Source organism: Mytilus galloprovincialis, chromosome 5 (genome assembly GCF_965363235.1).
Source record: "Mytilus galloprovincialis chromosome 5, xbMytGall1.hap1.1, whole genome shotgun sequence".
Lineage (NCBI taxonomy): Eukaryota > Metazoa > Mollusca > Bivalvia > Mytilida > Mytilidae > Mytilus > Mytilus galloprovincialis.
In genome coordinates this window covers 16,099,273-16,170,862 of record NC_134842.1, presented here as the reverse complement: position 1 = coordinate 16,170,862, position 71,590 = coordinate 16,099,273, and the positions used below count along the sequence as shown (strand labels likewise).

General features: G+C 32.2%; 2 protein-coding genes across 2 annotated transcripts; one reads left to right on the top strand and one right to left on the bottom strand.

The window, feature by feature from the left end:
- Window positions 1–28,903: 28,903 nt before the first annotated feature.
- On the top strand, window positions 28,904–48,008 carry LOC143077010 (endoplasmic reticulum chaperone BiP-like). The gene is made up of 7 exons (XM_076252900.1): window positions 28,904–28,938; window positions 36,138–36,250; window positions 37,298–37,777; window positions 39,404–39,791; window positions 40,706–40,852; window positions 42,869–43,229; window positions 47,965–48,008. The coding sequence occupies exons 2-7, from the start codon at window positions 36,138–36,140 to the stop codon at window positions 48,006–48,008; spliced, it is 1,533 nt and encodes a 510-aa protein (XP_076109015.1). The 5' UTR covers window positions 28,904–28,938.
- Window positions 48,009–50,252: 2,244 nt separating this feature from the next.
- LOC143075259 (carbonic anhydrase-like) lies at window positions 50,253–60,599 on the bottom strand. The gene is made up of 8 exons (XM_076250622.1): window positions 60,473–60,599; window positions 58,108–58,137; window positions 57,622–57,792; window positions 56,442–56,590; window positions 55,488–55,580; window positions 53,009–53,072; window positions 51,152–51,309; window positions 50,253–50,873 (listed from the first exon to the last, which is right to left on the bottom strand). The coding sequence occupies exons 1-8, from the start codon at window positions 60,528–60,530 to the stop codon at window positions 50,592–50,594; spliced, it is 1,005 nt and encodes a 334-aa protein (XP_076106737.1). The 5' UTR covers window positions 60,531–60,599; the 3' UTR covers window positions 50,253–50,591.
- Window positions 60,600–71,590: the final 10,991 nt, after the last annotated feature.

Sequence of the window (71,590 nt, the reverse complement as noted above, 5' to 3'; positions counted from 1 at the left end):
AGGGGCAGGGGGGGGGGTGCAATTAATAGTTCCTCGCAGCAAAACGAAATGAACTATAATCGGTAACGGACATTTTGCACAGCTTAACATGTTTTTACAATAAGGAACAAACGTGTACGCTTTATTTTACTTTTTGAAATGAGAGATATTTTCTCTTCAATTGCAAATGCAAGCAACCGATATTCCTTTTTTTAAGTTTACACAAAACTTTTCTTCAAATTACAGTCAATGTCATTGGCCTTTTCTTTACACCGAGAACCGGTCGACATCATACGCCTTTGTCGACAAACATAGCATAGCACTTGTTTGTTTACATTATCCGATGGTTTTACAGAGAATCTCTTATTTTTCTAATTTGTTTTTTAGATGACGCTTTTGTCTTTTTTTCTAATTGTAATCGTACATGTAAGTCTAAGTGTAATTTTAGGTAACATACACATTAGTTTTCGTAAATGTCTATTATTCTTACATTTTTTGCATATCTATAATTACTTGAATGTATTGGCCCGTTTGGTATAACTCTGTATTTTACGCTTTGGTAGACCATATTGCCGAAACCAATTCCGTAACGCGAAGGTTTACAAGGATTTTTCGAGAAGTACCAATCTGCTTTAACACCCTCATAGCTATTGAAAGATCGGAGCAAGACTTGATGGTTCAGATAGTAATTTAATAATGGCTGACAAATATACAATTGGTATCGCTGTAGCGACGTTAAGTAACAAGTAATTGTCCCGAAGGTTTGTGCGTGACGTTCCCGGAATAATCGCAGATATTACATTCCTCCTTAACTTTGAATTAGAAAATGACTTTATAAATGTAAATTAAAATGTGTAAAATAAAGTTTGTTTACATTAATTAAATTATCAGAGTCTCTGTATTGTTCACTAATGTTTTTGTAATAAATAAAATATAGATGTTCACTTTCTCAATTTGTATAAATTATAATAGTCTCTTTAATGTTCACTAAATTGTATCGGTCTCCTGGTTCTTCCGCTTTATGTTTCAGTCCTGGTTTCCTGACGTTTGTCTCTGTTTTCCAAAGTTCTCTTTATCCGCCCCCCTCCCGCGCCTGTCTTGCGGGGGGCCCATAATTTTGTATGTCCAATGCCCCCTCCCGCGCATGTCTTGCGGGGGGCCCATTTTCTTCATCTTGTTTCTATTTTCAACATACCCTTTTATTTTCTCCTTGGGTTGTCTGTCTCTTTTATTTATCTCCTGAAATAAGTTTGAGTGATATCTTCTACGAATCTCCTGCTCCTTAGATGTTTTTGTATTTTTCTTTTTTAACTCTGTTATTTGCTGTGTTTTGTTGATGGGTTTTCTTAATAGGTTAACTTCTTTATTGGCTATTTGGCATCCTGGTGTGATTTGGTAATGCTTCTCAGAGTTGAAAATTGATTCACTGTCTGGTATTCTCAATTGGTTTTTTTTTACAAAAGAACCATCAGTTCTTATCTGTATCATCCCTAGCTCAATCAGAGTAGATTTATTAATTAATGGTGGAGAATTGATTTTTCCTTTTACAACAACGAATTTTGTCTCTGTGCCACATGTTTTGTTTCTTATGATAGTTTTAAATTCTCCCTTGATCGGTAATGAATATTGCAGAGTGCTCAACTTGATTTTACCCTTTCTAATACTGGATTACCGTATGTTTTACTCTGAAATTTTAGAAATTGGTTTTCATCCATTACGTTTACATCAGCTCCACTATCAGGTTCCACCTTCACATCTACGTCGTCTATTCTTACCATCACTGTTTTGTCCATGTCTCTTATGCCTTGTACGGTCTTTACCTTTCGTATTTTCATTATATGTTTGATCGTTTCTCCAAAATAATCTTCATCTTCATCATAATCTGATATATCTGTATTCGAATCTGTCTCAATTTTTTCTTCTGTTGTTTTCTTCACACTTCTTCCTTCTCGTCTAAAATTGCCAGCTCTGTACTGTTGTTTTTTCTTTTCCGCTCTGCATACTGATGCAAAATGATTATATTTCTCACAATTTCTACATTGTTTACCATATGCCGGACATTTGTTCCCCTGACCATGATCAAATCCACAATAACCACAATTTTCTTCAACATCATGTGCCCTATAGTTTGACCTGTTGCTTTGAATTTTATTTGCTGAAAACGTACCGATGTCTCAGGGAGCTCCTTTCATATCCTTCATCTGTAAACGTGTGTCTTCCATCTGTCCTGCTTCTTCCACAAATTTATCTAAATTCCATCCTTTGCTTATAGCCCTCTTTATCAAATCCTGATTGGTTATGGTTTGAATACAATGTTCCAATATTCTTTCATCGCATGTAGCTTCAAACTCACACGCATGTGCCTTTTCTCTCAGTCTCATTACATATGTTACTGTGTATTCATCTCTAAATGGCTTCATTTTTAAAAACAAATACCTGATGTTTGTTCTTCTTTGGCAAGTAATATTTATTCAATTTGTTCTTTAAGACTTTATACTCATCTTCTCCTTCTTCATCTCTTAGGCTTCTTTCCAATCTTGATATATCTTTTCCTCCATAAATGATTAATGCATCCTTTTTATCTGCAGGTTCTGTTATCCTGAAATATCTAAATTCCCTCTCTATACTTTCCATCCATTCTTCCCAATGTTTTCCTGTAGATATCTGATCATCCGACTGTATAAACGGTTGTGATCGTAAATTTCTAGTTTCCGTAATTACCGTTATCTGCTGGGGTTCTCCTCGGTCCATAATCTCTATTTTATCAGTATCTTCTTTTAATTCCTTGTTTTAGCACTATCTTCTTTCAATTCTGCCGGTAAATTTTCTCTTTGGGTGCTATAAACAGTTTCGTATAAAAAAACTAGGGGTTATTCCCCGACTAAAAATAACCATGGAGGGAAACCCCTGTTTATTTACTCAATTGGTGAAAAAGTATCATGTTTTTTGTATTTGATTGTAAAAATTAGTTAATTAGCTTTGAATTAAAACAGGTTGAATGATTGAAATAATTTTAAAAATTATATTAACTTTACATGTTTTGAGGGGAGACAACACTGTAAACAACCTGTTTTTTGGCAGTGAAAATTGAAAACTTATTTGCAGCCACTGTAGCTCTTTTCGAAGCAGGAAACCGTACCCTGAAACAAGATTTTTTTGAAAGGCCAGGTAAAAACCTACAAATTTCATACAGTTTTGATTATGTAAAATGTGCATGGATCATGTCTTCATGGGTGTGCACATGACCAGGTTTCAAGTTTTTTATGTTCAAATTAGACCTTTTTTCCCCCATGTTCATTGGATGGAATATTTTTAATATATTAAAAGTACACATTATTTTTATTTCATTATAAACTAGAGAACATTCTGATTCCAGTGATATCTAGTTTTATACAAGTATCTTTATTAATCAGTCCACCACTAAGGGTCATTTATGCATGGTCCCTCAAAATGTGACGTCATAGAAAAAAACTGTTGATTGCACCCTTAAAGGGACAAATAATTATTATAGTGATGTTTTCACATAGAAATGTGTACGCGAATGGAGTAAAACAATTCTGAAAAATATTGTACGGCACGTATACTTTAATTTAAAAGCATCAGTTTGGTATATTTAATGCAAATATTACAGATTTGTACATAGCAACCAGAAATAAGAAAACCAGACTCTGCGCGAATATTGAAGTTTTTTTCAACTTTTTGTGACGTCATGATATTTTATTCAATCTCTCATATATTTGGAACCAAAAGTTGCACATGCAAAGAGTAGATTTTTTCTACTTTGACCTGTATTTCTGATCAGTGTGACATAAAGTTTAATTCATTATAATATATATTTGGTACTTTTTAAAGTCATAAAGGTACAAGTGCCATCCCTAAAGCCTCGGTCACACCTTACCGGAAAGCTCGAACGGACGCCTAACGGATAACTTTTTTTCAATCCGTTCATGTCCGTTAGACGTCCGTTCTTATCTGTTAGACGTCCGTCCATATCCGTTGCATGTCCGTTAAGCGTACGTTTTATCCGTCGACGTCCGTTCTGTCCGGTGGAAACTTTTGAGCATGTTCAAAACTTTGAACGGACGTCCAACGGATAAAATGTCCGTTTTGTACGGTACTCGTCCGTTTTGTTTCCGTTTTGTATCCGTTACGTGTCCGTTTACATCCGTTGAAGGTCTGGAGGATAAATTCACCAACGGACTTCTACCGGACGTTTAACGGATAAAACGGATGTTGAACGAATGAGAAACGGACTCCTACCGGACGTATAACGGATAAAACGGATGATGAACGGATTTGAAACTGATAAATGCTAATTGAAAATTTTGCGTCAGAAATGCCAATTATTGGTATGTCAGATTTCTTAAGGTTCATGAATTCTTATTATTCATAATCAATCTTATTAGAGTAAGGGCACGTCTTCACAATCAAGCAGCTCTTATTCAGGCCAGACATATACACTGCACTTTGGTGTCATTTTGAAGAACAAAACCAAAACCAGTTACAGAGAAACATTTGAATGTTTATGCGATTTACATGTATTATTATTGAAACCTTTAATTTTTCCGTATATCTTGTTCATCTGTTTTATCCGGTACGCTTCCGTTAGGTGTCCGTTTTATGCGGTACTCGTCCGTTGGATATACGTTCGACATCCGTTTTGTCCGGTACGTTTCCGTTTCTCGTACGTTGCATAGCCGGTGTGTGTCCGTTATGCATTCGTTACACGTCCGTTTTATTCGGTCAGTACATCAACGGACTCCCAACGGATAACAATTTTGTCAACGGACAACTTTTATTTTCATCCGTTAGGCGTCCGTTCGTGCTATCCGGTAAGGTGTGACCGAGGCTTAAGAAAAACACTATTTCCATATTTTTCTCAACTCAGCTATAACTTAGTTCACATAATACTAGAGACAAAATATATTTAAAGTAACTTTATTCATGCTTATTTCATAGTTTTTATTCTATTTATTCAAAAGAAACCCTATTTTATGATTTATTTTCTTTGTAAAACTGATGAAAATGAGATACAGGAAATGTTTGGAGTTTGCTGGTTAAACTGTTTGCCACTGGCCAATATGCCAGTACTACGCGACATGAAAAAAGAGCTGTATTTTCACTATTCGTGGTCACAATCCCTAAAGTCAGACATCATTTTAATCGGTATAGTGTACAGATTCAGAAAAGCTAAGAAATTTTAATATATCGCATATAAAGTTTTGCCTTAAGGGTGCTATAAACAGTTTCGTATAAAAAACTAGGGGTTATTCCCGACTAAAAATAACCATGGAGGGAAACCCCTGTTTATTTACTCAATTGGTGAAAAAGTATCATGTTTTTTGTATTTGATTGTAAAAATTAGTTAATTAGCTTTGAATTAAAACAGGTTGAATGATTGAAATAATTTTAAAAATTATATTAACTTTACATGTTTTGAGGGGAGACAACACTGTAAACAACCTGTTTTTTTGGCAGTGAAAATTGAAAACTTATTTGCAGCCACTGTAGCTCTTTTCGAAGCAGGAAACCGTACCCTGAAACAAGATTTTTTGAAAGGCCAGGTAAAAACCTACAAATTTCATACAGTTTTGATTATGTAAAATGCGCATGGATCATGTCTTCATGGGTGTGCACATGACCAGGTTTCAAGTTTTTTATGTTCAAATTAGACCTTTTTTCCCCCATGTTCATTGGATGGAATATTTTTAATATATTAAAAGTACACATTATTTTTATTTCATTATAAACTAGAGAACATTCTGATTCCAGTGATATCTAGTTTTATACAAGTATCTTTATTAATCAGTCCACCACTAAGGGTCACTTATGCATGGTCCCTCAAAATGTGACGTCATAGAAAAAAACTGTTGATTGCACCCTTAAAGGGACAAATAATTATTATAGTGATGTTTTCACATAGAAATGTGTACGCGAATGGAGTAAAACAATTCTGAAAAATATTGTACGGCACGTATACTTTAATTTAAAAGCATCAGTTTGGTATATTCAATGCAAATATTACAGATTTGTACATAGCAACCAGAAATAAGAAAACCAGACTCTGCGCGAATATTGAAGTTTTTTTCAACTTTTTGTGACGTCATGATATTTTATTCAATCTCTCATATATTTGGAACCAAAAGTTGCACATGCAAAGAGTAGATTTTTTCTACTTTGACCTGTATTTCTGATCAGTGTGACATAAATTTTAATTCATTATAATATATATTTGGTACTTTTTAAAGTCATAAAGGTACAAGTGCCATCCCTAAGAAAAACACTATTTCCATATTTTTCTCAACTCAGCTATAACTTAGTTCACATAATACTAGGGACAAAATATATTTAAAGTAACTTTATTCATGCTTATTTCATAGTTTTTATTCTATTTATTCAAAAGAAACCCTATTTTATGATTTATTTTCTTTGTAAAACTGATGAAAATGAGATACAGGAAATGTTTGGAGTTTGCTGGTTAAACTGTTTGCCACTGGCCAATATGCCAGTACTACGCGACATGAAAAAAGAGCTGTATTTTCACTATTCGTGGTCACAATCCTTAAAGTCAGACATCATTTTAATCGGTATAGTGTACAGATTCAGAAAAGCTAAGAAATTTTAATATATCGCATATAAAGTTTTGCCTTAAGGGTGCTATAAACAGTTTCGTATAAAAAACTAGGGGTTATTCCCCGACTAAAAATAACCATGGAGGGAAACCCCTGTTTATTTACTCAATTGGTGAAAAAGTATCATGTTTTTTGTATTTGATTGTAAAAATTAGTTAATTAGCTTTGAATTAAAACAGGTTGAATGATTGAAATAATTTTAAAAATTATATTAACTTTACATGTTTTGAGGGGAGACAACACTGTAAACAACCTGTTTTTTTGGCAGTGAAAATTGAAAACTTATTTGCAGCCACTGTAGCTCTTTTCGAAGCAGGAAACCGTACCCTGAAACAAGATTTTTTGAAAGGCCAGGTAAAAACCTACAAATTTCATACAGTTTTGATTATGTAAAATGCGCATGGATCATGTCTTCATGGGTGTGCACATGACCAGGTTTCAAGTTTTTTATGTTCAAATTAGACCTTTTTTCCCCCATGTTCATTGGATGGAATATTTTTAATATATTAAAAGTACACATTATTTTTATTTCATTATAAACTAGAGAACATTCTGATTCCAGTGATATCTAGTTTTATACAAGTATCTTTATTAATCAGTCCACCACTAAGGGTCACTTATGCATGGTCCCTCAAAATGTGACGTCATAGAAAAAAACTGTTGATTGCACCCTTAAAGGGACAAATAATTATTATAGTGATGTTTTCACATAGAAATGTGTACGCGAATGGAGTAAAACAATTCTGAAAAATATTGTACGGCACGTATACTTTAATTTAAAAGCATCAGTTTGGTATATTCAATGCAAATATTACAGATTTGTACATAGCAACCAGAAATAAGAAAACCAGACTCTGCGCGAATATTGAAGTTTTTTTCAACTTTTTGTGACGTCATGATATTTTATTCAATCTCTCATATATTTGGAACCAAAAGTTGCACATGCAAAGAGTAGATTTTTTCTACTTTGACCTGTATTTCTGATCAGTGTGACATAAATTTTAATTCATTATAATATATATTTGGTACTTTTTAAAGTCATAAAGGTACAAGTGCCATCCCTAAGAAAAACACTATTTCCATATTTTTCTCAACTCAGCTATAACTTAGTTCACATAATACTAGGGACAAAATATATTTAAAGTAACTTTATTCATGCTTATTTCATAGTTTTTATTCTATTTATTCAAAAGAAACCCTATTTTATGATTTATTTTCTTTGTAAAACTGATGAAAATGAGATACAGGAAATGTTTGGAGTTTGCTGGTTAAACTGTTTGCCACTGGCCAATATGCCAGTACTACGCGACATGAAAAAAGAGCTGTATTTTCACTATTCGTGGTCACAATCCTTAAAGTCAGACATCATTTTAATCGGTATAGTGTACAGATTCAGAAAAGCTAAGAAATTTTAATATATCGCATATAAAGTTTTGCCTTAAGGGTGCTATAAACAGTTTCGTATAAAAAACTAGGGGTTATTCCCCGACTAAAAATAACCATGGAGGGAAACCCCTGTTTATTTACTCAATTGGTGAAAAAGTATCATGTTTTTTGTATTTGATTGTAAAAATTAGTTAATTAGCTTTGAATTAAAACAGGTTGAATGATTGAAATAATTTTAAAAATTATATTAACTTTACATGTTTTGAGGGGAGACAACACTGTAAACAACCTGTTTTTTTGGCAGTGAAAATTGAAAACTTATTTGCAGCCACTGTAGCTCTTTTCGAAGCAGGAAACCGTACCCTGAAACAAGATTTTTTGAAAGGCCAGGTAAAAACCTACAAATTTCATACAGTTTTGATTATGTAAAATGCGCATGGATCATGTCTTCATGGGTGTGCACATGACCAGGTTTCAAGTTTTTTATGTTCAAATTAGACCTTTTTTCCCCCATGTTCATTGGATGGAATATTTTTAATATATTAAAAGTACACATTATTTTTATTTCATTATAAACTAGAGAACATTCTGATTCCAGTGATATCTAGTTTTATACAAGTATCTTTATTAATCAGTCCACCACTAAGGGTCACTTATGCATGGTCCCTCAAAATGTGACGTCATAGAAAAAAACTGTTGATTGCACCCTTTATTTACGCTGCTAAACACTGCTTTTTTCTTTGTTTTTAATCCTCGTAGCCATTGAAAGATCGGAGCAAGACTTGATGGTTCAGATAGTAATTTAATAATGGCTGACAAATATACAATTAGTATCGCTGTAGCGACGTTACGTAACAAGTAATTGTCCCGAAGGTTTGTGCGTGACGTTCCCGGAATAATCGCAGATATTACAGCTATGTGTTATTTAATTCATCATACTAGATTTCCTATAGTTATTGTCGTTCATAGATGAATTTAATTCAAAAGTATTTTCTATGACGTCATAAACATAACAACGTTACGTGGATTAGAAATGAAGCAAGATATTTTATTATCTTTATTTTGACAGTCAAATAATAGAACCTGAGCCAAAACGTAGAACTTAAACATTGTCTCTAATAACTTGATATAATTTCAATCCATTGTCCTTTAAATTATCGATTTTTAATTGATCTCGAGAGGGAGACATTAAAAAAATTTGGCACCCTCGCAGCCATGTGATAGATAGAGTAAATCAACACCCTCTTATTAGCAAATCAAAATATAGCATTTTTACGTGAAGTATAATAATACCTTTTATGTCTAATTGTTTTGTTCAATCATTGTTTTCAATATATTGGAATTTCATGATACTGTCACAGTAACTGTCAATTGAGAGGTTTAATTTCTTCATTTTCTACATAGGAAAATGTCTTTCTTAAGGATGTACTTAGGTGAGGTTTTGGAATAAGTGTGAAATGTTCGAAATCCTTGGTGTTTTTCATACCATGGAAGGTAAAATATTTTGCCCCATAACACCTATTTATTTTTTAACGCAAGACTTAATAGCTCATAAAATGTCATTTGACAAACTTTAAACAGATTCTTAGTTTTCTTTCTTTTGATTTCAGACCCAAATAATTCCATGCAAATATAAGGTATCAGTCGGAGTCAGCCTTTTCCCGCCATATTTTATAAATCAAATATCTCGAAAAGGAGCTCCATGACCTTTCATTATTTTTAGCTTATTTTAATCCTTAACTAATACTCTTCCAGCTTAAAGAGTCAATTTTAATTTCTTGATTTATCAAATTTTACCTCAGCTCACCTTAGTACATCCTTAAGTCAGGAATACTATGAGTGTTTTTTTTTTATTGGGTTAAGTATGGTTATCACGTTCGCCTTTCATTTCCATCTATGAGCGTTTTAATTTTATTTTGATTTGAGTTGGTAGGAATTGGCACACATTATGGAGTATTTTATACTTTATTTTGTAGAGAACATGATTACTGGTCAGGATTATCAGAACCAAAACCAAGATTTTTTATATGGAATGACTGTACAGAGCTACACGAATCTAATGGTGATTTTGAAATGTTTAAAGGCGAAGGTTACAATGAAAATGAACTATGTTATGAGATTAAAAAAGATTCCCTTGAGTGGGAGAGTAAAAAATGTGAAACTGAACATATTTTTGCATGTGAAAAGGAAATACAAGGTATGAAATGTTATATCATAATTGTCTTATACTGCTTGCAAAAAAGTTTCGCATTATCCTCTACAAGTAAAAGTTACCCGAGAAATGATTTGTGATTAAAAATTACATGAATAATGTTTATCTTATATGTCCTGTCGATGCTTGTATACAAAAACAAAATATAACCAGCACATGCACTATTGTACTAATAACTAATAGAACGCTCACTTTAGTTAACTTATAAAGTTCAATAATTTGAGTTACGAAATTAAAGTCATGGGTCATTTGCATTTTTTATATGAGAAAAGATTGCAAATGCTTTTGATAAGAAATGCTTGTATGTAAGACAAAAGTTACTCAGGGGACAATAAACATCATAAATTGAAAACAACCTGACAATAATGTGTTCAGACAAGCAACAATAAAATAGACACACCGTATCAAAATGACAAACGATCATCGCCAATAAAAAAAGGCAACAGTAGTATACCGTTGTTCGAAATTCACAAATCGATTGAGGAAAAAAAAATAAAAAAATTCGGGTTACAAACTCAAAATTTGGAAGTCGTGCGTGGTTTAATAGGTTCCATTAAGCCACAATCCTTTACCAAGGAAATCAGTATGGGAAATGCAAGCTCTGGAATATCAATCTCGATCTCTTGGAAAATATATTATCAAAAATCAATCGTTACATTTATGCAGATACGATATCTAAGATTTTAGCTCAATTCGATAAAAGAAATGCAACTCAAACTAAAACTCCTGCAAATTTTTATTTATTGGTAGAAAGTCTACTGTACACATTTTTACTTCTGAAAGTTTAAATTTTATATTTGAATTTACCCATGATTTCTAACTTTACCTATGGTCATCAAAAGACTATGAAAATTCTGAAGAGGGGAATAACTGAATATTCGTTAGTACATTCTATAGTAATATCAATTCAATAGACTATTTTCAACGACTTTTGACTCTGGTTTATGTTATTTTTCGACAGGTTACCTACGGCATCCTGGTACTCGGTCAATTAAGAGCAACGTAAAGAAGTGACATCAAACACGATTAAATCGGTACAATTCTTGGGGAAAATATACTGCTTTATATTTTCTTTACGCGACAAACTCATCGGAAAATAGTAAAATTTCCCCTCAAATCACACCTTGCAAAACTCATGCTACGCTTTAAGGTGTGTTATGCCCATTTTGAGATCATAAAATGGCAGTTGTTATCATAGAGGGACGAAAGATACCAGAGGGACATCAAATTGTCCGTTTCCATGTATGTGTGCGTTCAGTATTGGTTTGTGACCCGCATTTGTTTTCCCTCAATCGATTAAATATTGAACAGTGGTATACTAAGACAATTTCAATCAAAAAAAGACTCACAAAACCAAAGGACATTTACATCAACAGTTATGAATAATAATTAAGAAACAACACGAACTCCACTAAAACCCGGGAGTAAAATCAGGTGTTCCGGAAGGGTAAGCATTTCCTAATGTTGCCTTTATTTGCATAGACAAGTGTATGCTTTTTTATTTTACCTCCTATACATTGCTACGAATATGATTGGTTAAAAGCTTCCGCGTGTAGACTTGAAACAAAAAAATGAAATACTTTGTGCTGCAATATTTCCGTTGCAACATATCCATATGTAAAGGGTTAAAGATGTTTCCTAGAATTTCTATGCTTTATTTGTTGCACATTTGAAAAATAATCAATCGTCTGGTATTGGAATTGGACGTATAACTGTTACATTAGAGAAAGGAAACATGTTGATACAAGACCAGTATACCACTCAATGACACGACGAGTAGTCAGATGTGATAGAAGGTTTATCGCAATGACAAAGTAGTCCGTCTAGTTACAATGATTCATCGAATATTTGTGCTTTAGACACGGCAGGTTTTTTTTTATAGTAAAACTATTACCAATGTAGGATCTGTGGTAATCAGAAAGGTATCTGTAGGTTATAGAATATACCGAAGGATATAACAGTGCGGATTACAAAGATCAAATTCTAAAAAAAAAATGACACATTTGCATAGTCATATTTATATGTACGCCTGACGTTAAAGAAGACAACCAATAAAATATAGGTATTGTTATATCCACATAATCATAACAATATCAATTACTTTGTTTCCTTAGGGGAATGTGGTCGTTCAACTATTTTAAGTTCCAACAAGCAAGCAACGTTAACCAACATGTCTACTAGTCTGTGTGAGAGTACCTGCGCTGCTAGTCTATCGTGTTGGTCTGGGATATCTACAGATGAAGGGCTTTGCATTTTACTGGATGTCCGCACTGATGCAGTTCCACTATCAGGAGTCACCATGTTCAAAAAAAAGTGTGTACAAGGTAATTTCTAATAGGAAACATTTGTGTGATATTTCATTGAAATATATCACCAATTGCCATCCTACTATTTACAAAATGTATAACTAGCAAAGCTATATAATGCTTATTTAAGATTTAATTCTGTACCTTGAGTAAAACATCCCTAACGAAGCGCGATTGTGCGTTCAAACAGACAAACGGGATAGATTTTATTCGCATTACTATAAGACGTGTTTCTGTACTTGTTGATCCCAAATTCATGTATTTAGTTCACATGTTTAATGTTATATTTGTAATTCTCATCGGATTTTGTCAAATGTGTTGACGTCTTTTTATTATATTTTGGTGTTACGGATAGAAAAATTAATCACCGCCTTTATTAATTATATTAAATTTTGTACGATTATTTACGTTTGAAGTTGGATTCATAACAAACTGGACATATATATATTACAGTTAATTGTTATTAATAAGTATTGCAATATGCATTTTGTTTAAATGAATTATCAGTATTTAGTTCTAATATAATCTTAAATCAATCCTAATTCTATCTCACTTTGATAGTTTTTCATATGTGACGTCATGCTGTTTCTAAATTTCATAAATTCAAATGTGGCATAACGTTTGTGCCTTTTCGCCATCGTATGTGACGTCACATTTTTTTAATTACGTTGACGCCTGGACTGATTCGGGTGTGTCTATTCTGTGTTAAACTTTAATAGCATTATGTATTCGGGTTTAGTTTTCTGTAATTAGTTAATACTTCAGTTTCATTATGTATATCTCTTTCATATTCATTTGTTAAAATTTACTGTTTGCAATAGCATGAATTGTTCTATATAATAAGGATGTTCTTATCCCGGGCATAAAAACAATGCCGTATTTGGCAAAACCTTTTCAACTTTTTATCTTCAGTGCTGTACAACTTTGTACCTTTTTCACTTTCGATTTTTTATATCTGGGCGTTATGTATTCGGGTTTAGTTTTCTGTAATTAGTTAATACTTCAGTTTCTTTATGTATATCTCTTTCATATTCATTTGATAAAATTTACTGTTTGCAATAGCATGAATTGTTCTATATAATAAGAATGTTCTTATCCCGGGCATAAAAACAATGCCGTATTTGGCGAAACCTTTTCAACTTTTGATCTTCAGTGTTGTACAACTTTGTACTTTTTTCACTTTCGATCTTTTATATCTGGGCGTCACTTGTGAGTCTTGTGTGGACAAGGCGCGTTTTTGGCGTATTGAATTTTAAACCTGATGCTTTTTGTTATCTATTAGTCATGTTTTTCTTTGTCTGATATGTTCTATTAATTTATTGTATTGTAGTCCTGTAATATTATGTTGTCATTTCAATGTTATATTTAACTTTGCCATTAAAGTGCGAGGTTTGGCATGCCACAAAACCAGGTTCAACCCACCACTTTTATTCCCCTTTAAAAGTGTCCTGTACCAAGTCAGGAAGATGGCCATTGTTATATTATTGTTCGTTTCTGTGTGTGTTGCATTTTAACGTTGAGTCGTTTGTGTTTTCTCTTATTTTTGAGAAATTGAGAAAGACGTGACACGGTACTTGTCTATCCCAAATTCATGTATTTGGTTTTCATGTTATATTTGTTATTCTCGTGGTGTTTTGTCTGATGCTTGGTCCGTTTCTGTGTGTGTTACGTTTCGGTGTTATGTCGTTGTTCTCCTCTTATATTTAATGCGTTTCCCTCGGTTTTAGTTTGTTACCCCGATTTTGTTTTTTGTCCATGGATTTATGAGTTTTGAACAGCGGTATACTACTGTTGCCTTTATTTATGTACTCTCTTTGCATCCAACACTAAGAATGCAGAATGATACCATCATCAAAAGGTATGATTACAAAGATTACGTTCCAGATGAAGCTAAATCTAGTTTAGAACTTCGGAGGCTTGAAATTGTTTAACGTGTCGTTTTCATTTTTGTTATTTGATGCCCCGACGGCCAGTGTTTGCAATAGTCAAATTGCATAAAATATCAGCTATCCGGTATTTAATTATATCTCAACTATCACAAATTCTATATGTTTTAATGAAAAAGTATAAGTATGAATATTGACCAGTGGCAGTACTACAAATCAACAGTTGAAAATTGATTATCACCATTATTTAGTTGACCTGATTAATTACTAAGTAGATGTTTTAATAGTTATCAATCAAAATAAAGAAAAACAAAGAATTGGGAATTATATTTATGTTTTAGTTGATGTACAAACCAGTAACATGCCTAGTATAGTAGTACAAAACAAAGATGTTCAGCCATTGCTCAATTGTTCAGCTGTGCCTGTAACAGGTAAATGTGTATTGGCAATGCAAATTGAATGTTTATTTCTGCTCGCTTTAAGGGGCTCGCGGGTCTAAATCAACTTTTTTTTCTGATATATGATTTTGCTATTTCTTTCTATGATTTAACTTTATCTTATACCTAATAGAAATATAGAATAAAAATATGGGGTCACCGTTCATTTGAACTAACAATCTGCCTCCAAAGGAAGCATACATTTTTGTGAATGTCCTTTTATTCTGTTGAGCTAATAGGAGAAATACTGATAATATCGGAATAATTTAATTTTGGATGTAATGCGTCTTCTGATTGGCTGACGTTATTTTGTTAGCAGTCTATAGACATAAGTTAGTCATGTGACCGTGACGTCATCAACGTTTTTTCATGGTTTTCTACAGTTTAAAATGAAATTTAGAATTAAATTATAAGAAATGACTGTAATATTTTTTCTATCTATTCGAAATAACGAATAGCGCATATCGGGTTATTTAATAGTGTGCACCGATTTTTTTTATGTTATTTCTTCATAGACAGAAAAAATATTACAGTCATTCCTTAAATAAAAATAAGAACTAAGTTACAGAAATCGCTTAAATTTTACAATTATAAAGTTTATGTACAGTTTGTTTGAAAACAATAATAAAAAAATATAGGTCACCGATGAGATAAAAAAGATATTTCAATTTAAACGTCACAAAATGACATTTTTCCAACAAAGGGAGATAATTGGGAGCTTTTTCAATGATATAACCATTTTTAAAGTCATCTGTGACCAAACCAAATCGATTTGTCTGGGTGATTTTTGTACCATATTATAAAGTAATAACTAATAGTGTAATAAATGAAATTTGTAATAAAAAAAAGTTTTATTTTTTGCCGATTTTTTTATACCCGCGAGCCTCTTTAATTAACGGACTGAACGTCGTGACTATACAAGAAGTGGATGATATATTTCGTGTTGCTTAGTCTTTAGTTAACTATGTTGTGTCTTGTGTACTATTATTTGTCTGTTTGTCTTTTTCTTTTATAGCTATGGCGATATATGAGTTTGAATGTCCCACTGGTATCTTTCCCCCCTTTTTGTTAGTTTAAAATTAAGGGCGTTGCTAACAAATGAGACACGCAAAAGTGAACAATTGATATTTAAATTCAAAAATCTAAAAAAGATTATAATGCATACTAGTAGTACTTCGAAAATAGTTTCACCACATGTTAATCGGAATAAACAAATAATGCCTTGAACAAAATAGAAAAGGCAAACAGCAGTCTACAAAACTGTTTCATTTTCCTATTTTTTTGGTTTAAAATCTTCAAAATGTAAAAATCTATAAATAATTGACAACACATTGCTACCAAAACATAGTAAACTTTCAAGTGTACTACTTACCGTTTAATAAACAAAGACAAAAAAATCGCAGCACATAAGATAATGTTTACAAAAACAGGCGAGAAAAAAAAAAACAATTAAAAAAAATAATTTGTATTAAACATTATATCTGTACGTGTTCAGTCAAACTATGTAAACAGTGACTTACACTCATATCAATACAGATATTTGTTCTGAAAAATAAGGCGAAAGATTCAAACGTGACATGTCTAAATTTTTTTCTATTTTTCTTATAGATGTGACCATTTCATATCTGCCAGAGATTTCGGAGTCCACCTCATTATGGTCGGACATTTCTGCAACACCATGTTATATATATGAAACATTGAATGTAACAAAAATCTACAATAGTACCAAAATGATAATGCTGAATATAACCGATGTGTTCAATATGACTGAAATTGTCAATGTAACTGAATTTATTAATGTAACTGAATTTATCAATGTAACTGAAACGGTTAATGTAACTGAAACTATGATAATAACAAGTGTTGCAGTAGCACAGTTAACAACAACATTGACTGATAATTTCAGTACACTCTTTATAGTTACTTCCACCATAAATGTTACTGACATATACAACGAGACTGAAGTTTACAACATAACTGAAACTTATAATTTCACATCTACTGTTTATACAACACGATGTTCAGGAAACAATTCTCAATCTTATCTGTCTACAGATGATCCATTACTGCTAGAAGCCATTGCAAGTATGTCCAAGGAACTAAAAGTTGATAAAAAGAAAACAAGTGCAAGCATACGAAAACTGACCAGTGCATCAGACAATCGTCCGTCTGCGCGTACTATTGGACTATCGGGATTAGTATTACTGATAGTACCGTTAGCATTAATACTGCTATGTGACATATTGAAGGCTTTGCGTGGTGTGGCACTAATGTTTGATCGGTGTCGTGGAAATCCCGAAAATAACTAGAAATAAGAACATGTGGTATGAGTGCCAATAAGACAATCATTCATCCAAGCCACAATGTTGAACAAGTATAAAATTATAGGTCTCAGTACGGCCTTGAACGCGTGGATCACACCAAACATCCAGATATAAATGGCCCCAACATGACAAGTGTACAACAATAAGTCTTATAAGAGAAAATCGCACAAGCAATATATATGCAAGACTCAATTATATGGTGGGTTCCAAATCTATGGCAGATTCCTAATCTGGCAAATGTGATGTCATGCCATCCCAAATTTATGGCAAATTTTAACAATCCTAATCAATGGCAAGTTTTGTAATTTCCTAATCTATGGCGGATTTTTGTTGTTTTCAAATCTAAGGCAAATATTGTGCAAATGGAAAACAAAGCAGTACGTCTACGACCAATGACTTGTCTTCAACAAGTACGGCAAAAGGATCATCTCTATACACATTTGTGAAATACTCTTTCCATAATGGTAAACCAAATCGTGATGGCAACCAATAAAAATTCGTAAATGATGAATGCATATACCTTTATACAGACTTTAAGATTGAAATGGTGTGCCCCGTAAAAAAATACATGTTCTTATCTCTGCATTATACCTGTTTGACCAATTCATTCGACCAACTAGTAAGTCCCTCAACAAACAAAAAGACAGTTTGTTTTTATAAATAATAACTAAAAATAAACAGTTTGAATTTTCAAATTATATTTATTTCATCGTTAATACATCTGTTTTATTTGATGACGATTTAAATCAAAATGGTATCCGGTAATTTTATCTTTCACTTGATAAACTTTGCCAGCTGTGCGTATACCGGACACATTAAAATAATTCATATTAATTCTTTTCTAAAATATCTGGTACTAAAAACTGCGGTGCTCTCCTTCATCGCCGGCTTCGGCCGTTAGAGTACATGTTGTCCCCTTTACGGATAATAGATTACATCTTCTCACAAAAAGTTGTCATGGAAAATATCTTTATCTGAGAGGATGTTCCAATCTACAAGTCTATAGGTTCAGCTATCGTAAGCGGCGGCGACGATGTAATTCAACGTTTTTCAATTGTGACGTTTATAGTCTTTTCCCCCGAAAATAATGCAATTTAAAAATCTGCCATAGATTTGGAGAAACAAAAATCTGCCGTATATTTGATTTGATTGACGTTTATAACGTCACATTTGCCATAGATTAGGAACCCGCCGTGTATTTGACTCCTACATATATACTGAATATATTATGTAGTTAAGGTAGCAATACACAGTTAGGAGTTTAGTTTCGCATTTTTGCCCCGGTGGATTTCTCAAATAGGAAAGTTATTGTGTAATAAAGTTCATTTTCAGTGCTAATTTAGCCTTCAAAGATGGTTTATAAGAGATTATTTTTTTCATGCTTTATGGGCTGTTTTCTGTTTGACAACCCGTTTTTCATAGCTGGACCGGCCATCGGTCCAGAAATTAATGTAATGAAGTTTTTGACGCAATTTTACAAAAAAATGAGATGAAAGACATATGGTTTTCATTGATTAATGTACAAAGTTTCAGAAAAGGTATTACTTCAAGCGATTGAAACTCTACTTTTAGCCAAAATTTCAGTTAAAGTTTAACGAATGAACTATTCGGAATAAAGTTCTATTGAATGGCATTGGATGTTTTAAAGACAGATAATTTGGATTTAATTCTATTCAATATCTATTTGTTTTTAAAGTTAAATGCGATTTTTGTTAAACCTATCAAAGATGGAACTTTAAAAAAAATATTTCCCCAAATTGGCAACAACAATTAAACTATCAATTGAATTAAAGTTGAAGTAAATTATAGTTTGCACTTTCAAGGAAAATAATGACCTCACACAGGTCATTATTTTATACATTGAAGCATATTTCATTGAAACATGGTATCGTCCGGGTTGATTCTCCGAAAGAATGACCTATCGTTCCGAAAGAAAATAACTACATATAGGTATATAACTTTTGTTATACCAGTACTGTAATCAGATCTGTAATTTTAACTGAATGTGTCTTTTCCTCGATTTAGTGCGGTGACAGAAGTGAAAAAAAGTCGTCTAGATCGCGAGTTTAATCTCCCCAAATAACACACGGCTAAAAATGGTCTTAAATTAAAGACAAATATGTCTTCTTTAGTTTTTGCCCTGTCGTCAGAATTTCGTACGGTCACATTTTTCTAAAAAGTTGTTTTAATGACTAGTAGTATATTGGAAAGTTTCAACCCCCCTATTTGAAAATGAAAAATTTGTTTATGTTTTCTCACATTTAATTGAAATAGTTTTTCCTGAAGCCATTTTTATATGTCAAAATATTCTAATTAGTATTTTATTTTCTTCTAATCTATAAAATTTGCGAAGTTTGGACTGTTTAAAGTTGAGGTAATTTTAATTGCAAATTCAGACACAAACTTTAGTTTCTTCTTCATAGTAGTAATACAAATTATCCCATTATATTTTAAGCATAAAGTATTTCATAAAACTAATAAGTGATAAAAATTTCGGAACCAAAATATGAAAAAAACCTTAAGAAATCAATGGAAAAAGAATGTACTAAAAACTTCAATTTCAACACGGAACTTAATCACTCGCCTTCCGTCACATTTTGTGTATTAGTCAATAATTTGCTCTCAATTGATATATGGAATTACTACCTTTTTCGCTATTATATACACATATTTTCAATTAAAGTGCACATATATGCCACATACTTTGTTTGTATATGTTTATATTCTATGTTTTTTGTTATAAAACATCAAATATACAGAAAAGTCTTATTGTAAATTCGAAATAATTGACGGATAGTTTCAGTAAATATTCCGTGATATTTGAAGTCCGTTGAAACTTGCTCCAATAAGTCCAAAGAAAAGAAAAAAGTCGTTCAATTTTATGCAGTGCTTAATATGCAAAATAAAAAACAAACTCGACTGGAATTTTGAGTCAATTTAACCATATAGGGAAGTCGATTTTTGTATCTGCATCGAATAAAAGATTGGATGAGGTGAACATCAAGATGTTTCATGAAAAGGCACTTGTTTCTGTCAATATGGGTTAACTATCCATACCCGTACGAAAAATCACCCTTGTGATTTTCCGTACGGGTATGGACAGTAAACCCCATATTGACAGAAACAAGTGCCTATGAAATGCGATAGCTGTGAATTCATAGAACTCCATGCAGGCAGTTTACCATCGTTCATGCTACAAAAGTTACACAAGTTAACATATTTGTGCCCCCTTTTAGAGCGAGGAAGCTTCTTATCTGATATTTGATGACGACATACAATTATCGGACTGTTGTCCCTCAGTTTCGAGTATTTGTATGCGTTCTAGAATGCAGTCCTTCGACTGGAGCGCCTGTACATTTTGGTGCAACAAAACATTTTAGAAATATCCAAAAAACTAACTAAAAAATCAGATGAGCATATGAAGAATGTTTTATCCGTGTCAGATAAAGTTAAAATTGAAATAGTTTTTTCCGTCCATCTTTTAAACTTCAAGCACTCTGTCATTTTGGTTGCATTACAAATCATTTGCTAAAAACGAAAAAAAGACCCCAAAAAAATCCAAACTCGTGGAAGCAGATATCTCAGATCACGATACTGCTTTTATTGATTTTATTTTGGCTAGTGACAACTATTTAATGGTCATTCCTCGTGACACCGTTACTTGATAAATATAGATCTTTTCTTCCGACTGACTCTAATTTAAAATATTCTACTTGTAACCTGCGGTCTAAACTTATTGATTTCTATAGAAATTCAGTTGTCAAACAACAAGTTCAAGGCAAATATAACATAATATATAGTAGCAAAATAACTATTTGAGATGCAATATCAGCTGCTAGGCAATTGAAAACTGACCTCAAAATCGCAATGTCAACGGTAATAGACACAAATTACGGACAGATATTTCATTCCGCTGCAAGTATACTTAGAAAAGACATCGAACCTCTAAAGAAGAATACCCAACTTCGGATGAATTGTCTCTTCCTTCTTCAATTCAGTCAATGCCTTCGTATTTATTGCAATTCATTTTATATTTACTCACTTAAACTGCATACAGCCAAGACTATTCTCAGGAAATGGCACAAGAGAAAATGCGTAAATGCTAAGAAATTGTTAAGTCAATCGTGTGTGTGGCCAACTTTGTTTTACTCTTTTTTTTATTTAGGATTGGCTTTACAAATGTACCATGAGTTTAGTTCAAAACACCTTGTTGAAAAATTGAATGCTAATGGACTGTATGCTTCTTAAAGTAAAGTGCGACGCTATCTAATGTATTGCCAACCATGAAATTGAGCGAATTCAAGATAGTTTGTACATCTCGTATAATGTTTCCTCAGCATCTTTGCAGACACGCATATGGATGTCATTACACCTTCCTAAACCCCCTTTTAGATCTCTGTTAAATTTGGATGAATTGATAGGGATGGTTTGAAGCTGGTATTTTTTTAGGAACAAATGTCTTCGGACTTCCTACAATACCTTGTCTATACTTGTAAAGAAAAACTCAAAATAACGTGTTTGCTTTGAGCAGAACCTTTCATGTGGCTATGAGTGAAATGAGTAGAAATATCAAAACATGTCTTGTGACGGTTGATGAAAATGAAGATGATGAAGATAACGGTTGATTTGGTATAAAGCTTGTTGCACTGGTACACCCAGGTTAGGGGAGTGTTGGTGCGCCCTTAAAAAAGTTTAACCCGGCCACATTCTGTATGTGTCAGTTTCAAGTCACGAGATGGTAATGCAGTGTTTGTCGTTTGTTTTTATTTGTTTCTTATTTATTGTGTACATTTATCGGCCCGATTAATGTTAGATTTTTCGTTTGTTTTACATTATTTATTTCGGGAATTGAAGACTATGCAGTATGAATTTTACTCATTGTTAAAGCCCGTACGGGACCTATAATTGTAAGTTAATTTATGTCTCATTTTTTCAATCATATCACATCTTCTTTTTTATATGGAATACTTTTGAAGTTTGTGGTACGTTGCAAGGGAAATAAGGGGGGATATATAGGTACAAAACCTATAATGTAATAGATTTTAACCAGAGTAAGATACACAACAACAGATGATATTATGGAAGCAGTAATAATTGTGAAAAAAACCAAAAGCAAAGAGTAGTCTATAAAAAAAACTGAAGTATCCGCAAATTCAATTTGAGGTCATATTTGACTGTAGTGTTCTATTGCTTTGGTTTGATACCTCACCCAATATGATGGTTTAAAAAATAATTTTAAAGTATTGTCCTGCATGACACTTGATGTTTACCTGAAATCGAAATTTGTCATAAGGTTAAGGTGCTCTAAACATTTTATAGGTTGAAAACTTGATTTTTGAAGTTTTGTTTATAAAACGTCGTTTTATGAATTTGTTTGATAAAAAAATCTCAATGATTAAGGTTTATGTATAATAACAAACATTACTAAAGCTTAAACAGTATCATTTGTATTTAGGTAGAGTTTAGAAATATAAAAAGTTGTCAAAATTGAAACCCTACTAAATTTTCAAAGATTTTTACATATGACCTTTGACCTCAATTAAAAACATATGTGACCATATCAAGTCTTGACGACAGGCATATTATTATAGTACACGATTTCCTCTTTCCAATGATATAATATATAGGTGTGTGTTCGGTGGGGAGATTAAATTAAAAAAAATCTGCCTTCAGTCACCGCACTAATTGTGACATTTCAAGTGGGCGTGAATTTGCTAGACAAGAAATGCATGCATAGCAGGAGATTTTTGCCTTAAATTCTCGCGCCGTTTATGATTTTTCAAGTCTCTCAGATTCAATTTCCTGCTTTGTTTGAAGAAATAATTCATGTAAGTCATAGATTTGTTGAAAATTTACACATAGCCTAGGCCGCATTATTCGAATTTTATCCTGAGCTCTAGCGAGGGATAAAATTAACGAATATCACGGTGCAGGCTATGTGTAAATTTTCAACAAATCCATGGCTTCCATGAGTTATTTCATAAATGTTCAGTAAACTGTGTTATAAGTTAAATTACAGAAACAGTTAATGTACATGTAAAAATTAAAATTGTGCCTACTCTTATTTGTGGGTTTTTAAAAATTTATTGTGTTATATTATTGTTTTATTGATGTTAAAAAAAATAAAATAGCGAGACTAAATTTCATTAATAGAAATTTATATTGGACAATTTAAGAAAATTATTTCAAATTACAACAGTAACCGGCCTGCATTCATGATTTTTTTTTTTATAAGTATTATTTTTAAAACTGTTTTAAAAGTACATTGTATATTTTTTCAGGTAATATCCGTAGCTGTGTCACTTCTCTAAGTATACATTTGACCGCCTAACTAATTTTGGCATCAAATTGCTTTAAAATACTGAAAAGTTGACCACTTGATTAGTTAATGGTTTCAGAGACCATGTTACAGTATTTTGTTTTAGTTTGATTAGCTTAAGTTTTTGAATGGCTCTTTCAACATGAATTCTTAACTTAGTTAAAGAGCGAGTTTGTTTAATCACATTCACATTTAGTCCCAATTTCTTTTGTCCCCAAACACACATCCGGGTACAAGATGGCATATTTAATGTTGCTTTTTACCTGTTAATAAATCTCTCATTGTGAAGCCTCGATCTACCATAATGTCATCTCCCTCTTCAATATAATCCATAAAATCAGACTTTTCAGTTATGAAACGATCGGATACATTTCCGCCATCAACATCTGAACAAAATTGAAAGTTCCAGAAGGTGAGACCCCAAAAAGACATTTACCAGTATTTTTTGATTTATAAGTGTTGTATGTTTAAACCTGTGCTGTAGGAGATTTTGGATGTTGGAAACAATTCAGTACAGTCAATAATAGCTCTTTTTTTTAGAATAACATTTTGAATGAATGTGAATGTGACATGTTTTCTTACTTGTTGCTTTGATTGACATTTTATTAGTTTTCCAAACAAACCTGACATAAATGTTACCCTTGTTGTAAATATCTGTGAAACACGGGTCTTTAAGATTCCAAAAATATCAGCTCTAGTAGACCAAGTCGAAAACGTACTAAAGTAAGTATAAATTGCTGAAAATCTGTCAATTTCCTTCGTGGTCATGGCTTAATTTATTTTCAGTTTGGTGGTTTTTGGCATCAACACTTCCATTGCCAGACCAGTACATGTACGTTAACTTGGAACATTTGGTCATGAGAAGGTGAAAAATACCCATTAAAATAACGAAATTTTGAACACCGGTGTATAACTTCACATGTTTGTCATCTCTTGTAACTTGTTTTACCAAAATTCCTCAGGACAAGCTCTCTTTATCTTCCGGGGTAAGTTTGAGTCTGGAATTTTCCTGTTCCAGTAGCCTGCTATCATTTGCTGTAATTTTTGTCTGGGTAGACAAATGTACAAGCACTGCATCATCTCTGTGATAACTATAGTCATGCTCTGAAATGGCAAGTTTAAACTTGAGCAGCACTTCCCCTAGTAAATATGTTTTTTTTTAAACACTCGTCCCCTTTTCCCTAGACCACACAGAAGGAAATCAAGTAAGATACATTGTATCAAGAAGTGCGGGGCAGGTGTATTTATAAGACATAAAACCATACACCAACTCAAGTCTTGACTATAGTATAGACACTAAAGAAAATATACAAACCTTTCACCATTGCTAGTCAGCAATCTTAAAAAAAAACTACATTTATGTGGTTACTCAACATTGTAATATTATGACATGTATATCTTAAGAATGGTTTTGCACCACCCCCTTTATTTCGTGTTCAACTGTTCTAAGCACAGGCAATTGTTTCTATTAATGGGGAGGTCGACTTCCATGCTTTGATAAAAATAGAAAGTCGACCTTCCCATTGGTAGAAACATGTTTCTTTGGTTCATAATCATAGTTATAGACCTGTACAAGTAAGATCTGCTACCTTTTAGGGGATGGAAAGGACACAAGTACAGTTGAATCTGGGTTTTTTTAAATACCTTTCACTCAACGGCTTCATGAAATTGTTGTAAGGAAACATTGTTAGTAGAGTGGTTTTGTTATTTTCTTCAAAGTGCAGTGAAAAATACAACCCATGTCAAAATAAACCATGACTAGCACATGCTAAAGACAGATGTTTTGGGATAAACTCATCATTGAAGTGTCCAGTTATGTTCATTGATTGGTTAAAAATGATAAAACACTACAAGTAAATAGTGAGACACAGCTGTTCATTTTCTGGTAAAACGAAGTTTAAAAACATGTACACATTGTTACTGTGGAGAGATAGCATACTATTTTGATATCATACTGTAATAGTTTTTCTTTCTTTTGTTAGGATGAGTGGGTGATACGTTGCAAATTGTACTTCGACCTTATTTATTTCTTTTTATTGAACAGCGAAAGAATTATCTTTCAACATTATTCTGAAAGGCTTTGATGCATAACAAATGTAACAAAAGAAAATCTAGTTAAAAGTTATAGCAACAAAAAACAAACACAAATCAGAAACAGAATTGTCTAAAGAACTTCTGTTCTAAACCATGTGTTTAAATATTGTCATTCCTTTTTTATATATTCTTTGTATTTATTATCTTTGAAAATGGGTGGGTGAAGTGGGATGGGTTTACTGTCTCTCTTTGTTTTTAGTTGTTACATATTTTCACCATCTATTAATTCATTGTCTTTTCTGGTTCTGTTTTCTAAAGTATTTCGAAAACATACTAAACCTAGATATACATTTAAGGAGGCTCGCGGGTATAAGATTTTCAGAAAAAAATAAACAATATTTTTTTTAATTACCTTTAGTAGTTGTTACTTCATCATAAGGTACAAGAATCCTTTCAAAAAATCAATTCGTGTTGGCCCCAGGTGACTTTTAAAATGTATAGACCATAGAAAAAGCTTCAAATTATCTCCCTTTGGTGCAAAAATGTCTTTTTTTTGGCATTAAAATTGAAATATCTTTTTTAACTCATCGGTGACCTATATGTTTTATTGTTTTTTTGAATAAGCTGTATATAAACTAAATAATTGTAAAATTTAGGCGATTTCTGTAATTTCGTTCTTTTTTTATTTCGATATTACCGCTATTTCTCCTATTAGTTCAACAGAAAAAAAGGACATTAACAAAAAGATATGCTTCTTTCGGAGGCAGATTGTGAGCGTAAAGGAACGGTGACCCCATTTTTTTATTTCATTTTTCTATTAAGTATAAGATAAAGTTCATTTATAGATAAATATGGAAAAATCCTATATTAAATAAAAAAATTGATTTAGACCCGCGAGCCCCCGTAAACATGAAAGTAAGTTTTACATTGTCATCACTGTCACTGCCACTGATGTCTATCAGATCAGTGATTAAAAAAAGCTATCGACGTACTACAATGTATCCTTGTCTGTATTCTACAATGAATGCAAAATGACTACTAGTTTTCATCCAGAAACAGTTATTTATTTCTGCTCCTGCCTTAGGTGCAAGTTTCAAAACGTCTTCTATTCTGTGGGTACGTACATTTCGACACTTTGCTTTATTAATTCTACCTGAGGTCTATCGGGTTTAAGTCCGAGTGATATAGTAGTAGACGTAAAAGAGGGACGAAAGATACCAGAGGGACAGTCAAACTCATAAATCGAAAATATACTGACAACGCCATGGCTAAAAATGAAAAAGACAAACAGACAAACAATTGTACACATGACACAACATAGAAAACTAAAGAATAAACTGGCATATACTATCTCTCTGGGGATATTGTCTATGATATACTTCTACTTAAGCCAGAAGGTGTTGACTGCAAAGCTCATTTTTAAACTGTATGCCGTGTATTCGATTCAATGTCTGCATGTCTGATGTCTTGGTATACAATGTTAAACATTTTTCAAACTACACGGATTGGCATGATACATTTTTCATTTGAAAACTCTCATATTATGCATGTTGCTCTTGAATTACTTTCTGTTTACCACTTTTAAAATAATCAAACTTTATCTCCCTATGTTGCCAACAGTACACAATGTAATCTTGCATATAAGTAGCACTTTGGTCTTTAATGCTCTTCAACTGTGTACGTGTTTGGCTTTACAACTATTTTGATCTGAGCGTCCCTGATGAGTCTTAAGTAGACGAAACGCACGTCTGGCGTATTAGATTATAATCCTGGTACTTTTGATAACTATTGGAACAAATGAGAATATTCAGCTCCCCAGGACGATTGCTAAGACGTTGCCATCATTTATTTACAGTATATGTTGTGTCGATCCATTTTTTCTCTATGTAGACCAAGTAAAACATTAATAACATATGAAGTTACTGTCTGTACTCAAACAAATAATTGATGTGGCTTTTTGGAAGGATCTTAATTTAAATAAATCAAATATAAAAGATTATAACTATCCTGGCCTAGAATCAAAACAATCCAATCGTTCTGAGGCTTATGATGCTACGGCACTTTATTATATTTATCATGTTTATTGAAGATATTTTTCTAGGGTTAAACATGGTTGCAGCTGCTTTGCAGAAATACGGCTAAGTGTCAAAAGATTTACAAGTGTCGTCATTTGTTGTGAATTTTGTAAGATCTCAGTTTCTTAAAATAGCTTACAAGAAAATATTGATTTGCCTCTTAAATGGATAACATACTTTCATAACAGCCTCAAAATACAAAAAAAAATATATTATACAAAGAACCTCGAACATTGAACCAATACAAGTAAAATCAATCGATAATAGCTATTAATATGTGTAGAACATATGGTTCACCCCTAAGTTCAAAACCAATAAAGTTTCATGAAATAAATAAGACGGTGATTGAAAAGTGCATATTTTGAGAGAAATGTTAAGTACTTTTATGGTACCATTTATAAATAAATACTGTGTCACTGAAAAGACTATTTAATGAATAATCACATTGTATAACTAACTTCACAATTAATCAATCAGTGTTATATTCTATATAGTATTAAAATCCACTGAATAGACAAAATGTCACAAGGCTCATTGCTTTCATCTACATATTATGTATTTAACAAAAGATTTATATTTTTAGATTAAGCGCTTTGTGAATAATTTTTTTTTTATTTGATATTTGAATCCAATACGAAAGCAATATATTTGCCAACGATATGTGAATAATTGGTCAGAATTACATGCCTCATGGATTCCACATTTTAAATAAGTTTTGCTAACAAAACATTTAATTTAATAAAACATGCACCAGGAATACAATTTTTGATAAAAAGTTAGAAATTAAAGTAATCTAATTTCTATTAGAGTATTTTTATATTTGATATTTGCCGTTTTAATATTCCTTCACTGCACTATATCAGGAGTGTAGATCTGTGTAGATATTTGTATGTCTCATTTCTCTATATTGATTTAAAAACAAATGCTGGATGCAATATTCACAACTTATATTATATAAGGCGTGATTTCACAAGACACGACTTTAATCAACGTTTTTTTTTATCATGATTGATAACCCATGAAGGGAAATCATGAATTAAAAATATTAACTGAGAATCTATAAATAATTATATATAACAAAAACTTAAAGTACAAAATGATTTTAAATTCTTTTAATTCACTACGTTTTTCTCCAAAAGATTTACATACTTTTGATAATCATGGATAATTAGGAAACTAAATATATAAATATATATATATGGTACAGTATGAATGGAAATTCCTTCGTGGCCAATTTAATTTATATTTGCAATATGTTTTTGATCTAAATTTATAAATAGAATAAACGCAATACAGAAGTACTCATTCGGGTGTACATATATTGAAAAGTAACACTTTCACTTTTAATGTAAGTTGTTGTTTGATATTGTTTTTTAATAATTTAAATATTTTTTATCTTAACATTTTTTTTATTTGATTTGTAAAGTTCAAATGATAGTCATAACGTTGGTTGGAACAAAATATATATCTATATCGTTTTATTAAACAAGGTTATTCATTTGTACCTAATTGGGAGAGTGTATTTGTCTTCATGTTTTACTAAAAGTGTACTAGGGTATTAAGTATATCGGCAAAAATGTTTTTGTTGGCGTGTTTGTTTAATATAATGTTATGGTAATTTAGATTTCAAATTTTAATATTTATTTAACATCATTTTGGCTGCTTGAACACTTCTATTGTCGTTTATTTGATGTTTTTTTACATGGGTTTTTATAGTATATTGTCAATATTAGGGAGCAACACACAATAAAGTCAACATCCATACCTGGGGTTGTGTTCTCGAAAGTATCCTAAGATTCGTCCTAAGTCATAGATAAGACCAAATTTAGGATAGACTTAGGAGTCTAAGGACACTCTTAAGTTGTGTCTCGAAGCTATCTCAGACGCAACTTATGTTAGGACGTCCTAAACATATCCTATGTGCGAAATTTTAAATAGTCAAAGTAATAGTTTGATAAAACATGTATTAAAGATAAAACCGATTAATAAAATTGTTTACGAAATTTTATAAATACTTGTATTTAATCAAATGCATGACTTACAATGGAAAATATGAAATGCTAATAAAAAGGAATGTGATTTAAACTGGAAAACTATTTTTTTTTAAATGAGAATATTGAATTCGTAGTGTCATCGTATCGTAAAATACGATGTTTAAAGCTTAAAATCATGCACAATTTATATACGAGTTAATAACTGATGGTGTGTTTCATTTTATGTTCATCTTCACATAAAAAAATTAGAAAAAAAATGAACTAAGTTAGGATAAAGATATGATAATCTTAAGACACCTAATTAGTTGACCTAATGTTAGGACGAAATATGTGACATTTCCTTATCCTAAGATAGCTTCGAGAACACCTCCCAGGATGATGCCAGGCGCATATTTCGTCTACAAAAGACGCATCGGTGACGCTCGAATAAAAAAGGGTTAAAAGAGGACAAATAAAGTATAAAGTTGAAGAGCATTGAGGACAAAAAATTTTGAAACGTGTTACCAAATACAACTGTCATAAAAGAGGTAGTTGTATCAAACTATCACATCATTTATGTCGGAAAATCACTGTCAGTCAGGAGTATGATTTTTGTTTTAAGTCCTCGTGTTTAAAATAAATTAGAGCGTTTGGTTTTGTCAGCTTTTATGGACTTTTGTATTGGAATTGTCCTGATCGTTTGGTTAAATTTATATTACGTTTCACTATATATATTCAATCATTTACTTTGCGCTTTTGTTTTGTTTTTACAAGTTTTGATTTGAACGACAATGATGCGTCTTCTGTAGAAGAAACTTGCGTCTGGTGTTACACATCAAACATCTGGGGTGGTGTTCTCGAAAGTATCCTAAGATTCGTCCTAAGTCATAGATAAGACCAATTTTAGGATGGACTTAGGATCGACTTAGGACACTCTTAAGTTGTGTCTCGAAGCTATCTCAGACACATCTTATGTTAAGACGTCCTAAACATATCCTATTTGTGAAATTCTAAATAGTTAAAGTAGTTGTTTGACAAAACATTTATTAAGACGAAACCATATGATAAAATTGTTTACGCAATTTTGTAATAACATGTATTTAATTAAATGCATGATTTCAAATGTAATTATAAAATAATATCAAAAAGGATCGTGATTTAAACTGGAAAACAATTTGTTTTGAAATGAGAATATTGAATTCGTAGTGTCATCGTATCGTAAAACACGAAGTTCAAAGTTTAAAATCATGCACAATTTCTGTATACGAGTTAATAACTGATGGTGCGTTTCATTTCATGTTCATCTTCACGTAAAAAATTGAGAAAAAAGCATGCAAAAAGTTAGGATGAAGATATGATGATCTTAAGACACCTAATTAGGTGTCCTAAAGTTGGGACGAAAAATGTGATATATCCTAAGTTAAGAGAGCTTCGAGAACACGACTTAGGACAAAGACTTGTCGTAAGATAGTCTTAGGACACGTCCTAATCCTAAGATAGCTTCGAGAACACCACCCCTGATTTCTTGTGAAAAACAGGTAAACTTTTTTTGCCTCGTGGATTCCCAATTTTAAATAACAAAAACTCCAATTTTAAAAAGTGCACAATGCTTCTCTTTGACAACTAGTCTAAAATTAAATTTATTTTCCATTGGAGTATTTTTTGCCGTATCTTATTAAAATAATCACCGTTTTACTATTCTTTCAGTGCACTATATTAATAATGAATAAATATATGTATCAACTCTCTAATATAATGATTTAATAAAAATGCTGGCTACAATATTCGCAATTCGCACGAACAACACGACGGGTGCCACATATGGAGCATATACTTACCCTTCTGGAGCACCTGAGATCATTTTTTGGTGGGGTCTGTGTTGCTTAGTTTTTAGTTTTCTATGTTGTGTCTTGTGTACTATTATTTGTCTGTTTGTTTTTTCTTTGTTAGCCATGGCGTTTTCAGTCCATTTTCGATCTGTGAGTTTGACTGCCCCTCTAATATCTTTCGGTCCTCTCTTTCACAACTTATATTATATAATATAAAAATGTGTTATAATTGTTAATTTCAGGCGTGATGTAACACGAGACGATATTATTCATCGTTTAGTTTATCAAAACTATTAAACATGAGATTGAATCATGAATTGATAAATATTTATTGATGATCAACAAATATTTATAAATAATCATTACGAAAGGAAATTTCCCCTGATATGTTTAATTTAATAATATGTATTTGCAATATGATTTGGATTCACATGTATAGATAGAATAAACGCAATCCTCCTCATTGTGGTGTATATATGTTAAAAGGTAATAATTTTCACTTCATCAAAGATTTTTTTTGTCATTGAATATGCATTTTATAATCTTGAATGTAAACAGATAGTATCAACTGTTTGGCAAAACGTATATAAGCTATCCCATTATATATATTTTTCACAGAAAATATACATGTAGAAACACAACATAAACATGATAAAATAATTAAAATACAGTATAACAAGGTTTGCATGGAGCTAAGATGTCGCAAAACAAATTGTTTAGAAACTGAACCCAACAATTCAATTTGAGACAGGACGTAATTATTTACTGACTGACTTTAAAAAGAATAGACACACCATAGAGGCAATGTGAAAGAACGTTCACGTGGTTGTTCATAAAGTTTAGAGGTATTCACAGAATATATAGAACTTACAACAAATGTTAGGCATATTCACTACAAAAGTCTGAAAAGACCAATTGTTGTCTGAATATGCATGAATTATTACTCGACTTTCTTTCTTTGTCTGAAATATTTAAGAAAAAAATCTTGACAATGTCTGAATTTGTCTTATAAAGATCTTGATTTTTCTTAACATATGTCTTGACAGTACTTACATTGTCTAAACAGTGCTTAGCACTTTCATTATCATCTAATAAGTGTCTTGATTAGTTTTCACCAATTCTTGACTGTCTTAAAGTTGTCTCGATCAGTCTTAACATATTTTTGACATTCTTAATGATGTCTGAATATGTCTTGACACATTCTTGACATTTTCAATAATGTCTGAATATGTTTTGAGACATTCTGGACTGTCTTAAAGTTTTCTGAATACATCTAAACACATTGTTGACTGTCTTAAAGGTGTCTTGACACTATCTCAACAGTATAAATATCGCCTGAATTGTGTATAGACACATTCCTGACAGTGTAAACATTGTTTATCTACAAATCAAGGCAACAGTAGTATATTGCTGTTCAAAACTCGTAAATCTATGGACAAAAAACAAAATCGGGGTAACAAACTAAAACTGAGGGAAACGCATTAAATATAAGAGAACAACGACACAACATTAAAATGTAACACACACAGAAACAGACTAAGCATTAGACAAAATCCGATGAGAATAACAAATATAACATATATAACAAAAATAACAAACATAACAACATTAATATTGAGTATTATACACGAAAAATGAATTATACAATTGAGAATGGAATTGGGGGATGTGTCAAAGAGACAAAAACCCGACCAAAGAGCAGACAACAGTCGAAAGCTACTTATGGCCCAGAGGCGTGTGTCAGCTGCCCCTAAACAAAAATGTATACTAGTTCAGTGATAATGGACCTCATACTTAACCCCGAAATATTTACAATAAACTAAGATTGAAACTTACACAAGACTAACAAAGGCCCAAGGCTCGGGACAGCCTCAATAATTCGGTCGGGTTAAACTTGTTTTTTAGATCTCAACCTTCCCCCTATGTCTACAGTATGATCGATTTTTATTGCAATCATTTAGCAATTATTTATAAAATTTATAAATCAATATTTCTAATTATTTACAAACCCACATTTAGATTGGTTTATATCAACTAATTCACATTTGTATTTGATTAAAATATTTTAAATTTCATACCCATAGTCGTATTTATGAAAATATCTTTAAGTATCTACATTTTTAATTATAAGAATATTTACATGCCTAACGTTTGTTTTTGTTGAAAAAGTGTAACTTGAAATAACGGTTTATTCATTAAAGAGAAATAAAGATAAGTATGTCATGTGTATTGGTCATAATATGAAAAACTCAGAATTGTCAAGTAAATTAAAGACACAATTCAAATTTTCAGAACATGTCAAGCCATACTGAGAAAAAAATATGTCGGGAACATGTGGAGATATTTTAATACAGCATTCGAATGTCCGGAATTGTCAAGAAATTTTAAGACAATATTCAATATATCGAGATTTTGTCAGTAAATTTCATACAAATTTAATGTAAATAAGAAATTGTAGAAATATAAAGACACAAGTCATACTTTTGGAGATTTTCGAGTAATTGTTGATACAAATTGAAACAAAAAATGGTCTTTTCAGACTTTGGACATTTGTAGTGATTGCACATACGAAAGACTATCAATATCATATTATTGACTTGTTTGACAAAACAAATAACTAATTTGACATAGCACAGAGATGCAGTGTCACGAAATAAAATCACTTACACACCACATAAAGGAAGACTCGACAGACTTAAGGACAAAGCAACAAAACACATTAAATATTTACACTATAAAACAGTAATGGCTATCCATTTTTTAAACTGATATTCAATCTCGTTTGGCACATTGCAGATAGAAACCAACATCTTATATAATTTACATTTTCAAATGACAAAAGATTTTGTCTTTTTGTATCCACTTTTATTGGGATCTAAGGGCCAAAAGCCTTCAAGACTTACTGATGACGGTTTGTGTATCCTTTAAAAAAATCAGAAAAGTACTGAACTCCGAGAAAAATGAAAACGGAAAGTTCTTTGTTACATATTTGTATGCTTTTATAGATTATGTATGTTTGTTTTATTTACACATCGTTGTCAATATAATGGAATTTGATGCTACTGTTATAAAAGTGAAATATTTAGATAGCTATAAAACTAGGTTTAATCCATCATTTTCTACTTAAGAAAATGTTTGTACCAAATAAGGAATATTCTGTCATTTTTTTGGGAATATTTTTTGAAATTCAAATGTGAATTTTATATGTGCTGGTTTGGGTTGTTTTATGTATCCGTTTTTATTCAGTAGTAAGTTACCATTTCGGTTTTGTATTTCTATTATATAGCCATTTTATAAAAAAATATTGTTTGCAAAAGTATGTACTATTCTAAATAATAACTTAAGGATGTTCTTATTCCAGGCAAAAAACCCTAGCCGTATTAAGCACAACTGTTAGGAACTTTTGGTCCTCAATGCTCTTCAACTTTGTACTTGTTTTGGCTGTCGAACTTTTTTCATCTGAGCGTCACTGGTTAGTCTTGTGTGGACGAAACCCGCGTCTGGCGTATTAATATGTTCTCCTATTTATTTGTTTTGTAGTCCTATAATATTATGTTGTTATTTTAATGTTATATTTAACAGTGTCATTAAAGAGTGAGGTTTGGCATGACACAAAACCAGGTTCAACCCACCATTTTTATCTTTAAAAATGTCCTGTACCAAGTCAGGAAAATGGCCATTGTTATATTATAGTTCGTTTCTATGTGTGTTACATTGTTATTCTCGTCGGATGTTGTCTAATGCTTAGTCCGTTTCTGTATGTTGTGTCGTTGTTCTCCTCTTATATTTAATGCGTTTCCTCAGTTTTAGTTTGTTACCCGATTTTGTGTTTTGTCCATCGATTTACGAGCTTTGAACAGCGGTATACTACTGATGCCTTTATGTATTAAATTTTATATCTGGCACCTTTTGTAAGCTATTACTTGCGTGTTTCTTTGTTTTATATGGTCTCCCAGTTATTTGTATTGTAGTCCAGTCATGTAATGTTGTCATTTTAATGTTAAATCTAATATTGCCATAAAAGCGGGAGATTTTGCATGCCACAAAACCAGATTTAACTCACCATTGTTTATTTGAAATATCCTGTACCAAGTCAGGAAAATGGCCATTGTTATATTTATTGTTCGTTTCTGTGTGTATTACATTTAAATGTTGTGTTTCTGTTGTGTCGTAGTTCTCCTTTTATATTTGATGTGTTTCCCTTGGTTTTAGTTTCTAACCCGAATTTGTTTTTTGTCAATGGATTAATGAATTTCGAACAGCGGTATACTACTGTTGCCTTTATTTATCGACTCGATTGATGTGTTTGAGAATTTGATTTTGTCATTTGATGAGGGACTTTCCGTTTTAATTTTCCAAGGAGCTCCGTAATTTTGTGTTTAACTTTTTTTCATAGTTCGATCTATCGTATTTAGTGTTTCTACAATGGGCACCTCAATGATGTTCTACTGTTGACAAAATGTATCTGACCAAATGAATCTAAAAGAGAAACTATGTTACGGAGTGAAACAAAATGACATAAAAAATGTGGTGTACACTGTTAAATAACCCGCTACGCGCGTTATTCAGTGTGCCCCAATTTTTTTTTTTATCTTATTTCTTCATAGACAGGAAAAATTTTACAGTCATTCTTTAAATAAAATAATTATATCAATTCACTTTAACCATGATAACACGCATGTTTTATAAAATTAAGGAATTTATTATTTTATATAAATTGTAAACCCCACTTTTTATCTTTACAGATGAAAATTGAATTGATAATTTCATTGAGCATAATAGGTTTATCTACTTCGAAAACTAGTTATGTGGAGTCAAATGAGGTGATTGGAATTGACTTTGGAACTTCTTTTGTAAGGTAAATATCATATACTTTAGATATTCAATTTCAGTTGACTGTCCTTTTTTCGAGGTTATTGTTTTCCTGTTAAGCCATGCTCATTTAAGATTTATGATATTTTATTCAAAGTTTACGAAGAAATATAATAGTGCATGTTGATAATATTATGTATAAATAATTAATTTTGGATGTAACGCGTCTTCTGATTGGCTGACAGTGTTTTGTCTATCAGCTCATAGACATACTTTAGTCATTTGACTGTGACGTCATCAACGGGCGTTATTCAGTGTGCACCACATTTTTTATGTTATTTTGAATAGACAGAAAAAATGTTACAGGCATTCCTTAAGGACAAAATTATGTCGTGTTGACAATTGAAAACTCGACATGATAAAAATTCCATATTTAATAAAATCAATTTAGTGGTTTACTTATTCAACGCCACGTAATCACATTACTTTTTCTAGTTGTAATCATAGATTTTTCACACTAAATACTTTAGAGCTCACGTTTCCTTATTAAGATCTTACAAATTATTGGCAAAGAAAGAAGAAAAATTAGCATACATACCAAACTTGTCAGATGCGCGTGCAGTAAACATATGTATTACCAGTAAAATTTAAAACTTTAAAAGTGTTTAATAGTGTACGAAGTTGAAGAACATTGAGGATCTAGTAATCATTAACCATAAGTTAAAGAAAAATAGACAGAAACATAGCCAAAAAAAGAGTCGACGAAATAACAATAAATAGTCCACAACACTACATTGATAACAATATCCCACACGAACACTATCAAAGCTAGAGGTAAATGTTACTGTCCCGAACAGTGGCAGTTTCATCTCTGCTAGCGACAATGTGGTTTTAATATAAAAGCAAAACTCAATTCGCCAATACAAAGAATTGTCCTATGATGTATTATTGCTGTTACAGCAAAATGATATTTAATCTAAGTGATAAAGATGCATTGGCGATTTTCATAAATAGTATTTGAACATAATTGGGGTTGATAATCATCTAAAAGTTTAGTTTAATCATCAAGAAAGAAATATGTTTTTAATTTCAGCGTCGGAATTTTTCGCTATGGCACAGTTGAAATAATACCAAATGAGTATGGAAATAGAATGACTCCAACATATGTACTATTCACTGAAACAGGTGACTGTATAATAGGAGAACTTGCCAACCTGAAAACTGGCCATAATTCTAAAAACAAAATTTATAATATAAAAAGATTATTAGGTAGAACTTGGAATGACAATTTTGTTCAAAACCTATTGGCATCAGTTCCATATGATCTTGTTAATGTAAATAACAAACCATATGTTCAAGTAAATCTGCGTAACAAAACAATACAATTTTCTCCGGAGGAAATAAGTGCGATGTTTCTTGTTCAAATGAAGCAATTAGCAGAAAAATACTTACATGGTACCATCAAAGACGCTGTAATAACTGTACCAGCATATTTCAATGATCAACAAAGACAAGCCGTTAAGGATGCTAGTGCTATTGCTGAATTGAATGTTCTAAGACTCATCAGTGAACCGTAAGTTTTATGCTGTTTTTTTTTTATTAAGGTTAGCTATAAATTTCTAGTTTTAACCATGTTGAATTATAAACTTTGTTTAAACAGTATGTTACATGCATATTCTAAGACCCTCTGAATCTATTTCGATCATAAAACCTCTCGTATTTTTCCGGAATTTAGAATTAGCATATTTCGTTTTCGTTTCTTTCACCAAGATTGTTTTAAAGAAGTTCGCTGCTCAGTTTCGAAATAAATAACTTTCCACAACACTAGTATATATTGATAGGGGATAAATTGAGGAATAAAAAAGCAAAAAAATATATATATTTGAATAGAAGAATTAATACCGTCTTTTATACTATTCCGTAGGCTTAATTATCCTTCAGGATGTTTTCTCTTGATATTGCATAACTTTATCATTGACCAGTTAAAGATCTAAAAAAAACTATTAAAAAATAAATAAAATTTTATAATACTTTAACAGACGGCTTATCATTATACATGTAAAATATTTATAGAAAGAAAAGAGGGGGTTCATGGGAAATTTTTTTAAGGCATTCAAATGGATAAAACCAAAGGATTTCGAAAATCTGACAAAAATTCCAAAACATGACAAGAAAACATCCTTAAGGATAATTAACCCTACGGAATAGTATAAAAGACGATATTAATTCTTCTATTCAAATTCTATTTCCTTTCTCAATTTTATTCTATTTAACCTTTTATGCCTATAACAATGTATAAGATTTGAATTTTATATCTTACATAACGTTTGTGATATTCTCGATAAAGATAAATCACCCAATCTGGAACAATCATTGAATAACTCAACATAAGATTTTCTCGTTCTAGTTATATTTAGCAAACAACACATCGATATCTCTATACATCTAGATACATATACCACTGCATCGGATCCAAACACATTTTCCCATCGATACCTTAATATGCTCATATCATATTATAAAATTACCGTAAACTGTCGATAACTCTCATATTTCATATTGTATGATATGATTTTGTAATCTGTTTCCTTAATTATTTCTTAAAAAATGTGTAGTTGAACTGTTCCTTTCTTCTTTCAAATCTTGATATGTCCACAATCTGTCTGTAATTTGTCGGGGGTGGGGATTATTGACAAATTGCATGTGTATTTTTTATTTTAAACTCTAAGAGCGTCAAAGATGAGACATTATCAAGTTGATTGTACATCTGGTTCAATTCAATTTGCAATAACTTGGACAAAACTAATTTTACGGTTAATAAATACTCAAATTAAGGATTTTGCACGTTAGGAATGGACAGAGGTTTTGACTTAAAATGTGTCATCACTATATTAAGGAATTATAAAATATAAATCGATGTGGTTTAATATACATCATATTGCAAGTGTACCTGAGTGCACCAAGTTTTTGTTTATTTGTTCGTGTTTCCTAATATTTGGATTTTTTGTTTGTTTTTTTAGTGCTGCTCAACTTTTCTCCGTTTTCGTTTTTTTTCTCTTGACCATGATCGTGATGGTTTTGTTTCTCGACCTTCTCGAAACACATTTATTTTCAATGAATTCATGCTTTGATATCTATACGTTTGTAAAAGAAAAAAAAAGTGTTTTTTCTACAGATAACCATACATTCTGTATTATAGAACTGCAGCAGCGATGGCTGCCCGCATCCACAGCACAGAGGAAGACAATGTGATTTTCGTTTTAGATCTTGGTGGAGGAACAGTTGATGCCTCAATTATACAACAGTATGAAGGATTTTACAAAGCCATTGCAACAGTTGGAAACACCAGTTTGGGAGGAGAGAACTTTAATGAGAGAGTTTATTCTCAATTGGTTAATCAATATATAAGACGAACTGGGAAAATATTTCCTTACCAGAAAGCTGATATGAAAGTACGGCGAGAAATCGAAAGAGCCAAAAGAGCGTTATCCTCAGTAAAAGAAACCATGATTGAAATCAATTCGATTTATCCAGGTGAAGATTTTTCGTGGAAGTTGACAAGAGAGCATTTTAAGCATCTTTGCAAAGTAAGTTGCCTTAGAATTTATCCATGCATGAAAATATTCTCTATTTATAAATGCAAAGAAAGTTGAGTGAAAGATTGATCTTATTTATTATTGCATCATTTCAGTAAGACTCTTTGACAAGTTCAAAGAATTCTATTAACTGGTTCAAGATAAGTTGCAGGCACAGAAGTGAGTTTGAAGGACAAAGGAACAAATGTACGAACTCATTTTAAATCGTTGTTTCTTGGCTTCGAGCATCACTGAAAAGATATTATATTTTTGATAGAAAAAAGTCATATCACAAAAAAAAAAAAGAACTTTGGGAAAAATTCTAAACGGAAAGTCACTAATAAAAGGGCAAAATCAAAAGCCAAATCACACCAAAAGAATGGACAAAAACTGTCGTATGTCTGACTTGATGCAGGCATTTTCTTACATAGAAAATGGTGTATTAAACCTGGTTTTATAGCTAGCTAGACTTCTCATTTGTATGACAGTCGAATAAAATTTCATTATATGGACAACGATGTGAACAAAACAAACAAATATAAAAGGTAAAAATGTCAAAAATAGGGTTCAGCAGTCAATACGGATCGTGGGAAGTTATATTGGTATCGTTAATGTTATAATAAACACTGAGTCGACACCTCTTCGCTTGGACTGATAGTCTTCAGTCTTTAAAGGTATAACCAACCAAGTAACTAATACATGTAGCTAATGAAATGACGAATAATAATTGATAGCAATAGGTTTAGGAATGTATTTCATTCATGTATAGCGGTGTTTTCGCGGCCAGCTAATGCTACACTTGTGACCCCTTTTTGTTTTTCCGGTCTTCATTTTTTTAATAGCTTTTCATTAATTTTGTTATAGAGATTTACTTGAATGTCTTACTGTGTATATGTTGTATTAATAGTTCTTTATTTATGTTACAGGATTTGTTTTCGGCAATCATGTCATTGGTTAATAAAGCAATGATATATGCGAAAACAGACACACATGATATAACTGACATATTATTAGTTGGAGGCTCATCGAAAATGGGAACCATAAAAGATTTAATGTCAAAATATTTTAGAAAGGTAAGATGTAAAATTATTTGTATATCTGACTTGCCCTTAGTTTTCAATTTTTTTTTAATTGAGGCAACAAAGTGGTAACAAAAAAAATGTAGTTCGAATAAATCTCCTGTTGCATCTGCATTGTACTTCGATATGTACTATGGTCGTACTGTGGTATACCGTTGTCCGACCATCGGTACGTCCGTCTGTTCGTCCATCCGGTCATTGTCAACATGCCGGACATTAACTCAAAAACGCTTAAGCCAATTTGCAAAAATAAAATATATAATTGGGAAATTGTTTATATCTATTGACGTGAGCTCCCTTGCGTTTTTATCGGCTTTGGGTTACGCCTTTGTTGGTATTTGGATATTTGTTTTTACCTCATGATATGATTTGAGTGACAAAAAAAAACCATGAATATTGTATTTTATCTCGAGAAGTTGCATAATAAGTATTTGATATCTATACTATTAAACGAGAAGACCTCATTTTGTGTGTCGCTTCTCTTCCTTCCACAATAAATCAATCATCATGCCTCTGTTTCATATAGGTTACATGCATAGTCGCATTTGTCATCCATTCTTATGATTATTCAGATTGAGTTATTTTGGGAGAAAAACGACAAAAAAGGAGTCCGGATATGATTCCTTCCTCAGACTAAATTTTAGTCATGGATAAGACTTCCGGTTTGAAACATGCACAAAAACAACCAATCGTATCATAGATTACAAAAATGAAAAATAAATAAGCCAATTAGAGCGTTCTCCATATCATGGTGTTTAGGTCGCAAGAGCCACAACTATTATACCTCCTTATAAAGGACAATTATTTTTCGCGTTAATCTACATGTAAAGTACGATTATATTACTTTAATATATAGAGACTCTCGGTATTCTGTCTGCTGTTTTCTTTGAAATGTTTACTATTTAAGGGGTCATACCAGTTGCATATATATTAAAATAAGCCCATGTGACACAAGTACAACCAATCTTATGATAGATAACAAAAATGAAAAATAAATAAGCCATTCAGAGCGTTCTCTATATCATGGTGTTTAGATCGCAAGAACCACAACTATTATACCTCCTTAGAGAGGACAATTATTTGTCGCGTTTATCTACATGTAAACTACGATTGTAATACTTTAATATATAGAGACTCTCTGTATTCTGTCAGGGACTTTCTATGTTAGTATAGAAAGTCGACCTCGACCAAAAACTTTAACCTGAAGCGGGAGAGATGGACGGATGGACGACCGAACAAACGAACGAACGGATGCACAGACTAGAAACATAATGCCCATAAAAGGGGCATACAAATTAATTGTTGAAAGGGAAAAAAGTGATTTGGCAAAAATGAAAGTAAGGTACAGATTAGAGGGGGACAGGACCTTTTTCGAGGCGTCGGGATTTGGTGTTTTTACGCTCGGGATTTGGGGATTGATCCTTACGGGATCAAGGAATATGTTTCGGGATTTCGGGACATGAATTTCTTTCAATTCTGCATCTCGGGATTTCATTGTTTTAAGCCCGGGATTTCGGGATCAGGACCCCTCCGACCACCCCTCAAATTAGCCTTAGTCGGTCTTAGTCATTTATACAAGATTCATATCCTACCATTGGCATGTTAATAAGGCTCTTAAAAGAAAAAGCACCGATGGGTTGTTCTAGAAGCATATTTTACTAGACTAATAATGGTCTATATATTAGCAGTAACATTTATTTCATGTTTGAAATGCTGCAAGTTTTTAATTTGATTTGACTTTTACCAAAAGAAGCATTGTAGCAAAGGAGAAGAATAATTGTGGTCTGAGGCCAGAAACACGAAAATAATTGGATTTAACAGAAAGGAAACAAATATCGGACTTCAGGGATGGAGCTTTTGATACCTTTTGTGAAATTCTCCATACATAATATCTTTTACAAAAGATCATCCTACAACAGTTCCCAAGCTGTATATGCCCGCGATTTCGCGGGTGTGTTCTAGTAACATATTAATTTAATACAATAGTCACTGGGGTATTTTGTCTTTTAGTCACCTCGTTCTGATGAAGCAGTAGTATATGGGGCAGCAGTCCAAGCCGGAATATTGAGAAGGGATAATGGTACCGATGACATTTTGTTGCATGACATCTATCCTATGACGCTTGGTTTCGAGGCTGCAGGTGGGAAAATGACTGCAATCATTAAGCGTAACACACCTATACCATACCGTAAAAGTCATATAGCCACAACTGCAAAAGACAACCAACCAAATGTAGAAATTAAAGTATATAGAGGCGAAAACTCACTTACTAAAGACAACGAGTTCATGGGGAAGTTTGTATTGTCCGAAATACCAATTCTTCCTAAAGGAGGACCTCAAATCGAAGTGACATTCGAAATTGATGTTGATGGTACACTTACCGTCACAGCAGTTGACCTAATTCTTCAACAACGTTGGTCGATGCAAGATTTATCGCAAAGTATTGTTTTCAAGGATGGTTTCAATAAGTTATCTTCATCTGAAGTATCACAGATGAGAAAAAGAATTAGACCCTATGTAGAAAACGAAAAGAAACGCAAAGAGAAATTAAACATTATTGACGAATTAGAAAGAGTTATTTATACATGCCATTATATTGTTCAAGAGAAAACAGATTGGTTAGATGATATGTCGTCTTCAGCTGCTACTACAGAAATACTACAACAACTGTTAGATTTGAAAAAACGTATACAGAATATAAGAAACATAAGTGCTTCAAGAATCATTACTCCAAGCAGTAACATCAATTTAGAAAATATTGATATAAGGGAAGAACTTGAGAAACACGTTTACACTTTGCGATATATTATACAAATAAATATGGATTGGCTGGAAAAAAATCAAGATGCAACTTGGGCAGATCTGCTTTACCAGAAAAATCGTTTTTACGACTTCGTAAAAGAAACAATTGATGAATTGACAACACATTTGATGACATAAAGAAGATTCTAATATGACGTTCTTCTTTAGTTTTGGGTACAAAGCCATGTTCTAATTCGAATAGAACATGGGCTGCACGTGATTGACGTCACAATTGAAATTGCAACGTTAGATGAATTTTGAACAACGTCGGAGATCAAAATGGACATTTTTGTTGGTGTTGCTCGCTAGGAAATTAAATAAAAACATTCTAAAAGTAAGTTTAAATGTTTCTGTTCTTTTTTTATTGATATAAACTGTTGATTTTTCTATAACGTTTTTGTTCATTAAATCAAATGGCGACATTTCGAGCGTCTACTATACTGTCTATAGGTCCGCTTCGAAGTACAAAAGTTCAAAATATTCCTATTAGAATCGAAATAATTCTATCATGCCATGCTCTATGCTCATTTTAACATGGGTAGGCATTATATTTGTAAACATTTGCCATGATCTATGCTCATTTTAACATGGGTAGGCATTATATTTGTAAACATTTAATGTTTACAAATATAATGCCTACCCATGTTAAAATGAGCATAGAGCATGGCATGATAGTTAATGTTTACAAATATAATGCCTACCCATGTTAAAATGAGCATAGAGCATGGCATGATAGAATTATTTCGATTCTAATAGGAATTTACAAATATAATGCCTACCCATGTTAAAATGAGCATAGAGCATGGCATGAAAGAATTATTTCTTAATCAGGGTTCTTTTTATTTAAGGGTTAAATAATAATCCTGATATTTCACACGCGTTTTTCACTTTAGTCTTTTCATCATTAAAAGGCTGTTCATTATCATTTTTTTTTCTTATTTTGTGTTAGGGCTACGGATATCATGTGATGATTGTTGTTTGTCATTTAAAGCATGAAAGCAATAGACTTAAATATACACATATACATGTATTATGTAAACAAACAAATGATACACGTGTAAAGCTAATATGAGCTCCAACACTCCAGCAAGTATGCTTGTGGTCAAATATTTGGTAAGCCAAATGTAGAACAGTTGAGAGCAAAGACAAAATATAACTGGACTACACGGATAACATCGTCTACGCTTATCTTTTACCTCAAGTATTTGTTGACATTGTTTTATTACATTTAAATAATTTTCAAACTACTACTGCGCAAACAGTATGCATGCTTAAAATATGAAAATATATGCAATAACTATTATATGTTTACTTTAAATTATCTAATTCGAAACGTCTCTAGCGGGTATTCATCATATCATATTTGATATTAGGATTTTTATCCAAAATATATAGATATTAACTATATTCTCCAAAGGGAGACAACCCAAAAATATTAGATTTGTTATACAGAATAGAGAATCAGAAATTGTAACTGAGAATAAATACCTCGGTATATTTTTTGCTAGAAGTGGTTCTTTTTTAAAGACCCGAAAATATATTTGTGAACAAGCTACAAAAGCAATGTATGGTATTTTAAAAAAGTGTAGACAAAACAGTTTGACTATAGAATGTCAGTTGGACATGTTTGATAAGATAGTTTTACCTATTCTTCTTTATGGTTCGGAAATTTGGGGATTTGAAAATTTTGATTTGATAGAACGTGTACATTTAAAATGTTGTAAGCTTGTTCTACATTTAAAACAGAGTACACCTATCTGTATTGTTTATGCGGAATTGGGTAGATATCCTGTAATTGTTAATGCCAAAGTGTGTATGGTTAGTTTCTTATGTAGATAACTATGTGGTAAAGAAAGTAAAATTTCATGTCTTTTATATTAACTATAATGTATATTAATTTTCATAACTATGGTCTTAACTGTAAATGGATATCATTTGTAAAAAATGTTTTTGATACCTGTGGAATGTCAAATATCTGGTTGAACCAAATGTTAGATAAATGGGTTATTATTACTTATTAAAAGTATTGAGTTGAAACTTCAAGACCAGTTTTTGCAGAATTGCCTAAGCGAAATTATCACTACTCCTAAATGCTTATGTCATAGAATTTTTAAAACTGATATTAAATTAGAAAGCTATTTTTCCAAATTGTCAATATATAATCAATTTTTATTGTATAAATTTAGATGTGGAAGTCATCGATTACCTATCGAGACGAGAAGGTGGAATAACATATCAAGAAATGATAGGTTGTGCCACCTTTGCGAATCAAGAGACGTTGGTGATGACTATCATTATGTTATGTCATGTAATGCTCTAAATCAAGAAAGAAAGAGGTTGTTACCATACTATTGTACTCTTCGTCCAAATATTTATAAATATCAACAATTGATGAGCTCTAATAATTATATTGTTCTTGAGAAACTTTGTAGATTTATAAAAATTATAAATGTGAGGGTCACTCCTCCTGGTTAGTTTGTAATTTAATGTTTATGTTTGCATTGTTCACATGTGCTTCAATATTTAATGTAATTGTTTATATATTCCCTGTAACTATATAATTTGTAGTTTATAAGAAATTAAATTCATTCATTCAACTACTATTAATGTGTGTGGTATATTGTGTGTCATTAACTATTGAAATGATATAATGTTGTTTGACTCATGAGTGACGCTCGAATCAAAAAAGTAAAAAATGTATTAATATATTGTACGAAGTTGAAGAGCATATAACCAAAAATGCATACAGGTTTTACCTAATATAGCTAAGGTAGTATACTCATGAGGAAGAAAAGCCTTAGCATCTACGTTACATTTGCTGTATATCAAGTTCCTGACTCCTGCTCTTTGAAGTGGTGACATTGTGTTATTTCAATAAAAAAATAAATTTTCTGGAACTTTATATCAATCTGTATTTAAATTAGAAAGCAAAAACAAAATAATAATAAAAAAAAGTTTGTCATTGTAGTGATATTTTTACAATTCTTCAATCATGTACTAGTCAATTAGAATAAGAAGACGTGTCATTATTTACAAATATAAAAATATCTTTCGACATTTAATAGACAAGACCAACATTTACAGTATATCGCATGGCCTTTAACAATGTTCAAAACTCAAACCGGAGTGTTTCTATCATTAAATTGAGAATGGAAATGGGGAATGTGTCAAAGAGATCACACCCCGACCAAACAGCAGACAACCGCCGAAGTCATGGCCACTGTTGTATCGTCAATACAGCAAGAAAATCCCACACCAAAAAATGGTCTTCAGTTGACCCCTTACACTACTTTGTACTAGTTTAGTGAAAATGGACGCCAAAACATATAAATGAACTAAAATTAAAACACCAACAAGACAAACAAAGGTCGTAATGTGACCTATAATTATTATGTTTTCCTTTGTACTCTGGTTTATCGCTAGTATTTTGTGCATTTTTCCTTTTGATCTTTTTTTTGTGATATTTTTCATATCATGCTACTCGCTTGAGACTAAGCAGGCACGTGGCGTTGCTAACGAAATTGACATGCAATTGACAACGTCGTTATAGGTGAAATAGCGAGAAACAGATTATCATTGGTCATCTCAACTCGATTGCCTTTCTCGCTTTCGCCGTCCCGGCTCAAGCGAGAAAATCAGTGTCGTTGAGATGATCAGCGATAATCTATAAGTATAGTTGTTTCATTAGTAATCTTATCACACCTTATTTTTATATGAATATCGACTAAATTTAAAGTATTCCGATGAAATCAAATTCCATTCCGATGAAAGCAAATTCCATTCCGATTTACCTCTGTACAGAAACTATAAGGGTACTCACCTGACATGCACAAAGCGATTTAAAGATTAGCTCATAAACGAAAGAAAAAATGAAAGCATGTGTGCTCTTACATTGCTGTAGATTAAAGGGTTATTAGCTGTCGAATTCTTATTTTGATTTCATTTAATATGATCAAATTATCCTATTTGATTTATAACATACTAAATCTAAATTACAAAAAGTATATATATATATAATAAACAATTAGCCATGCAAAAACTCGTTTATAGGTATCTTCATCACGTGTGTATTTTTTTCTAGACGTTATTTAATTGCATAGCCATCGAGATGACATTAAAGCTGCCGACAGTCATTTTATCCACATAAAACATGACTTAGTCTACATGTAATTTTCCGGGGGTGTTTGGTTTCATATTATAGGTTAAAATATGATTATCATTATGAGAATGATATTTTGAGTGGATCGAATCAGTCAACCAAATGGTTCATCCTTGATTCACTTTTAATGTTTACTTTTTAATAGCTGAATACATACGTAAATCATCTCAAGCTTATGGGTATAATTGAACTTCCCATGAGGTCCAATTTTTTTTGTTTGCTCATGAACGATTCATCAATGATGTTTCTTAACTTATTAACTTTTTAACAAACTGAACCAAATTGGCTGCTGAAAATTGTTATTTTTTTTATTTTATTTTTATTAATGATTCAACGAAACAGATTTCAATTTTGTTAAATTTCAATTCAATACGCTAGTTTAATATTTGCACTGCAATCAAAATCAATAGTATACCCATTTAGTATATAATAGCTGTTGAACTATTACAATTACCCGCAATTTGATAGGAGGATAGGTCGGTATACAGAAGTATTCAAAAGTTCAGACTGAACAATTTGTCATTGTATTAGTGGTAGTGTATTATAATAAATAAGCTGTTTTTGTGGTAGCATTGTAGTTTATATTCATTTGCATTTAATTACATTAATTGGTACCAATTTACAAAAATGGATCTGCTACGTTAAACATACGATAGAATGCATTTGAGGGATGGCTTTTTTTTATTGAAATTCACCCATTTTGTCTTTTTATTCATAATATCAAACGGATTGTATGAAGAATATTGACACAGGACGTGTGCGCTTGTTTTTTTTTTTTTTTTATCTGTAACTCGAAAGTTAGGCATGCGGCTGCAAAAACTATGGACATATGAGCTTCAAAATTTAATGCACCTGTATGAAATTGACAGGACATTTGCGCTTTTACCTATACAATTTTTAATGGGTTGTAATCATTACGAAAATTAGAAGCAAGTTATATTTGTACCATTCATATGATATTAATTTTTCATAAAACAATTTAATGTGTCATCATGTACATGTAATTGTTAAAACATATGTTAGTTTATGTAAGGTCTGATGTCAGGGTTTCAGTTTGCGGTTTTAATATTAATTATGCATTAAAATCTATAATTAAACTAGATAGTGTGGTACATGTAGGTGTCTACAGAGAAATGGACTTAACAATAAAGAATAGTAACTAAGAGATGAAAAGGGCAAAATGTAAATTGAAGAATAATGAGGTGTTTAAATATAAAGAATAGTGAAGGATGGATAAAGAGTAAAAATATAAGAGAAAAATTACAAAAAAAATCGGATAGAATATTGAAGGACACTATTCATGGTAAATGCCGCCATATCCGGACGCCACCACCACCACCACCACCACCGCCGCAGATTACAGGGGACTTTCATGTAGAAAAGATGAGAATTTAAAGATAATACACAACATAATTAAGCATATTAACATATCGTAACAAGTAACACTTTTCAATGAGTGAAACATACGATTTGATACATCTGATAACTTTTTGAGTTTAGTATCGTCAATTATCACCGAACCAGTACAAGATTTTGTGTCCGGGTGTGGGATTTTCTCGCAGTGTTGAAGACGTATTGGTGGTCTTCAGCTGATACCTGTTCTTCAGTCGGGCTGTTGTCTTGTTGACACATTCCCCATTTCCATTCTCGATTTTATATAAAATACGATCATGCTACGTTCTCGTCATTTTTTTGTATTATTGTTTATGTTTATATTTGGTTATATATATATACGAATGTCTTCAGTCTATGGAGATCATTTCGATGGACAATAATATGGCATCTGGTCTCAAATACAAACCAAATGATGATATATAATAGAGAGCCCATGCATTGCTAAAAGTTTCTTTTATACTTCATGTACTTGTTTAATTGGTGGGCATGAATTTACAGACAATGCCTCTTTAAAAGATTGTTAACGTGTAGGGGCTTTAATAAGTTTACTTCAGGTGCAATATCAGAGAGTAAATAATGGTTCTTCTATTACCTTCTCCTTGTTATTTACGCATGTATGATCGACTATGTCATTTCTTTCTAATACAATGCATAACGAGGGAAAATCAATCGAATGAGGCCAACGTCAAATAGATAAAACATATAAGTGGAAAACATTAAAATCAGAAAATATTTTTTATTAAAAAATAGACGTGACAAAATGCAATAAACACTCCAAACAAAGTTAATTTTATTTACTGTAAACTGGAGCTTTACCCCAAAAAAATATTAAAATTACTAATGTCAACTATGGGTTCCTTATCTTTTCTTTTTTATATGCATGATTTCTTGGTATACAGTCTACATTTACTTATAAAAATGTGTGTTTGTGCATAATGAGTGAAAGTAACTTGACTGAGGGCAAGTTTCGAAATTCAAAAGCAATATTTAAAAACATGAAATTAAATATAAAAAAATATTTTTTTTATGAAAATATGGTTTTTTTTCCTTTCCCACACCATCTTAGCACTAAATATGCATAGTCATCAAATAGAAATAATCTAAAATGACATTTGAAAACATAAACAAAACAAAAGTAACTTACAGATTAAAAAAGTAAAAATGGAAGCTTAAATAATACAGTATCACAGTCAGGCTTCTTTACAATGGTTTCTTCCTATCTCTTTTTATTAAAAGCAACAAATTATAATAAATGTTACAAATATTATGCTTGTTTAGTTAAAATGAGAATAATAATTAAACATATTTAACATCAAAAGGTGTAAATAGTCTATGGGATTTCATTGTAATTTTTTTTGTAATATATAGAATTAACAGCTAGTGACCACACGTAAAACCACTGGTCAATATACTTATAAAAATTACAAACAGAGAAAAATTTGTGTTGATAGCATTGTTTGTGTGGTCATGTGAGTGCTGACAGACAACGTTGATTGGTTGAACTGTTTGTGGATCTTGAGTGGACGGCTTCTGAGTAACAAAACTCGAATACACGTTTCTTCCGTTCAGTTGTTGAAGAGGCCTAAAATCATCAACTAAATTTTCTTCGTGAGTAGCGTTTATTGTTGTCTTCTTTATTTTATTTCTAAAATCACTCATCTGAAATTAAAACAAATCTTCTTTACAACTATATGCTCAACGAGGATTCAATTCTTGAAGTTAAATCGTGTTGGGGCCCTTTTTAGCTTGTTGTTCGGTGTGATCCAAGTCTCCGTGTTGAAGACCGTACTTCGACCTACAATGGTTTACTTTTAAAAATTGACCTGTATATATAATTGTATCATTGTCACTCATACCACATCTTCTTATATCTGTTAAATAGGTAGTTTACTGTTATAGAACTGTATAAAAGAACAATACAATATCAACTTTATTACCTGACTACTAGAAATTGTTATTGGTTGTGTAAAAACAGTCCAAACAACGCTCTCGTAGCATGGAGGTGTAGTTAGACTTCCTCTGTAGCGATAGTAGTGTACTAAATCTATTGGTACCAGTCGCTCCATAATTACTGGAGGGATTTCGGTAGTGTCATCTACAAAACATAGCATCGGGAATCAAACTTAAAGTCATTTATAGAACATAACACGAGGAATCAAAACTCAATGTCATCTACAGAACATTGCACGAGGATTCAAAACTTAATGTCATTTAGAGAATATTGCACGATGAATCAAACCTCAATGTCATTATGGGAACATTACACGAGGAATCAAAACTTAACGGCATTTAGAGAACATTTTACAAGGAATCAAACCTCAATTTCATATAGAGAACATTGCACGAGGAATCAAAACTCTATGTCATCTACAGTAAATAGCACGAGGAATCAAAACTTTATGTCATTTAGAGAACATTGCACGAGGAATCAAAACACTATGTCATCTTCAGAACATAGCACGAGGAATCAAACCTCAATGTCATTTAGAGAACATTGCACGAGGAATCAAAAATTTATGTCACTTTGAGAACATTGTACGAGGAATCAAAACTTAATGTCATTTAGAGAATATTGCACGGGGAATCAAATCTCAATGTCATCTACAGAAGATAGCACGAGTAATCAAATCTCAAGGTCATCTACAGAAGATAACACGAGTAATCAAATCTCAAGGTTATCTACAGAAGATGGCACAAGGAATCAAAACTTAATGTCATTTATGGAACAAAGCACAAGTAATCAAAACTCAAATCATCTATATAAAACAGAGAACGAGGGAAAAAAACTCAATGGCAAATTTACATCAGATTTCATAAATATGGCTTTTCGATGATGCAAGAATTTTTTTTTACTACAAAAAGAAACTTAGGGGTCTAATAATAGATAAATATGTAATTTGACATGGCGGTGTTCATATCATGAAACAAATGTATCAACTCGTTTAAATGATCGTTAAAAGTTAAACTTGGGTCATTTTATATACTTGTTTTAGTGTAATATGAGACAAAATTGTGTTTTATTATAATGCATTATGCAAGAACATGTATAATTATTTTAAAAATTATTACATATATTAGTAAAATATGATATTCTTATTCATTTGACCATTTGAAGGAGTTTTGAAATACACAAACTAGTTGACCTTTGCAGTCTCAAAGTCAAGTTATTCAGTGTTAAAATGTCTGTCGTTTTTTGTTTTTAAAATGGTTATTTTTTCGACAATTAAAACGTCATACAGAAGATTGTTGAGAAATGTTGCATATATACAGGACTTTTGAAGATTAGACATGCTTACATTATAAAGTCAAATCAATTAGCGTTTGTAGTTCATCAAGCCAAGCGTTTAAAAATAAAAGCACCCAAAGCATAGGTAACGTTATTGCCTCATTAAGTTATTGAATATTCACAATGCCCTAAGACAGAAATGTACAAAGTAATCACGCTTTTCGCGCGAAGGCACATTTAGATATTATCTATACTACATGCACATTAGATTAATATTTTGTTTTGCCTCTAGCATCAGACGCGATGTTAAGACGTGTTTTAAGTTCGTTAAACGTCTGAACCAATGTGTCAGTGGTTAATACATATACAAAGAAACAAGTGCTCATCTCTTAAAATCGTGCATTTAAAATTCAAATCTGTTCTTGTACCTCTTTTCAGTTAGATATGCGCCACTTCCAGCGTAGTGTTTTCTTTAAGAAATATATATTTTCTTATAAATTTTAAAAATTAGACTTACTAGTCTGCTATGATAAAAAAAACATAGATCTCAAATGGGGTTTCTAAATACCTTTATGTGCAACGTTTTCGAGGTAGTTAAATACTTCTTCAAAGTGTATGTTATGTCGTCCAATCTGAAATTATTGAAACAGTATGTCAAGTAAAAAATAAAATAAATAATTTATGCACAAAGCTTTTCAATGCCAAGCAACAAAGGGTGGGAATTCCATGGGATGGGCTTTTGGAGTTCGAAAATTGTACGTGTGAATTGTTAATCATTTGGTAATCATTGTTTAATGTGATACATTATTAGACAACTATCTAAGTAATCAATAAGAAATAAATAATAAAATGAAATAAACTACAATGCCGCCATTTGAATTAATTACGCATGTGTCCATATCAAGGTTTTTCGAGGTCACGAAGTTTACTTTTGTACGCACAGTCTAATCAAATAGGGACATTATAGAATCAGACTTGGGTTTCTTTTGAAAATACTGAAACACTGTTAAACTTTGTACACTGTTACGACAAATTTGCGTCTTAACAAATGAGCGGCTAACATGTATGGTTGAAGATCTTCTTAAGACTCAAGAAGAGTAGTCTAAAGTCTGAATATAATAATAGTTTGTCCTGTATTCACTGTCGTCGCATTTTTGACGGACTCTGGGATAGCATATTCAGTTAAAGTTGTCGGTACCTCAATCTTTCTCTATTCGCAGTTTTGTCGAATTCTTCAAGTATTAATATATTGTATTCTAAATTCATTTACGAATTTTTAGTAATAAAAAAATAACTATCCCGTACATATTTAAAAAACACCATCAACTAGTTTATACCTTTCATAAACCATCGTTTACAAATAGAAATACCGATTTTAATTTTTCAATAAACACCATTTGGTAAACACATTTCCATGTATAGCATACATAAAATTGAGAATGGAAATGGGGAATGTGCCAAAGAGACAACAACCCGACCATAGAGCAGACAACGGCAGAAGGTCACCAACAGGTCTTCAATGCAACGAGAAATTCCCGCACCCGGAGGCGTCCTTCAGCTGGCCCCTAAACAAATATATACTAGTTCAGTGATAATTAACGCCAAATTAACTCCAAATTGTACACAAGAAACTAAAAGTTAAAATTATTCAAGACTAACAAAGGCCAGAGGCTCCTGACTTGGGACAGGCGCAAAAATGCGGCGAGGTTAAACATGTTTGTGAGATCTCAACCCTCCCCCTTACCTCTAGCCAATGCAGAAAAGTAAACGCATAACAATACGCACATTAAAATTCAAGAGAAGTCCGAGTCTGATGTCAGAAGATGTAACCAAAGAAAATAACAAAATGAAAATAATACATAAATAACATCAGACTCCTAGCAGTTAACTGACATGCCAGCTTCAGACTTCAATTAAACTGATTCAGTGAAAAATTATATCTTCATCATATGAATGTCAGGCACAATCCTTCCCGTGAGGGGTTTAGTACCATTCTATCATAACATATATGAGAAAAAACATAACCCGTTTCATGCCAACAACTGGTTTTTAAATGTGTTCAGTTCCGATGCAAAGCCCCTATAAGTGATCGATCAATATTAAAGCCAAAATATGCAATTTTTTATGACCTGACAAAAGCATCGTAACTATATCCCTTCTTAATAAGTCTATTTAAAGGTTTTGTTAGCTTCTGGGGTGAATACTGACATTTTTGTGCTTTATAAAGAATATTTCCATAAAATATTAGATGTGAAATACCTGAACGTATAAGAAGTCTGCATGTTGAGCTAAATTTACGAATGATGTCCTTATACCGATGATAAAATTTAGTAAATGTTTGACTAGTTTGTAATATCGAAAACCCTGGTGTAATAATGTTTCAGTAATTCATAAATTTCTTTAGTATACATACTGAAGTCGTCATTATTGAGAGCCAAAATATAATCCAAATATCTAAAAATATTATTAAATTTATGTATCAGATGTTGTTTCGATGGGTCTTTGCTGATTTTTGTCATAAATTGTAACACATATCAATACAAAAACAGGTCCGCAATAAGTAGTGCACAGTTAGTCCCCATTGGAATTCCGATAACCTGGCGATATACGGAATCTCCAAAGCGAACAAAAATGTTATCTAGTTATAACTCAAGGGCAGATATAGTATCAAAGCATGTCCAATTGACAGTTTTTTTTGTTTATTGCTACTAAAAAATGACCCAAAAGAGTTTGAACATACATGTATATATTCACATTCCCCCTTTTTAAATGCCCATTTAATTAGGTGTGTGAATTTCTCATACGTGAGCGTTTAGATTGGGAGAACCTTCATACATTGTATCTGAATTCTTTCATTTAATTTTGGCGTATCTATATTATTTGTTGTCTATTTTGCTCGATTCTTGATGTCTTTTCCCATTGTTTAATATTTGAGACTCCCCTAGAGCCTCACATATACAATACAAATAGATATTGAAAATAACATGGTTAACTAAATACTGAATTTGGTAAGGTTGTATATTTATTTCAGACTTGCAAATATTTACCTCAAAGAAAAATCCCAATACCAAAAGACCATCTGGTTTATCAATAGCATCTTCTATCCTTTGGAACCTATCTGAGTAGTGGACTATATGCATCTGAAAAATTGTTTTTTTTTCATTAGAATAGTTTATGTTGTAGTTAGTATGACAGAAATTATACAGCAATCGCATTTTTGCAGTTGAAGCGTTTTCGTGGATAGTTTATTCGTAAGTACTTAAAAGTATGGTCAATCAGAAAGAGACTGTCCGGAAAAATGACAATGGTTATTACAAACTAACACTACAAAGTTACTAATGAAACAATTTTCCTAAATACAGAAGCTGAACATTATGTTTTATGCTCAGTGGTAAATATAAAAAATTCTCAGATTTGTAAAACAGAAACACATTGCCATGCAGATCTGAGAACATATTACTCAGTAACACTCGGCATAATAAAACACAGACGAAAGATATCAAAAGGACGTTCAAACACATAATCTTAAAACAAACTGACAATGCTATGGTATTAAAAAAAAACACACAAAAAAGTCCACAATACTCAACCGTGACTCAACATACAAAAAATTAAAGAGTAAGCAACATGAACCTGCCAAAACTATGGTGAATATCAGCTGCTCTAGATTGATCATGATTCATATACAAAAATAAACTACCAATTTCAAATCGCACATCCACACCAAGCTGCATACTATGCAACGGAAGATATGGCTGGATGGATTGGCAGGGGGGAAGGGGGAGGATAAAGCATTGAGACTCAATACAAATAATGCCTAAAAAATTTTAGTAGGGTATTTGTTTCTTGTAAGGTATTGCAGTTTTGCCTATAGTGTTTTATTTGGTTTCTTATTTTCTGTGTTTTAATTTGGTTTCGTATTTTCTTTGTTTTAATTTTTGTTTCGTATTTTTAACCTACACTTTGAAGCAGTATATACATGTACACTGTGAATTCCATACCTCCATTGGGTAATGATGGTCGTCAATAACGTGTTCAGAGCCTTTGGTATTATCTGCTCCCCAATGGAAATGGAACTGTACAGGTTTGTATCCACCAGTCACACCACCACCATGTGTTCTCAATGACGTATCAACAATGTCAACTTGAACTGAAACGAAAGACTTTCTAAATATATAAAATCATACAAATAGGTTGATTATATTCCAGAGATGTACATGTCAGATAGGTTCCAGAAATGTTTCCATATTTACATATTCTAGAGATGTACATGTCAACTAGGTTCCAGAAATTTTTAGATATTTTCTTTATTGGTTCTTTTGGTTCTGTGCGATACTTTACTTTCATAATTAATAAGTCACTGGAAGTCTGTCATCATACACTTAATACTTGACCATACAATATATTGTAGAGATTAATTAACAAAAATATCATTGTTACAGCTGTTTTTCAAATTGAAATAGAATTTAGAGAATATATTTGTATCATTAATGTAAAATAAAGAGATGTGGTATGATTGCCATTAGGACAACTATCAACTAGAGTTAAAATAAGATGGATGTAAGCAAAAGTTTTGGACAACTGTACGGCTTACAACAATGAAACTTTAGTTTAGTATTCATTAACAATATCAGGTTTCTTTTACAAATAGTGACTTGTATGGAGAGTTGTCTCATTGGCACTTATACCACATCTCCTTTATATCTATATTCACAACTACATGTTATACCACATCTCCTTTATATCTATATTCACAACTACATGCCAGTATTTTTTTCAAACTCGTGCATATTCGATTATTTTGTAACAGGGCGAACAGCTAGGATTCGAAACCTACCCTAGTAGATATTATTACAAGAAAAAAATACAGCTCGAAATATTATCATTTTGAACTAGCTGATGGTTGATACGGCTTGGTGTAACCAAATTATATGCTTAATTAAAACTTATTTCTACTTTACAAGACGTTATGTAAATTTTGTGGTTTTTGTAAAGCCTGTGCGACCGTGAAGATTGACAATGATTGTACATAACACATACAATACATGTATACTTGCATTTAAATAACATCTCTACATCGGTATATGACAGTCATATTTAAATATATTTCTCACCAATAATTTAAAATAATATAATAATATTCTTATATCGGTATATGACAATCATATTTAAATATCTCACCAGTGTGTCCATTGTTTTTCATTGTCATGTTTGCCTGCACTAGTTCTGAAAATCCTTTAAATCCAAACTGAAGCAGGCTGATGTCAAATGTTGCTTTTTTCGATTCAATAGCAACAGGTGATTGCATCACTCCAGCACAGTCCGGATACTCTTCATGCCAGTGGGCGGGACCTGATTGGTGAAATATTATCATAGACTTGGTAAACGCTCGTAAATTAATACCAGAAGTCAATTACTAGTAATGGGTTTCTGATCATACTCATAAATTATGTTTGTTCAAAGGAGATTATACAAACTAAAATTATAAAGTTTATTTTGCTCTTTATCAATCTCAATTCCACATGTATGACATTTTTTTTACTCAAGATTTTCATTAACCAATGCCGTACAGTTTCGTGATTGTATAATGTCATCGAAGTTGAAAAGTAGGATATATTATAATAGACTGTACTTATTTTTAAAATATAATCATTTAAGTGGACTCACCATGGATTCCGTTGTATTCCCATACAGAACCTACAATTAAAGAATATTAATAAAAGACTGATACATGCAACTATTATTCCATTTTAGAATCACCTTGATGGTTCACTGCACATGGTGAATATTAAGACAAATACAAAGTCTAACAAGGCCATATATGCATGCTTCTGATTTGGGACAGGCGCACACATGCGGCGAGTTTAATGAGATCTCAATCCCCCCTATACATTGTACCTGTAGCTAATGTAGAATAAACAAACACATGTAGCACTTCGCACAGTAAAACTCAGTTTAAAAGAAATCCGAGTCCGATGTCAAAAAAAGGGTTACAGTAGAAACTAAGCAAAATGACCGTGACAATGGTACATATATATACATTATCAAAGGACTATCAGATACAGACATACCAGCTTCAGACATCAATTAAACTTAGGTCTGTCTTATGAAAACAAATAATTTGACAAGGCTGTTATTAAATTTTTTGAAAGGGATAATTATTTTTTTAAATATGTTGGAGGTTTTAAATGTCATTTCATGACCACAAACAGACGAGTATCTATTACAAATATAATATTTCTGAACACGAAAGTGCCTTAATTGTTTTCACCATGGCGTATTCCAAACCTCCCAATAAAACCTTACAGAAATGCCATTATAACTTATCAAATTGAAAGAGTGATGTTAAGTTGTAAATTGGCGCATTCCAAACCTCTTAGTTAAACTCTCCACAAATGCAATTATAACTTATTAAATTGAAAGAGTGATGCCGAGTTAAATAATGCCATACCTGTATATGTAACACCGGTATACACAGCTGTGAACTCCGAGCTTAAAATAAATCCCAGAGAATACAATTTAAGCCAATTCCAAGCCGTTTGCATAGTGACACAGACTACATGTCAACTATAATTTAATTTCTTTAATGAGAAACAATCGTCAAAATGTAAATTCCTCAAACTAATTTATGGGTACTGTCGGATGATGGCAACTTATGGTTTAGTATACATGTACCTTAAAACTTTAACATATATGTATTATAAAATATGCTTTGATATGAAAATGTTTATATTTATGATGATATTCACATCTAAAATTTAATTTATGCATTATCCGATTTTATTTTCAAAATATGCACGTACATATCATGTTCATATCCGGACACTGTCATAAATCACAGTAATGATAGTCGGAAAGTCAATGTACATGTATTTTAAATTGAGTTAAGGAAAATGTTGTACCGTTTTCTTTATCAATAGTAATTTAATATTAACCAAAAGAGAGAAGTTAAACTTGATACTCTCTTAAACAAAAATATTAACCAAAGGTATAAATATAAAAAAAAATTATAAGATGTGGTATGATTTCTAATGAGACAACTGTCCACAAGAGACCAATGACACAGAAATTAACAACTATAGGTCACCGTACGGTCTTTAACAATGAGAAAAGCTCATACCGCATAGCCAGCTTTAAAGGCCTTGAAATGACAATGTTAAACAATTCAAACGAGAAAACTAACAGACTTATTTATGCATAGTACAATTATAGTACACTCTGAAACATATAATAATAGATAGTATCTATTAGGATTATTGAATATGTAAATCATGTTTAATAGATAACTATCTCTTATGTAAATTAAATCTTCGTATTTTAAATAAAATTTAAGTTAAATGAAAAATAAATGAAACCCACCATGTTATGCAATGTTTAATTATACATGTAGTAAGTGCAAAATAATACAATAACCTGTTTTTTTATTGTTTATTTGATTGTTGGTTGCTTAACGTCCAGGGGCAAATATTTGATGCATGTTCAGGGCGAGAGAAGCAAATAACACATAGTGACTTCAGGCCACTTTAAACACTAAGTCTTCTGCGTTTGGTGTTGCGGCCTATCCGTGCCTTGTTATGTTTGTTAGGTAGAGTAATTGGTGTTATTTTTTTTTTTTTGCCATCAACAGTTTCATGTCAGTTTAGACGAGAAAACGGCGTAAGAACGAATTTTTGAAAAAATTGTGTTATAAATACTTTCTGGTAGGCTGCTTTTTATTTGAGTAAGTAGACCTCATCAAACAACTTAAATTTTATTTTTGTCCTCCGTTTTATTTACCAAGAAGGATAAAATAGGTCCAGATATTGAGGCACCAAATATTTGTCTTTAAGAAATGTGGAAACTGGTGCATATTTGAAAAAAATATTAATAAAAATATTCCGTTCTACTTTTATTCGAAAAATCATTGTTCCAGAAGGAAAACTAAGTTTAAGTCAATTAAAAATAAGTTGAAACAAATTCATGTATAAATAAAAATGTTTAGCCGGAGCATTGCTAAAATATTTCAAAAAGGACCCAAATACTAAAAACTTACCGGTACCACAGAAAGCCACTATTGGCAATGAAATAAACAAACTAATACAAACAAACATCCTAATGCAATAGACTTCAAAAGCTAAAGAACCCAAAAGTGAAATGTAAGATGTATTTATACTGTCCTTGAAAGTTAAGACATACGGTGGTTACGGATGGGAAACTTAGCCAGAGGACGCTATAATTTAATCAGATGTTACTCCGCGTTAAGTAGTTACGGCATAATGTTATCAGATCATTTAAAGGGACATTCTGTTTCAATAAGAGGACTTCATCTAATATGCATGGGTCTTCATTTACCAAGTACATTGTAGATCATAAAAGATATCATATTTAACAAAAGGTGATAATAAGGACATGGTGCAAAGTACGGGTACGTAATAAATCAATGACACACAGTTTTAAAAACTTGGGCTCTGTAATTTGAAGAAGAGAAGTCGGTTAACAATAAATTAAAAGACAAAAAAAAAGTTCAATCACTGGAAGGAAATATGAAACACGTGTAGGCCTTGTATAATTTCATAAATTACCTCTTTTTAATCTTTACAAATGCTTCATCATGCTATATCCAATTATATGAAATAATGCTGTTAACGAGTTTTTAATCCAATATTACAAGTCAAATATGATAATTTGGGACACAGATGATGTACCAGCTAGCATATAAAGTTCTTAAGTGGCATAGCTCTAGAACAGTAAAGTGACGCCACCAACATTCAATCTTGACCTGTGTTTTGTGAAAATGAGCATTGTGTATAAGTTTCATAACATTTAGTTGAGGCAAACTAGATAACGGAAACCAATTTTGGGACGTATGGACGGACGGACGTACGTATAGACGTACAGACGGACATGGGTAAATCTTAATGCCCTCTCCACTACGACCGAACAGCTGGCCCCAAAATTACTAGAGTAAAGCAATTCTAACTGGAAAAACCAACGGTCTAATCCTTATCTATACTAAAAAAAAGAGAGATGAGAAACACAGTTGAACCACACCAACAAACGACAACCACTACATATCAACAGTCTCCTGACGTAGGACAGGTGCATTCAAATGCAGCGGGTTTAAAATTTAAACAGGCGCCAACCTTAAACCTTACCTGAGACAAGAGTGTAACATTACAACATAAAAAAACGACATAAAACATGAGTTTGTAATACCAAATTTCCGAAAGTGTTGATAACAATTAACAATTTTTTAAGTTAAATCTGTAGTTTACTAATGAAGTTTAGAAGGGCGTATGACATTTGCGCCGATTTTGAAAATTTTTCTTCTTTCATTTTCGCCGATTTCATTTTTTTCATTTGCGCCGATTTTACATTTGCACCTAATTTGATTCACAGGTAAGTTAATACTTGTACATGTACTGTACTATACCATTGGTAAAATCTGGTTATAAATGTTGTTCGTTTATGTTTAAGTTCATTTTGATGGCCGAATTTTGATTCATATTGTTCCGGAACTTCGTTGCAACATGATGGACATATATATTGCACACTGAAAACCAGCCGAGGAGTCAATATTCTTTAATCATTGAGGGCCATATATATCGGAACTTCAAGGTTAGTGTCCTGAAACATAACAACATTTCTTAAAAATGTACCATAAAATAGTGTAAATCCAGAGTCACCACGGATTCTATTGTCAAAACACAGATCGAGCATAGCCATGTGGCAGATGTCCTAAAGACAGAGGTTAAAAGCTACAGGTACTGTCAAGAAAAAAATCTGGAGGTGTATCTTGTAGGCCTTCTTCCATCTCCCCGTTGTGAGCAGGGGACAACAGTTTTATACATGTTATGATTGACAATTCATTACATGTGTACAAGTGGCTAATGGAAAAGGTCTATAATGATAAAGAAAAATAACGTGACTTGGATTGAGAGTTCTCTCATTGGAACTCATACCACATCTTCTTACATCTAACCTGTAATTTACCTGTCAAAAAATCGGCGCAAATGAAATGCACATCTGTGAAAATGCAAAACGCCGGTTTAGAACTAACACGCAATCACAAATTTCCGAATTTTAGAATATCGAAATTATATATCTGTAATGAAAAGTTCCAATAGGTTATTGTTGTTTGATTTATTTCGAATCTATTAAGTATTTACGTCACTTGTTTCTTTAATTTAGCTATCTCAATATTACAGTTTGATAGCGATGAAACTGACAGTTATGTGATAGGACGAAAACAGTTAATTTGAATTTCAATTCTAAATCTGTTCAAACCGACTTGAACAAGTAGAAGCGATCTGACTACCAAAGTGACAACTATAATAACGAACTTCAAAATAAAAGCTATAAAAGGCTACATCATGACAAAATGAGAAACAATTTAAACTTGAGAGAAAATTAACCGCCTTATTCATGCTGAAACCAATAAACGAAAAACACGTGTGATAAACAGCAACCAACAACAACCACTGAAATACAGGAACATGACTAAGTTAAGCCACACAAGTGAAATGTTGTTAAGTTAAACGTGTTCATGAGAGCTAAATCCTCTTCCTAACATGGGACAGTGGCGTAACAGCACACCATCGAAATAAAATCAGTTTCAAAGCCTCGACCCATCATATTTTGATATCAATTACATGTAAAGTTTGTAAGACCAAAAACTTAAATCGAACAAATTAAAGTCAATGGAACCCATTGATGATTTTTATCATGTTGGCGTATCCTAATCTTGTTTTGGTGATCATTTGTAGTTACAGTACAGATTCTCGTTATGTTTTATAGCTGAAAATACACAAATGCCAAATACACTTTAATGGACATAGATTTTCATGTACTGCGCATGGTGACTATTCCTAGATAAGGAATTAAACCACTATTTCCTAGGCCGGTGGAATTGCTTTCTATGTAAAAATCTGCAGTTTCGTGCATTTATGGTTATTTTGTATTAGGTTCAAAAAAGGTGAGAGTCATTTCATGTCAAAACTACACCCAATCCTGACTTGAGCTCGAAAATTCAACATATTTCTTATAACTTCATAGTAGACCACACTGGTTCACGACGGTTTCGTAGAACACAAACATGTATTTCTGTTCTGAACAAAGGGTCAAATATGCACTCCTATTGTAATTTCCTATGTTTTCTTATCAATCAAAAGATATTCTCAATAGTGTTCTACAATGATCCCAATTCATTAAGCGTTCGTTTCATAAAGGATCATTACTAAAATATTTTACCTATAGTTAAAGTTTATACAGCTATGTGCCAGAACTGTTTTATGTAGAGTATTTAAAACTACTTTCTTCGTATTTTCATCGAGACCGGTTTCTTTTTTGGTTTTGTTTTGTCATCAGTGTTTGACTCAATTATTTACATCCTCTTACTTACAGTGAAAAAGCCAACAAAATACTGATCCTGATCGGTTGGTAGCCAGGATGTTGAGGGGTTATCTCGGGTCATGGGTGCTCTGTCTTTAAAGGTGAATATCAATCTGTAACTGGACTCTAATAGTCTACTAGTTTGCCTGTTCAAAGCTGAATTCAACAAATATGGGAGGGAACATATGTCTTTAGAAATTGGAGTGAAACATTATTTACTATGTTACTTTCCTACTTCCATATAAAGAGTAGCAATGCATCATGTATCACGTGTTGCTATTTAGTTTCAAGTTGTATATAAAACACTGTCTAAAACCGTTGAAGACCGTACCTTGACCTATAATGGTTTACTTTTATAAATTATGACTTGGATGGATAGTTAACGTTGTCTCCTTGCATTGGCACTCATACCACATCTTCCTATATCTATAAATATGGTTGCTGTAAAACATGTCTTTAAAAATTACAAAGACAAAGATCGAGATCTTTATTTAGCCATTTACAATAAAATAATTATTGTGAAATATTTCGCCTAGAGGAAAACGATAAGTGTAAATATGTACATGCATGTACGTGATCATTAGAACTACTGAGTTTGCAGTCTGTACATGGACTGTTATCGTATATTAATCAAAGTTAAAATCGATTATAATCTTTTAATACACAATCTTTACAGATTAAAGATAACAAAATTCTAATGTAACATTCCTCTTTTTGTTAGCCTACATTGACACATTTTATTTTACCCTTTTGTTCAATGATATATATTCATCTCTCTTTTATCCTGTCTTTTTATTTTAAAAAAGAGTTGTATTTCTAAACGGAATTGGACACCAAACTTAAAAAAAACCTCTATAGTGCACAGTCTCTTATATTTTGATAAATAGCAAAAAAAAAAAAAAAAAAAAAAAAAAAAAAAAAAAAAAAAAAGAAGCCCACGTCTTTTGGGTTAGGAGAAGAATACTGACGTTTGAAAAAAATCATACTTTTGTTAACCGATTTGAAAATTGATATTCACTTTTATTATATACATTTGTCTCTGAAATTTGTTTACCTAGTATATTCTTTAATACATATTATAATAACAATAAAGTATAATTGCATGTGTACACGTAAAAATACACATTAAGTATCTATGAAGTTATAAACATGTGACAAATACTGAATGGTTATGTGTACATGAAAGCGAGAATGTAAAACACATATATAAATATATATTTATATTACATATATAACAGATAACAATATTCTATCGCACAAAACACCATTATACAACAATCAACAACAATCGCTGATTTACAGGCTCTCGACTGGGAACAGCACATACAATATCTACTATTTGGTTCGATCTCCATTCCGGGGACTGAATTTGCAGCTCTCCTTTGACACCATTTGCGATTATGGTCTTGAGAAACGACGATAGTCCGTAAATAGCTGACCCGTGTTCAGAGAGAGCAACATCTCTTGCACATAAAAATGCCGGCTTATGCCGCTACAAGGCAGCACTCGCACCAGCAAAGTCGAAAGGCATTAATATAAGTTGAAATAACTTGGTTTTCCAGTCCACTATACATACATATAATGTATGCTTAATCTAAAGTTTGTATCTACTAGCGAATAATGTGTTAGATTTGAATTTACAAGGAAGCTTTTGAAACGAATTCTAAAGGTGATCCTTTCGAAAGTTTTACGGACATTATAACGAGTAGGTTCCTGGTTTTGTCCTTTCATTGTCCTTTTGTATATGATGCATACATGTTCCAATTGTAACAAAAACCTAGTCCTCTTTTCACCGATGGTACATTTGTACATGTAGCATTCTGACCGAATTAGACTTGTCACTGAGTATATATACGATATTTAATTTGAGCAACATATAAACGGGAAACAATAGTGGAACATGATCGGTTTACCCTTCATGTAAATTATTTGTGCTGCAAAGTAATTATAATTTTCCGCGTTTCGAAGTATAGAGGAAAATTATTGTACTTACGGTTCTTTCAATATATGTATGGACACGTGATATTAATTGTAGTATCACGTGAATGGTCATTTTTTGACGGGTTAATTTACCTATCAGACCATTCTCTCACCAACTTCGAACTGGTCAAGTTCAGATTTAATGTTGGTTCATTATTGTTTGATTTTTTCTTGTTTTTTGTGCTATATATAGTTGTTAATTTCTGTTTCATTTAGTCTCTTGGCAATCATAATACATATTTTTTTTATATATATGGCGATGTCGTTATTACGACATGTTATGTCGAAATTACGACATAGCGATGTCGTTATAACGACATGTTATGTCGAAATAACGACATCGCGGTAATAACGACATGTTATGTCGTAATAACGACATAATTTTTTTTTTTGAATGGCCCTTATCGGCTTCCGTAGTTCCGGACCTGTTTGATTTGTAGGACTTGATTGTTTTTTCGTAGACTTGTGTTTTTTTTTTTTTGTTTTTTTTTTTGCATAAGGTTTTCGATTTTGTTGTCTCCCCCTTTTCTAGTAGCATAATTCAATTTACGTGTAATATTAATATCAAATAAGATATTTGGTAAAATTCTTGACATATGTTAACCTTAAACTAGATCAAAGTCAAACCAATTTGTATCCATTCTCTTTTTAAAATCAAATTACCTCTGGTCATCAATGATATTTTAACCTTGCCAAATTCAAGTATGAAAATCCACGCGACTGATTAAATCGGGTCATGATAAATTAAAAACCGAGCTTATTATAATAGTATTTTTTTTCTATTTAAGGTTCAACATAGTCATTACCCAGCAATGTTGCTGATATGGATCGTTTAAGATAATGAAGCTTTTATGTCTTTCTCGCCTTCATTAGCATACATTAGTTCACCTGTACCGACATCTGTGGTCACGTGAGTCACGAGGTCATTGTTTCTCCTGATATCACTTGTTAAGTTCCGTCTCATATTCTTTGTACGTTAATGTTATCTGTTTATACTTTTGATCTTTCAAATAAGAAAGGTATTATTTAAAGACGACGAAACATTTTTTAAATGATATATTACCGTAGGTAGTATCATAATGAGCTTTTTTCATTATTGTTGTCCAATAAGAATGTTATTTAAAAGGTACTTTTGGCAAAATAGCATGACCTGTCGTGGTGACTACTATGGCATTATATTTTGACTTTATCAAATGATGTCCTTAAATATGATGTAGAATTTAAGTCCACGTGATTGATAAAATAAAACATTAAAACCAGTAATATTAGACATTTATGCAACTAACCTTCATTCATTTATATCCCATATCAGTTTTCGTGCGAGAGAACTATACTACTCTTTTTACAATGTACTTCGTCATAATGAAAAATCAGTCAATGAATTCTCCTTTTCAAGATTTTTTAATCATTGATATAACTCGTGGTTGAACAAGTCAAAATTTCAAAATAGTTTAGCCTTGAAACATATGCTTTTGTAATAGTTGAATAATTGAACTAGTTTTCGTAAACTTTTTCGTTGGTATACTGTTTTCTTTTGTCCTTTTGAGTTGTTATAAGTTTCGCCGAAATATTTGTGTCGTTTTGCTGAAAGCCCTTTACGAATGAATTTAACTGAAGCAATTTACTCTCTGATGAAAATGTTCGGACGCCATCACTGGTTGGTCAACTGTTAATGTTGTATATCTATTTCACATTTGACCACGGATATGTCCCAATTGTCGTAACCACAATCTTGTTCTTCTTCCTCGAATGTTTCTGGCTGAATATATAAGACTAACCTACACGAGCAACACGACGGGTGCCGAACGTGGAGCAGGAACAGCTTACCGTCTGGAGCACCCAGTTTTTTGTGTGGTTCGTGTTGCTCAGTTCTTGGTTGTCTATGTTGTGTTTTGTGCACTAATATATATATAGGAAGTTGTGGTGTGAGTGCCAATGAGACAACTCTCCATCCAAATAACAATTTAAAAAAATGAAACCATTATAGGTCAATGTACGACCTTCAACACGGAGACTTGGCTCACACCGAACAACAAGCTATAAAGTGCCCCAAAATTACTAGGGTAAAACCATCCAAACGGGAAAACCAACGGTCTAATATTTGTATTTAAGTATTCTTTATTTCTTCATGGCGTTGTCAGTTTATTTTCGTTTAATGAGATTGTATTTCTTTTCTCTGTACGCGACATTTTTTTTTATGTCAGGAACCTGTCCCCTAGTGGTTGTAGTCTTTCATGTAGTTTTCGTTTATTGTTTTTGTGGTTATCATGTTTTCCGTTCATTGTTTTGGCATGAATCAGGTCAGTATATGTTTTTTGTAATACACGGACCTTTAAAAAGAGAAAAGTTTGCAAATTAATTAGGAATAGAGAATAAAAGGCTGCTTTAAAAGTCTCCTAAATGACAGAACTAGTACCCGTTGTAACTCTTGAGATATGGAGGATGAAAATCATTTTCTACTTCAATGTGTTAGATTTGATGAATACCGTATTCATCTGTTTCAAGAAATAATTAGAAGTTGCCTTTTTCTTAATTTTAACTCTTAAATGCATAAATGGTTATGGCTAGAAATATACTAAGCTGCGGATAAAATTGTATAGTTAGTTGATGGCTATCTAGCTTTTTAAATAGAATTAAGTGGCATGGGTAGTCGTATTGTATATGTAGTTGGTGGCCATCTTGTCTATTCAATAGGAAGTATCCTAGCTAGGTATCATTAGTGTATAGATAACTGTACTTTACCGTATTTAGCCTTCAACAACAGGCAAACCCTTCCGTAGAGTTAGGTTTAAGAGCAAACCCTTCCATATAATAAGCTTTAAGAGCAAACCCTTCCATATATATAGTAAGCTTTAAGAGCAAACCCTCCCATATATATAGTAAGCTTTAAGAGCAAAACCCTTCCATATACTAAGCTTTAAGAGCAAACCTTTCAATATGTATAGTAACTGCTTTAAGAGCAAACCATTCCATATATATAGAAAGCTTGAAGAGCAAACCCTTCCATATATATAGTAAGCTTTAAGAGCAAACCCTCCCACATATATAGTAAGCTTTAAGAGCAAACCCTTCCATATACTAAGCTTTAAGAGCAAACCATTCCATATATATAGTAAGCTTTAAGAGAAAACCCTTCCATATATATGGTAAGCTTTATGAGCAAACCCTTCCATATATATAATAAGCTATAAGAGCAAACCCTTCCATATATATAGTAAGCTTTAAAAGCAAACCCTTTCATATAGTAAGCTTTAAGAGCAAACCTTTCCATATATATAGTAAGCTTTAAGAGCAAACCCTTCCATATACATAGTAAGCTTTAAGAGCAAACACTTCCTTATAGAAAGCTTTAAGAGCAAACCCTTCCATATATATAGTAAGCTTTAAGAGCAAACTCTTCCATACAGTAAGCTTTAAGAGCAAACCCTTCCATATATATAGTAAGCTTTAAGAGCAAACCATTCCATATTTATTGTAAGCTTTACGAACAAACCCTTCCATATATATAGTCAGCTTTAAGAGCAAACTCTTCCATAAAGTAAGCTTTAAGAGCAAACCCTCCATATATATAGTAAGCTTTAAGAGCAAACCATTTCATATTGTAAGCTTTAAGAGCAAACCCTTCCATATACATAGTAAGCTTAAAGAGCAAACACATCCTTATAGAAAGCTTTAAGAGCAAACCCTTCCATATATATAGTAAGCTTTAAGAGCAAACCCTTTCACATAGTAAGCTTTAAGAGCAAACCCTTTCATATAGTAAGCTTTAAGAGCAAACACTTCCTTATAGAAAGCTTTAAGGGCAAACACTTCCTTATAGAAAGCTTTAAGAGCAAACTCTTCCACATAGTCAGCTTTAAGAGCAAACCCTTCCATATACATAGTAAGCTTGAAGAGCAAAGTTTAACCCTTCCACATAGTCAGCTTTAAGAGCAAACCCTTTCATATAGCAGTAAGCTTTAAGAGCAAACCCTTCCATATATATTGTAACATATCAACATATCTTGGAAGTTATTGACTTGCGATTTAATCTGAAACAGGAAAACGTTAACAAACCATAATTTCTGTTAATATATTTATTTTGTCTTAGTACCATGAGGAAAAGTAAATTTGCATTTATCTTGCAATCAGCCAAGTTGAACTTTTTTACAAATAAAAGGTATACAAGATTATTTGCTTGATTTGTACTTGTTCAGTTTCGTGTTCCTCCGCTTCCATGCATATTGAGAAAACAGTATCAATGTACATTTTTCTTTTTTGTGTGACAGTTCATATTGAGGTCATCTTCGCGTTCCGCATTCAAAATGACTTGAGTCCATTTATTGAGAAAATAGAAACAACATTTTGGATATAATCATAAATTAACATTAAAGTGCCGGTTGTAAATTGCTGGATAAAAACAATATGTGTACACTGTAAGAAAAATAAAATTTCGTTGTAATCGCCATGAAGCAGGAGAAAAGCTCGTTGTGCCTTGCATTTCGTCCCTGTGGCTGATCAAGAGAAAAGGGTTGGGCATTCCGGGGGTTGGAACCCCCTTGTTTTGACGATCAATGCATTTGAATGGGGACACATGGTTGGACCCACACCCCACCCATTTATTCTGGTTTGGGACCCCCTTTTGAAAATGGCTGGATCCGCTGCTGCATCCAATTTCTAATTAACAGCTCATACAAATAAATGTTATGTTAGTGTACGTCCGACAATGCACATATTATACACATGGAAAAAAGTATTGCAACACCAAATTGAAATTGAAATTAAAAAAACACTCTTTATTTTTTTTTATATATAATTTGTTAAAATAGAACTAGTTAAACATTTTTAAAATTTCACCTGAGTTTGATCAAAAATTATTGACTCGATGAGTTCTTATCTGCACATGCAGCTACTGTACTCGTAAACAGCAAAACAGGTGTTTTTATCCTCATTGTTTTCAACACTTTAAATAACCAAGTTTATAAAGTTATGTGATTGACACCTTGTAATGGGTCCTCCACAACTCTTAACCGCAGCAAGATGGCAGATTATCAGCATGAGAGAAGCAGGAATGTCGCTGTGACAACCGCACGTATTGTTGGTCATCACCATTTCACTATTAGTCGTTTTGAGAATAAAATCAGGCAATAAACGATGTTAAAGACTATCCGAGATCAAAAAGACCCCCTATGCCATCTGCTAGGGAAAATCAAGCATAATGAAGCTTGGTCAGAAAGAAACCCATTGCATACAATACAATCCTAAAATGAGAGTGGTGGGCATACAGAAGCCTTTTAACCAAAATTGTTCGAGATTGACTCATCGCTACTGGTTATCGTGCGATAAGACCATTTCGGGGACCTTTGCTTACGAACAGACACACAGTTGCCCTTATTCAATGTAGTGCAGAGCTCGCCATAGTTGGAAATTAGCATCGTGGAGGAAGATCCGTTGTTCCAATGGAATTCGGTTTATCTTCCTTGGCCCGATCGTAGCCCGGATTTGAACAATATCGAGCATATATGGAACACTTTTGGGCGTAATGTGCGCGAAAGGACACCCCAGTCCAAACACGTGATGAAATAAACAATGCCCTTCATCAGAAATGGTTGCTGCTACCTTAGCAACAAATTGTTCGATTTATGGTAGGAATCAGAAGACGTAAAGTGGAGGTTAACCGTTTGAATTGAGGCTGCACACAAAGTACTAATTCTTTGGCGTATAACAATCAACCATGATGTGAACAATCATCTTAAGATCAATTTTGAAATGTCTGACAGTGTAAAGTTCGACTACAGTAAAAGTTGTAAAATGCAGTTTT

Excerpts from the sequence above, each read along its gene's own strand:
- LOC143077010 (XM_076252900.1), top strand. The coding sequence starts at position 36,138 with ATGAAAATTGAATTGATAATTTCATTGAGCATAATAGGTTTATCTACT. Across the intron at positions 36,251-37,297 it reads TTTGGAACTTCTTTTGTAAG|CGTCGGAATTTTTCGCTATG; the intron begins GTAAATATCATA and ends TTTTAATTTCAG. Across the intron at positions 39,792-40,705 it reads ATTTTAAGCATCTTTGCAAA|GATTTGTTTTCGGCAATCAT; the intron begins GTAAGTTGCCTT and ends TTTATGTTACAG.
- LOC143075259 (XM_076250622.1), bottom strand. The coding sequence starts at position 60,530 with ATGTTTGTTTGTATTAGTTTGTTTATTTCATTGCCAATAGTGGCTTTC. Across the intron at positions 58,138-60,472 it reads AGTGGCTTTCTGTGGTACCG|GTTCTGTATGGGAATACAAC; the intron begins GTAAGTTTTTAG and ends CTTTAATTGTAG. Across the intron at positions 56,591-57,621 it reads GAAAAACAATGGACACACTG|TTCAAGTTGACATTGTTGAT; the intron begins GTGAGATATTTA and ends CTTTCGTTTCAG.